The sequence below is a fragment of the Pristiophorus japonicus genome, chromosome 6, assembly GCF_044704955.1.
Source record: "Pristiophorus japonicus isolate sPriJap1 chromosome 6, sPriJap1.hap1, whole genome shotgun sequence".
Taxonomy (NCBI): domain Eukaryota; kingdom Metazoa; phylum Chordata; class Chondrichthyes; family Pristiophoridae; genus Pristiophorus; species Pristiophorus japonicus.
In genome coordinates, this window is record NC_091982.1 from 260,659,208 (window position 1) to 260,731,296 (window position 72,089).

Genomic DNA, 72,089 nt, shown 5'->3' on the forward strand with positions numbered 1-72,089 from the left:
CTCGGGGGCGGGGTGTGGAGCTCGGGGGCGGGGCGAGGGGCGGGGTGTGGAGCTCGGGGGCGGGGTGTGGAGCTCGGGGGCGGGGCGAGGGGCGGGGCGTGGAGCTCGGGGGCGGGGTGTGGAGCTCGGGAACGGTGTGTTGAGCTCGGGGGCGGGGCGAGGGGCGGGGTGTGGAGCTCGAGGGCGGGGCGAGGGGCGGGGTGTTGAGCTCGGGGGCGGGGCGAGGGGCGGGGCGTGGAGCTCGGGGGCGGGGCGAGGGGCGGGGTGTGGAGCTCGAGGGCGGGGTGTGGAGCTCGGGGGCGGGGCGAGGAGCTCGGGGGCGGGTGCAGGCACCGACACGAAGTGCATTGCGGCAGACTGGCGGGGAGGCGGCGAGCCGAGTGACCTTGGCGAGCGCTGGGAGCCGGCGGGGCGGCATGTACGGCTGTGTGAGGCGGAGTGTGGGGGTCGCGCTGCGGAGGGCAGCCCCTCCAGTGCTGAGGTAAGGGAGTGCGGACAATGGGCTGCCGGTGAGTCAGTGCTCGCTTCCCTCTAATCACTCCTCGGACAAGATTGTACAAATAATTCCCTTATAAATGTGATTTTTTTCCCTTGAGCTGCTGGAGGCGCCTGTCATTGAGGCAGCAATTGTTACCTTTGCAAAGCAAAATGATTTAATTCTATGTCTGGGTTGAGTTTACACGTCGCGTACAACTTCAAATCCATGTGGTTTGTGGGGAATGTTGCCGCAGCAACAATTCATCTGACCGGCCTTTGATCCATGTTCCTTGATACCTTTTACCCAACAAAAAAATACCAATCTCAGTCTTGGAAAATATTAATCAATTTCGCATCCGGAGCATTTGTGTGAAGGTGTTTCCTGATATCACTTCCAAATAAATTGGTTCTAAATTTTAAGATTCTGCCCCCCTCTCGTTCTGCATTCCTCCAGCAGAGAGAATCCTTTCTCGTTTCTACCCGGTTAAATCTCCTTTTATCGTTTTACATAGAATCATAGAATGGTTACAGCACAGGGGGAGGCCCTTTGGCCCATCGAGCCCGTGCCGGCTCTCTGCAAGAGCACCTCAACTCCCCCCCCCCCCACACACTTTCCCCCCCACACTTTCCCCCCTCACACTTTCCCCCCCCCACACTTCCCCCCCCCACACTTTCCCCCTCACACTTTCCCCCCCCCACACTTCCCCCCCCCACACTTTCCCCCTCACACTTTCCCCCCACACTTTTCCCCTCACACTTCTCCCCTCACACTTCTCCCCCCACACTTTCCCCTCACACTTCTCCCCCCACACTTCTCTCCCCCCACACTTCTCTCCCCCCACACTTCTCTCCCCCCACACTTCTCTCCCCCCACACTTCTCCCCCCCCCACACTTTCTCCCCCCCCCCCACACTTTCTCCCCCCCCCACACTTCCCCCCCCCCACACTTCCCCCCCCCCACACTTCCCCCCCCCCACACTTCCCCCCCCCCACACTTCCCCCCCCCCACACTTCCCCCCCCCCCCACATTTCCCCCCCCCCCACACTTCCCCCCCCCCCCACACTTTCTCCCCCCCCCCCACTTTCCCCCCCCCCCCCACTTTCCCCCCCCCCCCACTTTCCCCCCCCCCACACTTCCCCCCCCCCCCACACTTTCCCCCCCCCCCCACACTTTCCCCCCCCCCCACACTTTCCCCCCCCCCACACTTTCCCCCCCCACACACTTTCCCCATGGGCCCAACAATTTTTTTTTTCTTTCAGCTACTTGACCAATTTCCCTTTGAAAGCGGTGAGTGAGCCCACCTCCACCCTTTCAGGCAGCACATTCCAGATACTAACCCCTCGCTGCGTTTTAAAAAAAAAAAAAAGTTTTTCCTCCTCACCTTTTGTTCTTTTGCCAGTCACCTTAAAGCTGCGTCCCTGGTTGTCAACCCTTCTGCCAAATGGAACAGTTTCTCTCCAGCTACTTTGTCCAGACCCCCCCCCCCTCAAGATTTTGAACATCTCTATCGAATCTCCTCTCAATCTTCTCTGCTCTAAGGAGTTACCACCCCAACTTCTCCAGTCTGCCCACATAACTGAAGTCCCTCATCCCTGCAATCATTCTCGTAAATCTTTTCTGCACCCTCTCCAAGGCCTTCACATCCTTCCTAAAGTGCGGTGCCCAGAATTGGACACACCACTCCAGTTGAGGCCAAAGAATCAACACATAAGGAAGAACTTTCATTTATAACACTGGTTTTTGGTGACCTCCGGATGTCCTAAAATGCATTACAGCCATAAATCTTTCAACTCTTGCCATTCCCACTGCAGCCAGCACAACCGCAGCAATGGCTCCTCCTTCCATCCCTACATCATCATCTCCAGTTTTCCTGGGCCTGGATTTTGTGCTCTCGCTGACAGTGTACATTAGCATGGATAGAGGATTGGCTAACTAACAGAAAGTCGAGATAAATGGGTCATTTTCCAGTTGGCAAACGGTAACTAGTGGGGTGCCATAGGGATTGTTGCTGGAGCCCCAACTATTTACAATCTATATTAATGATTTGGATGAAGGGACCGAGTGTAAAGTAGCCAGGTTTGCTGATGATACAAAGATGGGTGGGAAAGTAAGTTGTGAGGAGGACACAAAATATCCGCAAAGGGATATAGACAGGCTAAGTGAGTGAGCCAACACTTTTCAGAAGGAGTATAATGTGGATAAGTGTGAGGTTATCCACTTTGGCAGGAAGAATAAAAATGCAAATTGTTATTTCAATGGAGAGAAATTACAAAATGCTGTAGTACAGAGGGCCCTTGGGGTTCTTGTTAATGAAACACAAAAAGTTAGTATGCAGCTCCAGCAAGTAATCAGGAAGGCAAATGGAATGTTGGCCTTTATTGCAAAGGGAATGGAGTATAAAAGCAGGGAAATCTTGCTACAACTGTACAGGGTAGTGATGCGGCCACACCTGGAGCACTACATAAAGTTCTGGTCTCCTTATTTAAGGAAGGATATACTTGCATTGGATGCAGTTCAGAGAAGGTTCACTAGGTGGATTCCTAAGATGAAGGGTTGACTTAAGAAAAAAGTTTGAGTAGGTTGGGCCGATATTCATTGGAGTTTAGAAGAATGAGAGGTGGTCTTATTGAAATGTATAAGATTCTGAGGGGGCTCGACAAGGTAGATGCAGAGAGGATGTTTCCCCTTGTGGGGAAACCTAGAACTAGGGGCCATAATTTCAGAATAAGGGGTCGTCCATTTAGAAGTGAGATGAGAGGAATTTCTTCTCTGGGGGTTGTAAATCTGTGGAATTTCTGCCTCGGAGAGTTTTGGAGGCTGGGTCATTGATTATATTTAAGGTGGAGATAGACAGATTTTTGAATGATAAGGGAGTGAAGGGTTATGGACAACAGGCAGGGAAGTTGAGCTGAGTCCATGATCAGATCAGCCATGATCTTATTAAATTGCGGAGCAGGCTCGAGAGGCCAAGTGGCCTACTCCTGCTCCTATTTCTTATGTTTCGCATGCGTGAAAACACGGAACTTGCGATCTGTCAAGGTTCACCTTGACAGATCTACTGCACCGACGCTGGCACAGATTTGGGCTATCTGCCCAACTACTGCCCAGCAAATGCCCGTGAAACCCTTGCACCTGGTAAAAGCATTCCCACATTGATCAAAGCCTTGTCCATGCATTTTCACCTCACAACCTGATTTCTTCAATGCCCTTCTCACTGGCCTCTCACAGTATGGCCTCCCAAAGTACACCCTCCGCAAAGCCAGTCTTATCCCGTACAAAGTCCCACTTGCCCATCACTCCAATCGTCACTGAATCACACTGGGTCCCTATTCTCCAACACCTCAGTTTCAAAATCCGTCTCTACAAATCCCTCCAAGGTCTTGTCTTGCTCAATCTCCATGACCTTCCCCACCCTTATTTCTTGCCTCAAATCCCCTCAGTTTTCCAGTCTGGCCAACAATACAACATGCCTCCCTCCATTCTAAAACTGGTAGCAGTGTTTTCAGCCCTACTTTCTACAACCCCCACCTTTGCCCCACTTTTAAATTACTTCTCAAAACTGGTCTTATTTAACCATACCTTTTGTCTTAATGTCCTTACATATGGTTGGTATCCACGTCTCTGCTCTGTGAAGATTATTTAACATGGGCTGAGCATGAAACTGAGGATAAAATCAACAGTATTTGAAATTAAGAATTTTTATTGTGCATATATATATAATATATATTATATACAATACTTAGGGTAGTGAGGGAGTAGGAGAAGACTCTCGGATACAGCAGTTGATTTTAATTTAACAGCGTTTAATTGGCTAGCAACAGGAGAGGAAGGAGAGTTAGTCAGTATAAGGTGCTTGGATTTTACTGGAGCGCAGCCAACTGCAGACAGTCCTTCATTCAGCACTTGCATTCCATGGTGTAAACCTACAGCATTGCAGATTCATGAACATGGTGGTCTACAAATGTCATTGGCTTACACTTAGTTAAAGTAAATGCAGGGAGTCAGTCTCTAATGGAACAGTCAATGGTAGTTCAAATGGGGTCAATGGGTTCAAAATTCCTGTCAAATCTGAAAATTTACAAATGGAAATGGTTGAAAGACCTTTCTTGAACTGCTGGGAACTTTGAACACGTCAATAACTCCATAATATAGGATGCAAGGTTAGTGAGATATCCTGGAGTTTTACTTGATTTACCCTCGGGTAGGGGGAGACTATGCAGAATGTTTCCTTGGGAGATGAAATTGGTTGGATAGAGTCAATTATACGTGCTCTGTGAAAGGAATAGGTTTGATAGGCTGAATGCCTTTGTTCCATAACTTTCAATTAAGGCTACCTTTTATCGTACCACTTTAATATTGATGCAAAGTGGTTTGGGGTGCACATCAAAACAAAAGGGGCTTACTGTAACTCAAGACTGTTGGGCACACTAAGGGCCCAAGTTTCCGCTCCCTGCAAAAATGGCGCACCTCCATAACGTGCGTCGACTTTCTAGAATAAAAAGGGCAGCGAAAACTTACCTTCTAATTCTCCGGTCTCCTCAGAACATCTTCGGCCTCGACATAGCGCAGCAGAAGGGGTGGGTGGGTGGGGGGGAGCCAGGTCCTGGCACTGAAAACAATGTCGGGACCCCTGCACATGCGCACTAGAGTGTGTGCGCATGTGCAGTAGCTCCTCGCAGCCCGACGCTCTGCAGGCACGCTGCCGTGTTGTATGAATCGAACTGAGAAATAGTTTTCATTTATGCAAGCTGGTATAAGTTCATCATTGCAGTTAAACCTCTGGTACTGACCAGAGCAGCTAAAGTGTACCAAGTGTTTGGGTGAGTTTATCTGATGACACTGTATTTGTGATATTTTAAATATTTCACAGCTGGTTATTTCACTGTAAAATCTTGTAAATAAAAGGTTGACAATGACGTGTGTGAGAATATTTTTTACTGTAGGATCGTCTGACTCACCTGAATGTTGTGTGTGGGTGGGTGCTGAGGAGACAAGTGTCTGTAATTGAGTGTGGGTAAAGTCAGGTACTGTGCCTCTGAAATTGTCTCGGGTGCAAAAACTCCTGGTAGTTGCAGTGTGTGAGTTCTTTATGTTGTCACAGACTGCCGAGGGCCTAAGCTCTGTAGTTCCCTCCCTAATAAACCTCGATGCCTCCCCCCTTGTTCAGCCTCCGTTTACCCGCCTCTTTCCCCCACCCTTGCGTTCAGCCTCTCTTTCCCCTCCCCTTCCCCTCCCCTCCCCCTCCCCTCCCCTCCCCTCCCCCTCCCCTCCCCTCCCCCTCCCCTTCCCCTCCCCTCCCCCTCCCCTCCCCTCCCGTTCAGCCTCCCCCTCCCCTCCCGTTCAGCCTCCCCCTCCCCTCCCGTTCAGCCTCCCCCCCTATCTCCGTTCAGCCTCCCTCCCCACCACCCCGCCCCTGCCTTCAGCCTCCCCTCTCCCCCCCCCCCCCTTCAGCCTCCCTCCTTCCTCCCCCCCTCCTTCCGCCCCCCCGCCTCCCCCTACCACCCACTCTTTTCCCTCCTCCCCCCCCTCCCCCCCTCCACCTCTCACTGTTAGAAACACACAGATAGAGTCACTGACACAGACATGGAGAGGCTGACAGAAACACCTTCCCTTCACATAAAGGTAGGACTTCTATTTTTTATTTGTTATTGATTGGTTGCTTATTACTTTGAACTTGGTGCTTTAGGTGCAAGGTTCCTTCTATTTTTTATTAATTAATTGCTTATTACTTTTTGTACTTCGTTTAATGCTTGGTGCTTTAAATGTACTGCTTTGTTTAGTGCTTAGTGCTTTAAATGTACTTATGCTGCTTTAATGTTGTGAAGGTGTTTAGTGCTTTGGAAAATCTTCTAACTCTTCTTCTCCTCACTCCCCCCCCCCCCCCCCCCCCCCCTCCTCCCCCTGTTGATGTGTCTAACTCAGCCGGGACCCTACCCTTGCTTATTCATAAAAAGAGAAACAACTGTCCTCACTCAGCAGATATAAGGCAAAATATCATTGCAAGAGGTTTTAGGCCATTTTAAGTGATATGTTTAATGCTTCCCACCCCCGTCTCTGGCTGTGCCTGCACTGAACTTAACTGTAGGTAAGGTTTTTCAGAACTTACAAAAGTTAGTTTGGAGTAAGTTTTCGCTGCCTAAACTTGCAAAACAGGCTTAAGTGGCTGGACACGCCCCCTTTTGGAAAAAAATACTGAACTTAAACAAAACTAAACTAACTCACTAGAACTGGAGCAAAGTAAATGCCGAGAATTGCGATTTCTAAGATCCTCCAAACTAAACTAGTTGCTACTCCACTAGTTGCTCCAATTGGAGCAACTCCACCCGAAACTTGAGCCCAAAATGTGCGCATGTGGCTCTCAGGCAAAGACAGGCTTCAGCTTTGGTGAGATGCAGATGCCCTGCCATGGCAAGTTATGGCCCATTATTTATCTACATCGTCCACACTGATATAACTTTATTTGACTATGTAAGGAAGAGGGTTGATGTGTTATGCAAATACGATGACAGTCCCTTCTTAAATTTACCAACATTACTTGCCTTCCCTGTGTGTTAGATAATTGAGTTTAAAATGCCTGTTCACCTTCGGTCTCATGAACTTGAGTCCATGCTGTGTTAAAAAAAATGTGTCTTTCATTCTCCTAAAATTTTACTAGAAACTATTTTTGCATCCTGTGTATAATAATTTATATGTTTTGTTTCATGCTATCTTGTGTTTCAGTGGAGTGCAGCCAGCAATTTGCAACACAACTGTTCGATCACTTGCAAGTCAGCCAGTAGTGGTGAGTGGCTCAGTGTGATGGAGGCTTTTTATTCCAAAGTGAAGTAGTTAAAGGTCATTGAATTATACGCAATAACATTTTATGAAGTTAAGTGAAACTTAGTTACAGTAAGTTCCATGTTATAATGGAAGACGTTCAGCATCCCAGGTTACTTAGTGTGTAACAGTGCATTTGGAAAGCAGTGACAGGATCGGTCCAAGTCAGCATGGATTTATGAAAGGGAAATCATGCTTGACAAATCTTCTAGAATTTTTTGAGGATGTAACCAGTAGAGTGCACAAGGGAGAACCAGTGGATGTGGTGTATTTGGATTTCAAAAGGCTTTTGACGAGGTCCCACACAAGAGATTGGTGTGCAAAATTAAAGCACATGGTATTGGGGGTAATGTACTGACGTGGATAGAGAACTGGTTGGCAGACAGGAAGCAGAGAGTCGGGATAAACTGGTCCTTTTCAGAATGGCAGGCAGTGACTAGTGGAGTGCCGCAGGGCTCAGTGCTGAGACCCCAGCTATTTACAATATACATCAATGATTTAAATGAAGGAATTGAGTGTAATATCTCCAAGTTTGCAGATGACACTAAGCTGGGTGGCGGTGTGAGCTGCAAGGAGGATGCTAAGAGGCTGCAGGGTGACCTGAACAGGTTAGGTGAGTGGGAAAATGCATGGCAGATGCAGTATAATGTGGATAAATGTGAGGTTATCCACTTTGGTGGCAAAAACACAACGGCAGAATATTATCTGAATGATGGCAGATTAGGAAAAGAGGAGGTGGCTCAACCGTAGCTATCAAGGGAAATCAGGGATAGTATTAAAGCCAAGGAAGTGGCATACAAATTGGCCAGAAATAGCGGCGAACCCAGGGACTGGGAGAAATTTAGAACTCAGCAGAGGAGGACAAAGGGTTTGATTAGGGCAGGGAAAATAGAATACGAGAGGAAGCTGCAGGGAACATTAAGACGGACTGCAAAAGCTTCTATAGATATGTAAAGAGAAAAAGGTTAGTAAAGACAAACATAGGTCCCCTGCAGTCAGAATCAGGGGAAATCATAACGGTGAACAAAGAAATGGCAGACCAATTGAACAAGTTCGGTATTCACTAAGGAGGACACAAACAACCTTCCGGATATAAAAGGGGTCAGAGGGTCTAGTAAGAAGGAGGAACTGAGGGAAATCCATATTAGTCGGGAAATTGTGTTGGGGAAATTGATGGGATTGAAGGCCGATAAATCCCCAGGACCTGATGGACTGCATCCCAGAGTACTTAAAGAGGTGGCCTTGGAAATAGCGGATGCATTGACAGTCATTTTCCAACATTCCATAGACTCTGGATCAGTTCCTATGGAGTGGAGGGTAGCCAATGTAACCCCACTTTTTAAAAAAGGAAGGAGAGAGAAAACAGGGAATTATAGACCGGTCAGCCTGACATCAGTAGTGGGTAAAATGATGGAATCAATTATTAAGGATGTCATAGGCCCAAGTCAGCATGGATTCGTGAAAGGGAAATCATGCTTGAGAAATCTTCTGGAATTTTTTGAGGCTGTTTCCAGTAGAGTGGACAAGGGAGAACCAGTTGATGTGGTGTATTTGGACTTTCAGAAGGCTTTCGACAAGGTCCCACACAAGAGATTAATGTGCAAAGTTAAAGCACATGGGATTGAGGGTAGTGTACTGACGAGGATTGAGAACTGGTTGGCAGACAGGAAGCAAAGAGTCGGAGTAAATGGGTACTTTTCAGAATGGCAGGCAGTGACTAGTGGGGTAACGCAAGATTCTGTTCTGGGGCCCCAGCTGTTTACATTGTACATTAATGATTTAGACGAGGGGATTAAATGTAGTATCTCCAAATTTGCGGATGACACTAAGTTGGGTGGCAGTGTGAGCTGCGAGGAGGATGCTGTGAGGCTGCAGAGCGACTTGGATAGGTTAGGTGAGTGGGCAAATGCATGGCAGATGAAGTATAATGTGGATAAATGTGAGGTTATCCACTTTGGTGGTTAAAAACAGAGAGACATACTATTATCTGAATGGTGACAGATTAGGAAAAGGGGAGGTGCAACGAGACCTGGGTGTCATGGTACATCAGTCATTGAAGGTTGGCATGCAGGTACAGCAGGCGGTTAAGAAGGCAAATGGCATGTTGGCCTTCATAGCGAGGGGATTTAAGTACAGGGGCAGGGAGGGGTTACTACAGTTGTACAGGGCATTGGTGAGGCCACACCTGGAGTATTGTGTACAGTTTTGGTCTCCTAACTTGAGGAAGGACATTCTTGCTATTGAGGGAGTGCAGCGAAGGTTCACCAGACTGATTCCCGGAATGGCGGGACTGACATATCAAGAAACACTGGATCAACTGGGCTTGTATTCACTGGAGTTCAGAAGAATGAGAGGGGATCTCATAGAAACTTTTAAAATTCTGATGGGTTTCGACAGGTTAGATGCAGGAAGAATGTTCCCAATGTTGGGGAAGTCCAGAACCAGGGGCCACAGTCTAAGGATAAGGGGTAAGCCATTTAGGACCGAGATGAGGAGAAACTTCTTCACTCAGAGAGTTGTTAACCTGTAGAATTCTCTGCCGCAGAGAGTTGTTGATGCCAGTTCATTGGATATATTCGAGAGGGAGTTAGATATGGCCCTTATGGCTATAGGAATCAAGGGATATGGAGAGAAAGCAGGAAAGGGGTACTGAAGTGAATGATCAGCCATGATCTTATTGAATGGCGGTGCAAGCTCGAAGGGCCGAATGGCCTACTCCTGCACCTATTTTCTATGTTTCTATGTAATTAAATGTAGTAACATTCCTGTTCAATGCCAACCTTGTGGTGGAGCAAGATGGTGGGGGATAAGGGCAGTCCCATAAATTCTGAGCACGTTATGGGTGGGATTTGAAGGCTATCTGCGGAAAGTATGCTGTGCAGAATTGCATTTGTAGTATGCCATATTATTGACTGCAAACAAAGCCTTAGCTTGATATTTATGTGCAAGAACATCACATGGCTTTGATAATGAAAAATTTTTATGCAAAACGAAGATTGTTTGTTTCATCATCACATCTGGCTGTCTGTTCTGACCCATCAAAAATTGATCACGGACCTGAGCGGATAATTATTTAAATGTTTTCAAAAAGCAACAAAAATAGAAAATTCTGTTAAGACAGAGCAGGTCAGTCAGCATTTGTGGAGAGGTAAACAAGTTAACATTTCGGGTGTAACTCTTCGTTAGAACTGCAAAAGTGGAAAGTAAATAAACTTAAACTTTTGAATGTACTTGGAAGAAAAGAGAGGAGTGGGGGGGGGGAAATTAAACAGGAGAGAGCAAGTATAGGTGAAATTACCTGTAACATGCTTATAGGAAAACGGGAGTGGTTAAGTGACTGACATGGTCTTTACATTAGACGATGCAAAGAAACAAGTTAAAGAATAAGTTAAAGAATGAGAATGTATGAATAGGTGAGACATTGGGAGGAAATCAAGTCTGAAATTAAAACCAGAAAACAGGGCCAATGATCTGTTTTCCTACTTTTTGGCTAAAGCTAGAAATGAGGCAAATGTTAGCATTATTTTAATTTTCGAGATGTGATTCTTTAATTTACCCAACATTGGAACTGGATATTGATTTGAGGACTTTTTTGTGACCGAGTTAAGCTCCCGCTGTCCCTTAGCTCGAAGATTGTAGGGTTAGGGTTATTAGAAAAGTTTGTATTAGAAAAGTTTGATGGTACTTGTATCCTGGTATTCATACAGCCTGATTTGAGCAAAGGTCTGACTGCAGTTCCAGAAGAATGGTTCCAATGGGATGGCTCTGGAATACTGTTAACTCTGAATTATTTCCATGTTCTGCTTGGCTTTGAACATAGATTTGGAAGGTTTGTAATACTGATTTTGTTCTCAATATCCAATCAATAAAATGAAGTTTTATCGGCTGTATAAATATAATTTTAAGAATTTTCCTACATATGTGTCTCAAGCATGCCTAGTACCATGAATTATTTCTCAGGACCACCCATTCACAAGCTGCCTGATCTTTTGAGCCAGCTGAGCGAAGAGTCACTTCTGCAGAAAGATTAGAAACGGAAGAGGAATTGAGCTGTGGTGTTCGTGTACGCCTATCTAATTGCAAACAACGGTTGGCAGAGTCTGAGAAGATTTGCTTTCACTCACTTGGGGTGGGGTGATATTAGAGGAATAAGAAATAAAAATGATATAAAGTATTAAGAGAAAACATAGGTGTCAACCTTGGCTCAGTTGGTAACACTCTCGACTCTGAATCCAAAGTTCAAGTCCCACCCCAGAGACTTGAGCGCATAATCTAGGTTAATACTTAAGTGCAATACCTGAGGGAGTGCTGCACTATTGGGAAATGCCACCTTTTGGATGAGACATTAAACCGAGTTCTCCTCTGCCATTTCGGGTGGAGGTAAAAGATCCCATGGCACTATTTGAAGAAGAGCAGAGGGGCTCTCCCTGGTGTCCTGGCCAATATTTATCCTTCAACCAATATCATTATAACATAGTATGCGGTTATTATTTCATTGCTGTTTGTGGGAGCTTGCTGTGCGCAAATAGCTGCCACATTTCCTACATTACAACTACATGTCAGAAGTACGTCATTGGCTGTAAATCGCTTTTGGGTTGGGGTGGGGGGGGGGTGGTGTCTGGATGTTGTAAAAGGCGCTACTTAAATGCAAGTTCTTAAAGCATTTACAGCATTGATTTTTTTTATTATTTAAACCAGACTGAAGGCAAAAGTATCATCATTACAGGATGTGACACTGGATTTGGATTATCAATGGCCCAACACCTGCATGAAAAAGGATTCAAAATATTTGCAGGATGCCTGTTAAAGGTACCGATATTATTGCCTCTTAGTTGCACAAGGTTTGAGAAGTGGCTTCAAAGCAAAGTGGAATGTTTTGTTCACAAAGATTCTTATCAAAATAAATGATTTGGAATGGGAGAAATATCCTCTCCTTTTAATATTTTAATGCTTTATCAAATAATAAAAGGAGCAAAACCTCATGACATTTTGCTCAATATCATTAAGAGGATACTCCAGAAAATAGTCCGTAATGCTATATAATGGGGATCTCCTTGTACAGAAAATAATTAATCTATTCAACTCTAATGATTTTTACTGTGCATTTATTATGATTGGTCTCCTAATGGGAGTTGTCCTATTTAACTGAGGCAGGATGTGGCACTAATCTGGTCAAGTGCTGTCACTGCTTCACTTGCTGAGAAAGAAACTCTGATCAGGAAAGCTTTTGGAGCTACAATTATTGCAAAAATGCATTGTACATAAGAACATAACATAAGAACATAAGAATTAGGAACAGGAGTAGGCCATCTAGCCCCTCGAGCCTGCTCCGCCATTCAACAAGATCATGGCTGATCTGGCCGTGGACTCAGCTCCACTTACCCGCCCGCTCCCCATAACCCTTAATTCCCTTATTGGTTAAAAATCTATCTATCTGTGACTTGAATACATTCAATGAGCTAGCCTCAACTGCTTCCTTGGGCAGAGAATTCCACAGATTCACAACCCTCTGGGAGAAGAAATTCCTTCTCAACTCGGTTTTAAATTGGCTCCCCCGTATTTTGAGGCTGTGCCCCCTAGTTCTAGTCTCCCCGACCAGTGGAAACAACCTCTCCGCCTCTATCTTGTCTATCCCTTTCATTATTTTAAATGTTTCTACAAGATCACCCCTCATCCTTCTGAACTCCAACGAGTAAAGACCCAGTCTACTCAATCTATCATCATAAGGTAACCCCCTCATCTCCGGAATCAGCCTAGTGAGTCATCTCTGTACCCCCTCCAAAGCCAGTATATCCTGCCTTAAGTAAGGTGACCAAAACTGCACACAGTACTCCAGGTGCGGCCTCACCAATACCCTATACAGTTGCAGCAGGACCTCCCTGCTTTTGTACTCCATCCCTCTTGCAATGAATTGTGCACTTGTAAAGAACCTCAAGATGGATCTAAATACACAGGACTTGCAAAATAAATGTTTACAGCCTTTCCGGTTAACAAGCAGGTTTGTATTAAGTCGCAAATGCAGCGAAATCATTGGGCTCAATTTTCCCCAGTTATCTGTGCCGTTTTTTTTGGCATATGTTGCTTTTTTGGGCCTAAATTAAAATATCTAAGTTTCCCCAAAGCTTATATGCCAGTGTAACTCAGTTAGTTACGATTTTTTTTAGATTAGTTTTTTTTTGCGTCATGGGGAGCGTAACCTGATGTGTAGGCCAGTTTTTCACATTTATGCAAGTTTGGCCAGATTACGTTTTTCCTAGGACGGCGATGTGACCACCCCCAAAAAACCTTCTGGGCACTTAAGATAAACCAGCGCACATTAAAAAATCGGCACAGAACGACGTCATTGTTTTTATGCAAAGTTTTGGAGGAAGTCAAGAACACATTAAATGTGCATCACAAAGCTTAATTTTTTTCAAACTTAAAACTGAGAAAATGGAAGTCTAATGCAATTCTTTAATTATGGATTTTTTTCAAAGTGCCACTCCACCATCGAGCGTCTCCTCACCGGGCTTGAGAGTCGGAGCATCAGCCGGAAGAATCGGTCCCTCACCCGGACACAAGGGCTTGGGTCTCAGTTTCAAAAGAAGCCCAGGGTGGGCGAGGGAGGGCAGAAGCCGAACTGAAGGAATGAGAAGCCTTACACTATGCAGCAGTGGGAGCCCGGGGAGGGGGTGTGTTTGCCGAGCCCCTGTGTCCGGGCGAAGGAGCAATTCTACCAGCCGACCCTCGAGCCCGGTGAGGAGACGTTCAGTTGGTGATGGGATGCTACTTTGAAAAAAATCAAAAATTAAAGAATTGCATTAGACTTCCATTTTCTCTGTTTTAAGTTTGAACAAAATTAAGCTTCATGCATATTCAATGGCCCTGAAATTCCGGCCTCCTCGGGTCCGTATGAATTTTCAACGGACCCGCGAAGGCATCGGAAAAGCCAGTTTTCTGCTCGCAATGCGCATGCGCTGAAAACCGGCTTTTCAATCTGTCAAGCTGGAGCTTGATAGATCCAATGCATATCGGGAACGAGGACATTTGCAAGGGCAAGATTGCGGTATTTACCCATATCTTGCCCAGCAAATGTTCTCAAAATTCTTGAGTCTGGCGCATAGCTTACTTTTACAGGTGTAAGAGTTTAAAAACATACAAAAATATAATTAAATTAAATTTAAAAAAAACACCTATTTTTAAACACAAATATTTTTAAAAACCTGCCCGCTATGTTACATTTATTTTTAACCATAATTTAAAAAACTTTTTAAAAAAAACTCGGGGGAAAAAAATTGTCTGATATTTATTAACTTTAATTTCAATTAATTTTAATTATGTGAGGTGTGTTTTTTATTTTTATTACGTGTTTGGTGTCTCTTTTTTTCTCATTAATAGCAATGAGAACACGTAGATATGGAGTTCTCATTGCTATTAGAGAAGGCTGTGGAATGCTGTACCTGATTGATTGAGCAGTCACACGTGACTGCACCTTCTGCGTGGGAACCAGGAGGACGGGAGCGCGCTTCGTAGCGCGGGAACAGAAGGCCTCCCCACCGGAATCCAGGGCACCTCCTGGACCGCCAGGTACTTTCGTAGAAATGTTTCCGGTCGAAGGCAATTGCCCGCGGGAAGCCTCCGACCGGAATTTCAGGACCAATATATTCTTGACTACCTCCAAAACATTGTGACGCGCAGCATAATAGAGAGGACCATTGGCATCTTGAAACAGCGTATCCGATGCCTGGACCATTCCGGAGACTACTTGCAATACTCCCCTGAGTTTGTCGGTCAGTTCACTGTTGTGTGCTGCTGCTGCATAATTTAACCATCATGAGGCAGCAGCAGCTGGTAGTAGAAGGCCCACCTGAGGTGAGAGTGGCTGATGAGGAGGAGGAGGAGGAAGATGCAGATGACAAGGAGGAGGATGATGAGGAAGCCATGCAACTACCTGAACCCGGAACATAACAGCGGGCTGTCGTGCCCCTTTAACGATTGCTCGAGCCTTGCGCCAGCAGCTCATCTGTGAACGCTTTGCTGCCTGAAGGGATGGTTTTCTAGACCAATATTTCGAGGAACCAACTCTGGGGGAGGCTATCTTAGACTGGGTGTTGTGTAATGAGAGAGGATTAATTAGCAATCTCGTTGTGCGAGGCCCCTTGGGGAAGAGTGACCATAATATGGTGGAATTCTACATCAGGATGGAGAATGAAACAGTTAATTCAGAGACTTAAAGAAGGGTAACTTTGAAGGTATGAGGCGTGACTTGGCTAGGATAGATTGGCGAATGATACTTAAGGGGTTGACTGTGGATGGGCAATGGCAGACATTTAGAGACCGCATGGGATGAACTACAACAATTGTACATTCCTGTCTGGCGTAAAAATAAAAAAGGGAAGGTGGCTCAACCGTGGCTATCAAGGGAAATCAGGGATAGTATTAAAGCCAAGGAAGTGGCATACAAATTGGCCATAAATAGCAGCGAACCCGGGGACTGGGAGAAATTTAGAACTCAGCAGAGGAGGACAAAGGGTTTGATTAGGGCAGGGAAAATAGAGTACGAGAGGAAGGTTGCAGGGAACATTAAGACAGACTGCAAAAGCTTCTATAGATATGTAAAGAGAAAAAGGTTAGTAAAGACAAAGGAAGATCCCCTGCAGTCAGAATCAGGGAACGTCATAACGGGGAACAAAGAAATGGCAGACCAATTGAACAAGTACTTTGGTTCGTATTCACTAAGGAGGATACAAACAACCTTCCAGATATAAAAAGGGGTCAGAGGGTCTAGTAAGAAGGAGGAACTGAGGGAAATCCTTATTAGTCGGGAAATTGTGTTGGGGAAATTGATGGGATTGAAGGCCGATAAATCCCCAGGGCCTGATGGACTGCATCCCAGAGTATTTAAGGAGGTGGCCTTGGAAATAGCGGATGCATTGACAGTCATTTTCCAACATTCCATAGACTCTGGATCAGTTCCTATGGAATGGAGGGTAGCCAATGTAACTCCACTTTTTTAAAAAAAGGAGGGAGAGAGAAAACAGGGAATTATAGACCGGTCAGCCTGACATCAGTAGTGGGTAAAATGATGGAATCAATTATTAAGGATGTCATAGCAGCGCATTTGGAAAGAGGTGACATGATAGGTCCAAGTCAGCATGGATTTGTGAAAGGGAAATCATGCTTGACAAATCTTCTGGAATTTTTTGAGGATGTTTCCAGTAGAGTGGACAAGGGAGAACCAGTTGATGTGGTGTATTTGGACTTTCAGAAGGCTTTCGACAAGGTCCCACACAAGAGATTAATGTGCAAAGTTAAAGCACATGGGATTGGGGGTAGTGTGCTGACGTGGATTGAGAACTGGTTGGCAGACAGGAAGCAAAGAGTAGGAGTAAATGGGTACTTTTCAGAATGGCGGGCAGTGACTAGTGGGGTACCGCAAGGTTCTTTGCTGGGGCCCCAGCTGTTTACATTGTACATTAATGATTTAGACGAGGGGATTAAATGTAGTATCTCCAAATTTGCGGATGACACTAAGTTGGGCAGCAGTGTGAGCTGCGAGGAGGCTGCTATGAGACTGCAGAGTGACTTGGATAGGTTAGGTGAGTAGGCAAATGCATGGCAGATGAAGTATAATGTGGTTAAATGTGAGGTTATCCACTTTGGTGGTAAAAACAGAGAGACTATTATCTGAATGGTGACAGATTAGGAAAAGGGGAGGTGCAACGAGACCTGGGTGTCATGGTACATCAGTCATTGAAGGTTGGCATGCAGGTACAGCAGGTGGTTAAGAAGGCAAATGGCATGTTGGCCTTTATAGCGAGGGAATTTGAGTACAGGGGCAGGGATGTGTTACTACAGTTGTACAGGGCCTTGGTGAGGCCACACCTGGAGTATTGTGTACAGTTTTGGTCTCCTAACTTGAGGAAAGACATTCTTGCTAGTGAGGGAGTGCAGCGAAGGTTCACCAGACTGATTCCCGGGATGGCGGGACTGACATATCAAGAAAGATTGAATCAACTGGGCTTGTATTCACCGGAGTTCAGAAGAATGAGAGGGGATCTCAGAAACGTTTAAAATTCTGACGGGTTTAGACAGGTTAGATGCAGGAAGAATGTTCCCAATGTTGGGGAAGTCCAGAACCAGGGGTCACAGTCTAAGGATAAGGGGTAAGCCATTTAGGACCGAGATGAGGAGAAACTTCTTCACCCAGAGAGTGGTGAACCTGTGGAATTCTCTACCACAGAAAGTTGTTGAGGCCAATTCACTAAATATATTCAAAAGGGAGTTAGATGTAGTCCTTACTACTCGGGGGATCAAGGGGTATGGCGAGAAAGCAGGAATGGGGTACTGAAGTTGCATGTTCAGCCATGAACTCATTGAATGGCGGTGCAGGCTCGAAGGGCCGAATGGCCTGCTCCTGCACCTATTTTCTATGTTTCTATGTTGAAGGTTCAGCGGCAACTATTCCACATGGACCATGTTTACTGTTTGGGCCTGTTCTGTAATGTTGTGTTGTGTTAATGGAACAAATAATGGAAATGATTCTTCTTTAGTTCAAAAGGTTGTGTTAATAATGGAACAAATAATGGAAATGATTCAGTTATAATTTAAAATATATTTTATTCAAAAGTTTGACACTTGTTTGTACTTTACTCTAATAAAAAATATTCTCGTATCAAACTTTTAACGTTTTCAGTTAAGATCACTTTCAAACTTTTAAACTTGTAAATTTACATAACTTACAAAAAAACTTTTAACTTGAGCAGTTATAACAGTAACAACAACAATTAACAACAGCAAAGAAAGGCTGCACCCATCTCTCCTCCACCTTATTCTAAGACCGCCCGCTGCGCTTGGTCTTGTTGACTCCACCCCTGCCCGCAGGCGGTGGCACAGTGTTTCTCGGGTTGGTACCAAGCTTATTCTTTCGAACATCTCGGGTAAAGCGCACTTCTTGATGGGGGGGCGGCGGGTGGCAGGCAGTAATGTGGAAGGCCCAGCTTGTGCCTCTTCAGAGGCTGGTCTGGGGACTGGAGTGGGAGTGGCAGTTGATTCTGTCTGGCACGGGGTCTGGACGTGTTCCCTTATTGCAGCAGCTAATTCCGACATTCCCTCCCTCATGTGCCCTGACAGTGTGTCAACTACCTGCAACATTCCCTCCCTCATGTGCCCAGACAGTGTTCCCATTTCCCGACAGTCCCGATACTTCATCACCCACCCCACTGACGGTGTCCAGGAGTGATCTTGTAAGGCCAATGCTCTCCCAACTCATTGCCATCATCTGAACCACATCTGTTACATCCTCAGGAGAGCGCTGTCAATTTCTCCTTCCCCTCCTTACCCTGGGTGTGACTCGCTGGATCTCACTGGGACCTGCAGCCTCGGATGGTGGGGCCCTGGGTGTGCCTTGTTGCACCCCACTGGAATCCCCAGCCTTGGACTGTGAGAAACCATGGACTGCCCCAACACTCGCACCACTCAGAGAAGGGCCTGGCACCTCAATGAATGGCACTTGCACCTCCTCCAGAGTGAGTACAACAGTGGGGGGCTTCATCCATCATCTCCCCCTCCCCCCATGCTCTTGGTCTGGAAGGTGGGATTGGAAGATGTTCTCCTGTTCAGGCTCGTCTGCGTCTGAATCTCCTGCATCGTCTTCAGCCTCTTCAGGGTTGGCCTCAAGTTCTGCAAAATATAACAGAACAGACAAATGGTTAGCAGCAGACGAGGGGGCAGGGTGGCATGAGTAGGCTCACACAGTGCAGGCAGCATTTGAAGGACCACGATGAATGATAGCACATTGCATCACTGAAACGTAGTTGACGGACACATCCCCATGAACCGAAGCATGGCTAGCCCGCGCAGTACTTAACATTTAGCAAAGCCAGACTGTGGAATTTTCAGGACATGCCCTCTCCCTCGAGTGTGGGCCCAGCTTGTGCAGCAGTGGTTGTTTTTCTCCCATCAAAGCAGCGACCCACTCTTCCAAGGGTGTCAGTGGCTGCAGATTTGCCGGGCCTCCTCCTGTTCAAATTCTTTCCCTTTTGTTGTGTGTCACCTTCCTCTGCAAAGATGAAAATATAACTTTTAAGAGAGGGTGTCTTTCTGCTGGATGGGACATATACAGATGGTCACATTTACAATTGCAATTCCATTGAATAAATGAAAATATTACATACACTAACTACTTGACCAAGGTCCTGCCACTTTTTGCACTGGCCTCCAGACCTCGGGGTGGTCACCATTGCATAGTAATCTTCTGCAAATTGGTTCCAGAGTTTCTTCATTTCCTTTGGTGAAATTTTTATGTAACCTCCGTTAGTGTCTAGCTCGTGTCATCTGGCCTCAATTACAGTAACCAGTGCCTCCACTTCATCCTGTAAGAAATTCTTGGTCCTTGAGCCACGTTGCATCTTGTATTGCAGTGCCGATTTTTCCAATGAGAATTGAAATTCTCACACACAACTGGCTCTTTAAAAATGGCCGAATGCAGTTCAGGAGCTGTACTGGGCCTGCATGCCCATAGTCGTCACTTCAAAAACATCCTTTTTTTTCGCACATGCGCAGAAGGGGGTGGGGGGGGGGATTGTTTTTTTTGGTGCAGACATTAGGCTCCACCCCCCCCCCCCCGCCCCCCCCCCCCGAAGCTAAAGGACAGGCTGCGCAACGCCAAATTCAAATAATAAAACGGGGAAACTTACTAGTTAAGTTTTCTCTCTTGCAGCTCTAATGGTTTTAAATTGAAATGAATTGAAGCATTGTTACTCCAGTCTCCAGAGGCTGGTGATTGTTATTAAGTTGAAAAGTCCAAGTTTTTGTGTCTGCTCAGATTCAAACATCTATTCAGCTTGGCTGTTTATTCAGATTTATGTTTATCTGTATTGAATCCAGCATTCTGGACAGGAGACTGAACTTTCAAAATGCTGAATGGATTACTTTGGGGACCATTATGATCTTATCCCTGAAGAAATTCTGCAAGTTGCATATTCATGTCCTGAAAGTGTGACTCCTGTTGGAATAGAAGTCATTGGGTGCTGGTTGCCCCCTTGTAATTCACTCAAGTGGCAGTTTTATCTGTGAATTTGAAGATTATTTTACCATGAAGATATCACAGCCAAGCCCAATTCTGTCCTTACCCACTGTCCACATATATATACTTTCCAATCAATTTTTTGGACCTGGGCCATATTGGTAAATTGGTCAAAATCTACATGCTGTGAATTTAGTTCTACAATTGATCATTTTGACCTTTTATAACCTCAATATTAAATGCCCTGCTGTAACAGGATTAGTTCAGTGCTGTTTGATACGAAAGGGATTGCGTGTTGTCAAACCAATACTAATGTTCTTTTCTTGGTGTGGAAGGTGGCTCATCTCCACTTGCTGTTACCCTAAGACAGCCTAAGCATCAAGAGCTCAACCTGTGGGAAATCTTGGGTACCAACCTTGAGTTCAACCACTTCACAGAGATGTATTAAGCTGCTGTGAACACAGACTATCCAATGATGGTGCTAGAGATGAATTGAAACCTTGTACAGATTCTGCACTGATAGTAACTTTCTGCTTTCAGGATAAAGGTGGGGAAGGGACAAAGAAGCTGGAGGATATGAAGAGTGATCGGATGGTTGTCGTCCAGTTAGATGTTAGCAAAGATGAGGAGGTAGCGAGAGCGGTAGAGTTTGTGAGAGAACATTTAACGGATACAGAAAAAGGTTAGTTGGTTTTAAGAGGCCACCTATGCAGTTTATTTAAATACAACTAATGATGAAAATTTATGTGCAAGCCAATAATACTTCTAAAAGCTTTAGGATTTTTACAAATTCTATTTTTGTATATTTGAGGAGAAATTTTCTCCAATTAAATATTGGGTAAACCGAAGCGGTTGTTTTCGGTCCCCGCCACAAACTCCGTTCCCTGGCCACTGACTCCATCCCTCTCCCTAACATCTGTCTGAGACTGAACCAGACTGTTCGCAACCTTGGTGCCGTATTTGACCCTGAACTGAGCTTCCGGCCACACATCTGCAGCATAACGAGACCGCCTATTTCCATCTCCGTGCCCTTTCCTCAGTTCATCCGCTACCGAAACCCTCATCCATGCTTTTGTTACCTTTAGACTTGACTATTCCAACGCTCTCCTAACTGGCCTCCCACATTCTACCCTACGTAAACTTGAGGTGATCCAAAACTCGGCTGCCCGTGTCGTAACTCACACCAAGTCCCACTCACCCATCACCCCTGGGCTCGCTGACCTATATTGGCTCCCGGTTAAGCAACATCTCAATTTCAAAAATCTCATCCTTGTTTTCAAATCCCTCCATGGCCTCGCCCCTCCCTAACTCTGTAATCTCCATGAGCCCCATAACCCCCTTGAGATACCTGTGCTCCTCTAATTCTGCCCTCTTGAGCATCCCTGATTATAATTACTCAACCATTGGTGGCCGTGCCTTCTGTTGCCTCGGCCCTAGGTCTGGAACTCCCTGCCTAAACCTCTCCGCCTCTCTACCTCTCTTTCCTCCTTTAAGACGTTCCTTAAAACCTACCTCTTTGACCAAGCTTTAGGTCACCTGCCCTAATTTCTCCTTATGTGGCTCGATGTCAAAATTTTTGTCTTTCATATTCCTGTACACTCGGGATGTTTTATTATAATAAAAGTGCTGTATGAATACAAATTGTTGTTGTATAAAAGTTTACTCTAGCATTGCTTGCTTTAGTCAGGAAGAAAGTACATTCAAGATATAACCTCTCCACCGCTGTCGTCTATGACAGTCGTATAAATAGAAATAAAAATGAGAGTAGGTGGAAGGAAGAATCCTATTGTGCTCCTAAAGTACATTGTATTTCTGTCAATAGAGTGGAATTAAGGGTGTTTGTATGTGTATACAGCAGTTGCTGGAGAAATATCACCAAAGATGTCTCCGCAAGATCCTACAAATCCCCTGGGAGGACAGACGCATCAACATCAGCGTCCTTACTCAGGCTAACATCCCCAGCATTGAAGCACTGACCACACTCGATCAGCTCCGCTGGGCAGGCCACATAGTCCGCATGCCAGACACGAGACTCCCAAAGCAAGCGCTCTACTCGGAGCTCCTTCACGGCAAACGAGCCAAAAGTGGGCAGCGGAAATGTTACAAGGACACCCTCAAAGCCTCCCAGATAAAGTGCAACATCCCCACCGACATCTGGGAGTCCCTGGCCAAAGACCGCCCTAAGTGGAGGAAGTGCATCCGAGAAGGCGCTGAGCACCTCGAGTCTCGTCGCCGAGAGCATGCAGAAATCAAGCGCAGGCAGCGGAAAGAGCGTGCGGCAAACCAGTCCCACCCACCCCTTCCCTCAACGACTATCTGTCCCACCTGTGACAGAGTCTGTGGCTCTCGTATTGGACTGTTCAGCCACCAAAGAACTCAAATCAGGAGTGGAAGCAAGTCTTCCTCGATTCCGAGGGACTGTCTATGATTGATTGATTGATTGACAGCAGTGGAAGAAGAGGGAGTATTTTTGGTTCAAAGTGCTCTCCTTTTTTGCATTAGAAAATGCCAGTTTTATCACAACCTAAGCACCTCTGGCTCAGCTTTGGTGATTCCAGCTGCTGATGGTGCCTCCATGTATTCTGGAGTGACTCTGCCGTCGGATTGCAAAATCACATTGGGTGGGAGCACTGAAGCTACCTGACTTGGGGAAACCATGCTACAGGTAGAGGTGACATTTTTTCTGCTGTTTGCAATGGAGTCAGTCCAGGACACTTCAGGATCCTTGATTAATTGACACCACTGGAGATATCTAGTGGGGAGCAGGAGAGACCCTACTTAAAGATTTCCATGTTTGTGATGGAATTTTTTTTTTTAAGAAAGGAGTTGAAAAAAATATCTAGTAAGTGTTTTGTGATATGAAAAAGTACTTTCCTCACACTTTCCTTCTTTTAAAGAATGTATTGGGTTAGGTTATATTGTCACGAATCTGTCATTTCAATCTGTCTTATGACTGAAATATTTCAAAATACTAATTGCTTCCTTTGATTAGGTCTTTGGGGTCTGATTAACAATGCTGGTATCTCAACTTTTGGGGAAGTAGAGTTTACCACCATGGATACCTATAAGGAAGTTGCAGAGGTTAACCTGTGGGGTACTATCCGTGTGACCAAGGGCTTCCTACCCTACATTCGCAGAGCAAAAGGTAAGTGCAGATTAGCTTGAGTAGTGTGTGTGGTGCAGAGCTGTTCCCTGGGTATTCAATAACCCAATTGCATTGAACGTTACACCATTGTATAAGTTGCTTAATTTAATGAGGGTTGATTTTCAGACATTGCATAAATCAGGCAGGTGATGGGCAGGGAATCCACTCCATCCATCTGATGGCGTTAGCGGGATGCCCTAAACCATTTTCATGGTTGGGCATCATGGTAATAAAATTGGCAAGCTGCCAGCGCTAGTCACGCTCCCTGTAGGCAGCTTGCTCATCGATTTTGACAGCAGGAAATCCAGCAGGGCTGCTCCTACTTAAAGCCAGCCTGTACCTCTTAAAGGACTTTTCATTTGCTGGTTACTAGCACTTGTTTTTCAGAATCTGCTGTCCAGATGACTGCATCTAGGGCCCCCAAATTTTTTGATGGTGCCTTGGAAGTGCTAATCGAGCAGCAGGGACGAGGTTATGTTGCCCTGAGTGGCACCTGGTGCTAGGAAAATTTCACAGCAGCAATGGAGAGAGGTTTCAAAAAACCTGGTAACAATTGAGAAACAAATTAACGACTTCTCCAGAACCGCTATGATAATACATCTCTCTGACAGCACAGTCCTGCACCACCATAATTTAGCCTCAGCATTAATGGTCCTTCCTTCCCATGCCTCTCCTTGAATCACAACAGGACATTTCACGGCAGCTCTTTCTGCTTGCATGCATACTTTGGATTTTCTATTGCCTTCGCAAAGACTTCACCACCTTGTCCATACCTGCTGGTTCTTCCTCTCATCATGCACTCTCTGCGAAGCTGCCTCATACATATTCAAAACCGTTCAACAGAGCACAAATGAGCCCACTAGCACTCATCGTGCTGGAGAAGCTGGCACACAGCACAAGGGAGTGTGCAAAATCAGGAGGCGGTCCTGCCTCAATGCAGGTGCTCACATCAATTGCTGAATGCATTGGACTGCCTGTCAGAGAGCTTCCACAGTATGTCCGAGTGTGGAGGAGCCCACTACCAACTTGTGTGGCACCTTCTGAAAAATCCAAATATACAACATCCACTGGTTCCCCCTTAACTACCCTGCTTATTACACCCTCAAAAATCTCTAATAGATTTGTCAAATATTATTTCCCTTTCATAAAAGTATTTTGCTCTGAGTAATCATATTGTGATTTTCAAGTGCCCCCTTAATAATAGATTCTAGCATTTTCCCTACTATTGATGCCAGGCTAACTGGCCTATCGTTCACTGTTTTCTCTTTCTTGAACAGTGGGGTTACATTTGCAATATTCCAATCCATTTGGATTGTTCTAGAATCTAGGGAATTCTGGAAGGACAAAACCAATGCATCCACTGTCTCAGAAAGCCACTTCTTTTAAAACTCGAGTGTAGGATTTGTCGATTTTTAATCTCATTAATTTCTCCAGTACTTTTTCTTTACTAATATTAATTACTTTAAGTTCCTTACTCTCATTAGACTCTTGGTTCCCCATAATTGTTCCTTATGTCTTCTAGTATCCGCCGTGGCTCAGTTGGTAGCACTCTCGCCTCTGAATCAGAAGGTTGTGGGAGACTTGAACACAATAATCTAGGCTGACACTCCAGTGACGTATTGAGGGAGTGCTGTCGGAGATGCCGTCTTTCAGATGAGACGTTAAACTGAGTGAAGTTTGCGCTCTCAGGTGGATGTAAAAGATCCCATGGCACCATTTTGGAGAAGAGCAAAGGAGTTATCCCCGTTGTCCTGGCCAATATTTATCCCTCAATCATCATCATAAAAACAGATTATCTGATGATTATCACATTACTGTTTGTGGGAGCTTGCTGTGTACAAATTGGCTGCTGCATTTCCTACATTACAGCTGTGACTACATTTAAATTACTTAATTGGCTGTAAAGCGCTTTAGGACGTCCTGAGGTTGTGAAAGGCGCTATACAAATCCAAGTCTGTCTGTACTTTCCTTTCTTTGTTATTAAGGTAGACACAAAATATTTGTTTCTGCCATTTCCTTATTCCCCAATTATAATTTCTCATGTCTTTGCCTCTAAGGGACCCAGGTTTACTTTTGCTAATCTCCTTTTTACATACTTATAAAAGCTCTTACAATTTGTTTGAATATTTCTTGCTAGTTTACTCTCATTTTCTATTTTCTCCCTCCATCAATTTCCTGGTCATCCTTTGTTGATTTTTAAAACCTTCCCAATCCTCAGGCTTACTCTTTTTGGCAATATTGTAAGCTTTCTTTAATCTAATACTATCCTTAACTTCTCTAGTCGGTCATGGCTGTATCACCTTTCCAGTGGAATTTTTATTTGTTTGGAATTATGAATTATTTCTTTAAATATTTGCCATTACTTATTTACCGTCATATCTTTTAATCTAATTCCCCAATCTACCTCCGTCATCTTGTCCCTCATACCTTCATAATTGGCTTTGTTTAAATTTAAGACCCTAGTTTTGGACTTAACCATGTCACTTTCAAACTTAAAATGACATTCTATCATATTATCTTTTACTATAAGATTACTAATTAAACCCTGTTTCAAGAAGTGACAGAACTCTGGTAACCTCCCTAGAAAAGTGCAGCTTCCTTGTGCACTGATTCTTGGACTGTTGGTTTGTTGTCCTGGGCCTATAAACTTTTGGGAGGGTAAGGATTCCTGAATGCCTTCCTCCTCCTCTTTGCTCTCCCTGCAGCTCTGTCTGCTCCCTGGTCCTAAGCTACCTCCTCCTCTACCTCTAGCCAAAGTAGAATTGCCAGAAGCTCCTTAAGTGTTGGGAACGTTCTACAGGCACTGGTCTGCATAGCAAAAAACTACAATCTAATAGAAAGAAAGACTTACACTTATAAAGCGCCTTTCATGACCACCGGACATCTCAAAACACTTTACAATCAATGAAGTACCTTTGGAGTATAGTCACTGTTGTAATGACGGAAATATGGCAGCCAATTTGTGCACAGTAAACTCCCACAAACAGCAATGTGATAATGACTAGACAATCTATTTTTGTTATGTTGAATAAGGGATAAATATTGGCCAGGACACCGGGGATAACTCCTCTGCTCTTCTTCGAAATTGTGCCATGGGATCTTTTACATCCACCCGAGAGAGGAGACAGGGCCTCGGTAAAACGTCTCATCCAAAAGACAGCACCTCCGACAGTGTTTGTTTGATGCGACCCACCGCTTTGTATGAATTCACCGAGCTTTATACTTTAAAACTTTGTAATCACATAAAACACAGATTACAACAATTCACTTGATGCTACCTTGAAGTGATGTACTGAAGAATGAATACCGTATAACGTCTCGCTGTAATAATGATGCAATGTTTTAATCTCCCAATTATTCCTGTGACAAGGTCGTGTGGTTAACATCACAAGTATGCTGGGACGGATGGCCAATCCTGCTCGTTCTCCTTATTGTGTCACTAAATTTGGAGTGGAGGCATTCTCGGATTGCTTGCGCTATGAAATGCACCGCTGGGGTGTAAAAGTTAGTATTGTTGAACCTGGTAACTTCATAGCTGCCACCAATCTTTACAGTCCAGAACGCGTCAAAATAATTACAGAAAAAATGTGGAATGATCTGCCGGACATCATTCGAAAGGATTATGGGAAGGACTACTTTGATGAACAGATTGTAAAAATGCAATCTTATCTTGTGGGTGGTTCCGGAGACATATCATTGGTTATTAACAATGTCAGTCATGCACTGACCTCTGCATCCCCGTACACCCGCTACAATCCAATGGATTACTACTGGTGGTTAAGGATGCAAATTATGACCCACTTTCCAGGTGCAATATCTGACCGCATTTACATTCATTGAAGTGATTGTAATCAGATACCTGTTTAAAAAAAAAAAAAATTGCATTGTACCTTCTTATTGATCAAATTAATACTGTAAGATACTATGGCAGTGTTTAAATATAACATTTACACAATGGGATCACCAAGAAGAATGCACTGTTCTTTAAGTTCCCTTTAATGGTTATCAAGATTTGAATTTTTCTGGTTTTGGCCAATTCTGATGCTGTTTATGGCCATAGAAGGGACAATATAAGTCACGATCTGCCTCTGGAAATGCAGTCTCGTCAAACTACTCAGGGAGGCTGTTTCACACCTCATAACCTTAATTTCAAATGAAGTATTAAGTCTCATTCAAAAAATGTTCAGGGAGACCTGTATAATTTCTTGGTACTACTTATAAACTCGAACAGAGATTTTTTTAATGTTTTAAGAATGCTGATACTGGTACCTGTGCTCTAAAACCATTGAAGTTTGCCAGCTGGGAGCTAAACTCAGCACGTGTGTGAGGAGGCAGTTGTAGCCAAGCAGTATGGATTGGGTATAGCTGGCTGTGAATTGATTCAATAGCTACCCATCTCAGACTTGTATCGTATTACTGTTACATTACATATTTGCTCTGTTGGAAATTCAAGCACTTTTAATAAATTGAAAAACACAGCCTGCACTATGTTTTCATGTGACTGCATATATTAAGATCTGTTCCGCTTCTTGAAAAGGCTTTGTGCTTTGAAGTAAATTGTGTAGATTTTATTTTTGACATGCCTATTTAAAGTTAGCAAATTAATTTAATTACTGTTTTAATTTAAATGACTAGAACCTCATTTTCTGAATCAGTACTGTAGAAGTTGCAAGGACACATTGACATAAGTGATTTGTTTGCATCGAAGGGAACTTTAATGAAATTGTGTAAATTACTGTTTTTAATAAACATTAAAGTGCTGATCTACAGTACTTTTATTTATTGCAATTAAATTCAAAGTTGCCATTGTCTTCATTCTATACAATCATGTCAAAAGTGTTGTTTAAAAATGGTTTTGGTGAATTATATTTAAGATTCTCTGTTGAATTATTAGAAAGCCAATAACATTGCACTGAACAGAGAATTTTGAAGTAGGCATTTATTTTAATTGCACTGAAAAGACACTGAAAATTTTAGGGAAAAAATTTAATAATTTTTTATCACCAGGAACTTTCCATAACTGCACCTAATTTTTTTAACCTATCTGCATAATCATACCAGGAAACTTGTGAACAAGGGGTTTGTGCTCATCCCCTTTGTGCCATAACATTTTTCAAACCCAATTTCTGCTGATTTTCAATGAAAATAATTGAAACTCTGAAAACACTCTATTTTGTGAAACCAAAAAACTCAAATAAATGGCAACATCGTAAACCAGGACAATTAATTGTAATATATAGTTATTGCTGTTACTAGAGTTATTGCTCTGAAACCATTGAAGTTTGCCAGCTGGGAGCTAAACTCAGCACGTGTGTGAGGAGGCAGTTGTAGCCAAGCAGTATGGATTGGGTATAGCTGGCTATGAATTGATTCAATAGCTACCCATCTCAGACTTGTATCGTATTACTGTTACATTATATATTTGCTCTGTTGGAAATTCAAGCACTTGTCATTATTTTGGCAATCTAAAGTCAGTTCCTAATGGGAGCATTCCCACATCACAAACTTGCCTCTAATTCTGCAGGTTTTAAGTGCAGTTCCTTTACAATTGGATTCTTCGAGCACCATCATCACACACTTCACTTAGAAGCTGCCTTACACACTGATGAGCAAGTAAAGTATTTAACATGAATGCAATGGAGCATGCTGGTCTTTCATGTTAAAATTGGCAGCAGAGATTGAGTGACCCTGTTACGGTAAACAATGTAAGCATTTAAGAGGGGAAATAAGTGATTCTCATAATCATGCAGTCAAAACCTGGCTCTGCAGAAGAAAGACAGACTTGCATTTATATAGCACCTTTCACAACTGCCGGATATCTCAAAGCGCTTTACACTTCAAAAAGCACTTCATTGGTTGTAGTCACTGTTGTGATGTGGGAAATGCCAATTTGAGCACAAGCAAGCTCCTACAAACAGCAATGACCAGATAATCTGTTTTTGTTATGTTGATTGAGGAATAAATATTGGTCAGAACACCAGGGATAACTCCCCTGCTCTTCTTCGAAATAGTGCCGTGGGATCTTTTACGCTCACTTGAGAGTGCAGACGGGACCTCGGTTTAATGTCTCATCTGAAAGACTGCATCTCCAACAGTGCAGCGCTCCCTCAGCACTGCACTGGAGTATCAGCCGAGATTTTTTTTTTGTGCTCAAGTTCCTGGAGTGGGACTTAAACCCACAACTTTCTAACTCGGAGGCAAGAGTGCTATCCACTGAGCCACACGTAAAGTGTTGGTAAGGGTTTTGGCACAGCTGGGGCAGGGGCGAAGCTGGGGAACGTTGCAGAGTTGAAAGTATGTGGCCCGAGTCCACAGAATGGGATACAGTGCCTTATGACAAAGTGACCTTAGAGGGGGAGAAAAAAAGCCTGCAATGCTGCCCATTCACAGGAAACAATAAGTGTTTAGAATGTTTCTTTAATTCGCTTTCCTTCAGTTGGATGCCACACAGCAGCCAGGTAGTGAGGGCAAGGGAGCTCTACACAGAGCTGGGTGGCCGACAACAGGCAGTTTAATTGCCCAGCATTTTTATTTTATAAAGCATAGGAGTGAGATTCCAAATCGGTGAGCATTGGACTTCGAGTAGGCTCTCCGCCTAGTCAGAGTGAGAGGCACATTCGCGGAGTTCAGGCTGTTTAGCATTGCAAAAAGAAAATGTGTTGAGCGGGATTAGCACACACATTGAGCATCCTTTTGCAATTCTCAATGAAGTTTTATTGTCCAAACAACAGCTGCAGAAAACATTTATTTTAAAGGAATAGAAATAAACTATAGTGACGTGAGCAAAAATCATTTCTCACATGTATGACTTCATTATTCACTACAGATGAAAATGAAGACTTGGTCATCACAACTTCTCCTTCACACAGGATTAAAACAGGCAATATATTTCAGTCCTGTTTTTAAAAAAAAAACTCAAAAAAATAATTAAAGGTAGGGTGTGTAGTAGCTCCGCTGACTTCAAATCCAAACATCTAAAAAGAAATGTATGCTCTGTGGTGCAACATTTGCTGTGGGTGTCTGAAAATCTAGTCATGCTAACTCAATGGGTAAAGTGCCCGTACATTCCCATCTACCTGGGATGAGAACGATGTTGAAACAAATTACCTATTCTCTGACCCTAGGTGCAAATGTATATCAAAGTATGTTGGATACGAACTGAGAATGCAGGATTTCATTAATATACAACTTAAATTTAAGAACTGCACAAATCTCAAAGTCACTGCTTCTTACTGAAGCAAAACATCAATGTATTAAAGAAATCCATACCATTCCATCCATCTGTGTACATACTATTGCAACAGATAACATCCGCCATCAATGTAGTTATTATCTACAGGGTAAGCTTTTGGAAAAATGTGACTTCTGCTTCCAACTTTCACTTAGTGATACGTGATCCACTGCGGCAATGTCATGTATCTCAGTCACAGAAGGTTCACAGAAGGAACCTGTTTTATCATGGACAAGAAATAACGGTTACAAAATCAGCATGCCACCTTGTTACAATACTTCTGATACAATTGCAAAACTGGATCACTACCTGGTATATATGCTGAGCAGTAATTCAGTTAGTGAAATAGACAAACCCCCCCCCCCCCCTCGCAATGCAACTTTTTGTGCACCCACACTCATTATTAGTCACTTCACTGAAACTCTTTACTTCGTAGCAACAGCACGGCACAGATTAGATGAGGTAGTCTACAAATGGTGTGTTGTAGGAGGACTGTTTGGGCTATTGAAAGTATGTATGGGTTAGACCAGCAAGTTCACGACAGCGTGTAACCTACTTGTAGGATTAAAATACATCATCATCTTACTAAAGCTAAGGGGGGTTGGGGGGGGGAATTGTACCATTTTCCCTCAAAGTTTGCAATAGTTGAAGGCAGCAGCTCACCACCACCTTCTCGAGGGCAATAAGGAATGAACAATCAATGTTGACCTTGCCAGCAATGTCTACATCCTGTGAATTAATTTTTAAAAATCTAACTTGCTGAAAAGAGGGAAATAAACTTGTGCATCTCTTTTGGCATACACCAGGATTCTTTGACTTAGTGTGTACTTTTTCCCCCCTAAAGACCAATACTATTTGAAATATTGATGTCTTTTCCCTGCTTATGGACCATTTCTGGTTGAGAGGATAGACTGATGACCTGTTGCCGGAGCACTTTATAACTGATGGATAAGAGGTGCACAAGGGTTGGTCCTTATTTTTATCTTTTCTCTTCAATTTTTCTTTTCTCTCATGATTACTCCGTGCTGGCGTCTGGTTCCACAGCTCCCTCCCGTACTTCACCAAAATGTCTATTATTTATGTTTGAGTCTTGATTGTCAGCAGGCTGTTCACATGGGGAAGTAAAACAGCTGCATTTACAGAACGGATTGCTGGAAAGCAGAGTAGAAATCCTGGCTAGTTTTTATCCCTTTCCTAACCAAGGATGTTGAAGTCAATTGTTGATCACCTATTGTCACCCTGCCTCAGATCAGCTAATTCAGTATGGGCCATGGCTTGAAATGAGTCTGTTTGACTCAATATTCACTGGAAAAATTCTCTAAGCCACCCTGAGAATCTCCTATTTGGACTTCCCTCTTTTATGAGGAAGCACCTACCATTTACTCCCCTCTTCTTCCTAACCAGATATATAGAAGTTGAGAAGATGTGTTTTTATACAAAGGATTTTGATAGAGAATAGGTAAGACTATTTCCTTTGATTAAGGAGGCAGTGATGAGGAGTCGTTAATTTAAAATTATCCAAGAGTGAGGAACAAGGTTTTTAGAAATTCCTTTATTCAGCTTGAAATGTTTTGCCACAGGAAGTGGTTAAGACAGAGACCATGGCTTCTTTAAAGGAAAATGTAAGAAATATTTGAAGCATGGAGATTTACAAGACTATTGGGGAGCATAGGGCCACAGTAATAGTTTTGATTGCTTTAAGAACATAAGAAATAGGAGCAGGAGTAGGCCTTTTGGCCCCTCGAGTAAGCTCCGCCATTTAATACAATCATGGCTGATCTGATCATGGATTCAGCTCCCCTTCCCTGCCCGCTCCCCATAACCTTTCACCCCCTTATCGCTCAAAAATCTGTATCTCCACCTTAAATATATTCAATGACCCAGCCTCCACAGCTCTCTGGGGCAGAGAATTCCACAGATTTACGATCCTCAGAGAAGAAATTCCTCCTCATCTCAGTTCTAAATGGGTGACCCCTTATTCTGAAACTATGCCCTCTAGTTCTAGATTCCCCCACAAGGGGAAACATCCTCTCTGCATCTACCTTGTCGAGCTCCCTCAGTAGCTTATGTTTCAATAGGCTCACCTCTCATTCTTCTGAACTCCAATGAGTATAGGCTAAACCTGTCTTCAAAAGTCAACTCCTTCATCTCAGAAATCAACCTAGTTAACCTTCTCTGAACAGCCTCCAATGCAAGTATATCCCTCCTTAAATAAGGTGACCAAAACTGTACACAGTACGCTAGGTGTGGCCTCACCAATACCCTGTACAGTTGTAGCAGGACTTCTCTGCTTTTATACTCCATCCTCCTTGCAATAAAGGCCAACATTCCATTTGTCTTCTGGATCACTTGCTGTACCTGCATTCTAACTTTTTGTGTTTCATGCACAAGGACCCCAGGTCCCTCTGTACTGCAGCACTTTACATAGAAACATAGAAACATAGAAAATAGGTGCAGGAGTAGGCCATTCAGCCCTTCTAGCCTGCACCGCCATTCAATGAGTTCATGGCTGAACATGAAACTTCAGTACCCCCTTCCTGCTTTCTCGCCATAACCCTTGATCCCCCGAGTAGTAAGGACTTCATCTAACTCCCTTTTGAATATATTTAGTGAATTGGCCTCAACTACTTTCTGTGGTAGAGAATTCCACAGGTTCACCACTCTCTGGGTGAAGAAGTTTCTCCTCATCTCGGTCCTAAATGGCTTACCCCTTATCCTCAGACTGTGACCCCTGGTTCTGGACTTCCCCAACATTGGGAACATTCTTTCTGCATCTAACCTGTCTAAACCCGTCAGAATTTTAAACGTTTCTATGAGATCCCCTCTCATTCTTCTGAACTCCAGTGAATACAAGCCCAGTTGATCCAATCTTTCTTGATAGGTCAGTCCCGCCATCCCGGGAATCAGTCTGGTGAACCTTCGCTGCACTCCCTCAATAGCAAGAATGTCCTTCCTCAAGTTAGGAGACCAAAACTGTACACAATACTCCAGGTGTGGCCTCACCAAGGCCCTGTACAACTGTAGCAACACCTCCCTGCCCCTGTATTCAAATCCCCTCGCTATGAAGGCCAACATGCCATTTGCTTTCTTAACCGCCTGCTGTACCTGCATGCCAACCTTCAATGACTGATGTACCATGACACCCAGGTCTCGTTGCACCTTCCCTTTTCCTAATCTGTCACCATTCAGATAATAGTCTGTCTCTCTGTTTTTACCACCAAAGTGGATAACCTCACATTTATCCACATTATACTTCATCTGCCATGCATTTGCCCACTCACCTAACCTATCCAAGTCACTCTGCAGCCTAATAGCATCCTCCTCGCAGCTCACACTGCCACCCAACTTAGTATCATCTGCAAATTTGGAGATACTGCATTTAATCCCTTCGTCTAAATCATTAATGTACAATGTAAACAGCTGGGGCCCCAGCACAGAACCTTGCGGCACTCCACTAGTCACTGCCTGCCATTCTGAAAAGTACCCGTTTACTCCTACTCTTTGCTTCCTGTCTGACAACCAGTTCTCAATCCACATCAGCACACTACCCCCAATCCCATGTGCTTTAACTTTGCACATTAATCTCTTGTGTGGGACCTTGTCGAAAGCCTTCTGAAAGTCCAAATATACCACATCAACTGGTTCTCCTTTGTCCACTTTACTGGAAACATCCTCAAAAAATTCCAGAAGATTTGTCAAGCATGATTTCCCTTTCACAAATCCATGCTGACTTGGACCTATCATGTCACCATTTTCCAGATGCACTGCTATGACATCCTTAATAATTGATTCCATCATTTTACCCACTACTGAGGTCAGGCTGACCGGTCTATAATTCCCTGTTTTCTCTCTCCCTCCTTTTTTAAAAAGTGGGGTTACATTGGCTACCCTCCACTCCATAGGAACTGATCCAGAGTCAATGGAATGTTGGAAAATGACTGTCAATGCATCCGCTATTTCCAAGGCCACCTCCTTAAGTACTCTAGGATGCAATCCATCAGGCCCTGGGGATTTATCGGCCTTCAATCCCATCAATTTCCCCAAAACAATTTCCCGACTAATAAAGATTTCCCTCAGTTCCCCCTCCTTACTAGACCCTCTGACCCCTTTTATATACGGAAGGTTGTTTGTATCCTCCTTAGTGAATACCGAACCAAAGTACTTGTTCAATTGGTCCGCCATTTCTTTGTTCCCCGTTATGACTTCCCCTGATTCTGACTGCAGTGGACCTACGTTTGTCTTCACCAACCTTTTTCTCTTTACATACCTATAGAAACTTTTGCAATCCGCCTTAATGTTCCCTGCAAGCTTCTTCTCGTACTCCATTTTCCCTGTCCTAATCAAACCCTTTGTCCTCCTCTGCTGAGTTCTAAATTTCTCCCAGTCCCCAGGTTCGCTGCTATTTCTGGCCAATTTGTATGCCACTTCCTTGGCTTTAATACTATCCCTGATTTCCATAGATAGCCAGGGTTGAGCCACCTTCCCCTTTTTATTTTTACGCCAGACAGGAATGTACAATTGTTGTACTTCATCCATGCGGTCTCTAAATGTCTGCCATTGCCCATCCACAGTCAACCCCCTAAGTATCATTCGCCAATCTATCCTAGCCAATTCACGCCTCATACCTTCAAAGTTACCCTTCTTTAAGTTCTGGACCATGGTCTCTGAAATTACTGTTTCATTCTCCATCCTAATGCAGAATTCCACCATATTATGGTCACTCTTCCCCAAGGGGCCTCGCACAATGAGATTGCTAATTAATCCTCTCTCATTACACAACACCCAGTCTAAGATGGCCTCCCCCCTAGTTGGTTCCTCAACATATTGGTCTAGAAAACCATCCCTTATGCACTCCAGGAAATCCTCCTCCACCGTATTGCTTCCAGTTTGGCTAGCCCAATCTATGTGCATATTAAAGTCACCCATTATAACTGCTACACCTTTATTGCATGCACCCCTAATTTCCTGTTTGATGCCCTCCCCAACATCCCTATTACTGTTTGGAGGTCTGTACACAACTCCTACTAACGTTTTTTGCCCTTTGGTGTTCTGCAGCTCTACCCATATAGATTCCACATCATCCAAGCTAATGTCTTTCCTAACTATTGCATTAATCTCCTCTTTAACCAGCAATGCTACCCCACCTCCTTTTCCTTTTATTCTATCCTTCCTGAATGTTGAATACCCCTGAATGTTGAGTTCCCAGCCCTGATCATCCTGGAGCCACGTCTCCGTAATCCCAATCACATCATATTTGTTAACATCTATTTGCACAATTAATTCATCCACCTTATTGCGGATACTCCTTGCATTCAGACACAAAGCCTTCAGGCTTGTTTTATTAACACCCTTTGTCCTTTTAGAATTTTGCTGTACAGTGGCCCTTTTTGTTTTTTGCCTTGGGTTTCTCTGCCCTCCACCTTTCCTCATCTCCTTTCTGTCTTTTGCTTTTGTCTCCTTTTTGTTTCCCTCTGTCTCCCTGCATTGGTTCCCATCCCCCTGCCATATTAGTTTAAATCCTCCCCAACAGCACTAGCAAACACTCCCCCTAGGACATTGGTTCCAGTCCTGCCCAGGTGCAGACCGTCCGGTTTGTACTGGTCCCACCTCCCCCAGAACCGGTCCCAATGCCCCAGGAATTTGAATCCCTCCCTGCTGCACCACTGCTCAAGCCACGTATTCATCTGCGCTATCCTGCGATTCCTACTCTGACTATCACGTGGCACTGGTAGCAATCCCGAGATTACTACTTTTGAGGTCCTACTTTTTAATTTAGCTCCTAGCTCCTTAAATTCGTTTCGTAGGACCTCATCCCTTTTTTTGCCTATGTCGTTGGTACCAATGTGCACCACGACAACTGGCTGTTCTCCCTCCCATTTCAGAATGTCCTGCACCCGCTCCGAGACATCCTTGACCCTTGCACCAGGGAGGCAACATACCATCCTGGAGTCTCGGTTGCGGCCGCAGAAACGCCTATCTATTCCCCTCACAATTGAATCCCCTATCACTATTGCTCTCCCACTCTTTTTCTCCATGTAAATTATCATTTGCTTTTCTATTTTTCCTGCCAAAATGGATAACCTCACACTTTCCCACATTATACTCCATCTGCCAAATGTTTGTCCACTCACTTAGCCGGTCTATATCCCTTTTCAGATTTTTTGTGTCCTCCTCACAATGTGCTTTCCCAACCATCTTTGTATCATCAGTAAACTTGACTACATTACATTCGGTCCCTTCATCCAAGTCATTAATGTAGGTTGTAAATAGTTGAAGCCCCTGTACCGACCCCACTAATTACTGTTTGCCAACCGGAAAATGACCCATTTATCCCAATTCACTGTTTTCTGTTAGTTAGCCAAACCGCTATTCATGCTAATATATTACCCCCAATCCCGTGAGCTTTCTGTCTGCCTCCTTTTTTAAATAGGGGTGTTACATTTGCAGTTTTTCAATCCACTGGGTTCTCTCCAGAATCCAAGGAATTTTGGTAGATTACAACCAATGCATCTGCTATCTCTCCAGCCACTTCTTTTAAGACCCTAGGATGCAAGCCATCAGGTCCAGGGGACTGGTCAACCTTTAGTCCCATTATTTTATCGAGTACTTTTTCTTTAGTGATAGTGATTCCTCCCTATAGCCCCTTGATTATCCATTATTGGGCTGTTTTATTGTCTTCCGTCGTGAAGACCTATACAAAATATTTGTTCAACGTCTGCCATTTCCCTGTTCCCCATTATTAATTCCCCAGTCTCGTCCTGTAAGGGACCAACATTTACTTTAGCTACTCTCTTCCTTTTTATATACCTGTAGAAGCTCTTACTGTCTGCTTTTATATTGCTTGCTAGTTTAGCAAAAAATCAGCACAGACCTGATGGACCAAATACCCTCCTTTTGTGGTTTTACATGGGAGAAACTGAAATTGCCATTTGGGAATCAGTTGTGTAATCCAATGATCTCCTGGCCAGCATCGAACCTTACACCTTCCGGAAACTTAAGTTCATCCAAAATTTTAACTCGCACCAAGTCCCATTCACCCATCACCCCTGTGTTTGTTGATCGACATTGGCTTTCTGTCTGGCAATTACTCTATTTTAAAATTCTCATCCTTGTTTTCAAACCTCTCCATGTCCTCGGCCCTCCGTACCTCTAACCTCCTCCAGCCCTACAACCCTCCAAGGTCTCTGCGCTGCTCCAATCCTGGCCACTTGTGCATTCCTGATTTTCATCCCCACTGCCGGCTGTGCCTTCAGCTGCTTATGCCCTAAGCTCTGGAATTCCCTCCCTAAACCTAGCTACCTCTCTTCTTTTAAGAACTCCTTAAAACCTACCGCTTTGATCAAACTTTTGGTCACCTGTCCTAATCTCCTTATGTGGCTTGGTGTCAAATTCTGTTTGATAACACTCCTGTGAGGCCCCCTGCGGGATGTTTTACTATGTTAAAGGTGCTATATAAATGCAAGTTGTTGTTGTCCTGCTGCCTAAAAGAATACCTTGGTACTCGAGCATGTAATCTCACTAGCCATGGGGATTTATCCTTTTAAACTGTATGGCAAATATATTGTTGCAGAAATGCTACCACAGATGTTTCCCTGTTTGTTAATTGTTACTGATGTTGAAATTCTGGCTGAGCTCCGAGAAAGTCATCCTGCCACGCGGCATGATCATGGCCTGAGGCCAAGTTTCTGGCAGAATACATGCTGACAATTTGCATCCAGCCAAACTATCTGTGCTAGCCAAGGTTGTGACTGGTGGAAAATTCCCATTGAATCATAACTAGGTTGAGGCAAGGCACGAAATAACTCACTGTAAAAAGCTTTCAAATATGCTGGTAAACCACAGTCCCATAGCTATAGGTGTGTTTTGATTTAAATTGGTTATGCTTGAGCTGAATTGAGTTTACTTGAATGATGCGTGTTATGTTAATAGAGAAATATTTGATTTAATGTGGCAAGAAAATTGAACTTTGTATATTGCTGCACTGCAACCTGTTTACTTTATGACTTAGATGTTTGTATATGTAAAGGTAACCATTTAACTGCCCATGGAATTGGAAAAGGCCATTTTGCCCATCATGCCTGTTCGTTCCAACAGATCATGGACAATCCAGCATGGAGTCTACCCAACTTCTCCTGAAAAAAAAGTCTGCACAAATGCTCCAAAGCTAAACAAGCTTTTCTACAAAACTGGAATTAAGACTGGGTTTGAGACACACTGATTGAGACAAGCTCACGAGCTTGTGATCATAGTAGCTTCAGAGAGAGTCCAATGATGGCACTTCCCCAAAGTCCTGCAGTTGGCAGTACGTCACCCATCATCACTTGTTGATATGAGAATCCATTCCTACCCAATCGCTATTGCGTGGGTCCTCCCAGGGAATTTGCAGGATCTTGCAGAGACACCATTGGTGGTATTTCTCCAGCGATTTGAGGTGTCTACTGTATATGATTCATGTCTCTGAGCCATACAGGAGAGCCGGTATCACTGTATACCATGAGCTTGGTGCAGATTTGAGAGCCTGATCTTCAAAAACACTCTTCCTCAGGCGGCCGAAGGCTGTGCTGGCACACTGGAAGTGGTGTTGGACCTCGTCGTCGATGTCTGCCCTTGCTGATAATAGGCTCCCGAGGTATGGAAAGTGCTCCACGTTTTCCAGGGCCGCGGCATGGATCTTGATGACGGGGGCAGTGCTGTGTGGCGGGGTCAGGTTTGTCTTACGGATGTTTAGTGTAAGGCCCATGCTTTCTTATGCCTCAGTGAAGATGTTGACTGACGCACCAACGTCAGTGTTCTCGATCAGGCCAACAACCCCAGCATCGAAGCACTGACCACACTCGACCAGCTCCGTTGGGCGGGCCACGTTGTTCGCATGCCTGACACAAGATTCCCAAAGCAAGCGCTCTACTTGGAACTCCTACACGGCAAGCGAGTCCCAGGTGGGCAGAGGGAATGTTTCAAGGACACCCTCAAAGCCTCCTTGATAAAATGCAACATCCCCACCGACATCTGGGAGTCCCTGGCCAAAGACCACCCTAAGTGGAGGAAGAACATCCAGGAGGGCGTTGAGCACCTCGAGTCTCGTCGCCAAGAGCGTGCAGAAAACAAGCGCAGGCAGCGGAAGGAGCGTGCGGCAAACCAGACTCCCCACCCACCCTTTCCTTCAACGACTGTCTGTCCCACCTGTGACAGAGACTGTAATTCCCATATTGGACTGTTCAGTTCCCTGAGAACTCACGTTTCGAGTGGAAGCAAGTCTTCCTCGATTTCGAGGGACATCCTATGATGATGATTGCATGGGACAACACAACCTCAACATATCACAAATTCCTGCCTACTATCAGCACCAGAGCACCTCCAATGTTCGCAACATAGCTGCGTACTTGTCAAATTTTCTCTCGCCCATGTCTCTCCTTATCTTTGTCTTTGTTTCTATGCTTTCTGTCCATCTATCTGCTTCCCTTTTTGTCTACTTGGTTCTCTTGGTCTCCTTTTCTCTCAACTTCTCTGTTACTTTGACTTTCTCTCTGTTTGTCTGTGTCACATAGCATCAAAAGTTCTAAGAAAGTTAATTTTGTGTTGGGGAATCAGCAATAAGTTATTATAGAAAGAATATAGGGAACTTTCAATTATAAGAGGAGCGGAATGCGCAGAATTGTAAAGGATTTCCCTCCCACAAACCACAGACAGATCAGCTGAAAACAGCTCACAGTCAGGGACAATTTCTTAACCAGTTTAATGCTTGAGGCTAAAGTATAAACAGGAAATATTTTGAGACTAAGATACCAGAAAACCCTATTTTATCTAAAAATTGCAGCTAAAGATTTCACAGGATTTGTTTTTTAATTAAAAATAGAATCTATTTTCAGTCTTAAAAGCTATCTGTGCTAAATCAGTCTGAATCTGAAAATCTTATTGTTTTATTCCTATTTCATCTATTTTATATTTTACTCTTATTCGCACCAGCAACAATAACTTATCTTTCCTCCCTTGCATCATCCCCTCCCTAAGCATCCAACCTTGACTTCCTTACTCATATGTTGCTCCTTGGCAACATCATTCGCAGGCATGTAGTCAGCTTTTATATGAATATTGAGAATGTCCAGCTCTCCCTTCCCACTGCCTCACTCACTCACTCTATGACAACCATTGCTCCGTCAGACTACCGGTCCTTTTTTTAAATTCGTGCGCGGGATGTGGGTGTCGTTGGCAAAGCCGGCATTTGTTGCCCATCCCTAATTGGCCCTTGAGAAGGTGGCGCTGAGCAGAGTGGCTTGCTAGGCCATTTCACAGAGGGCAGTTAAGAGTCAACCATATTGCTGTGGGTCTGGAGTCACATATAGGCCAGACCGGGTAAGGACGGCAGATTTCCTTTCCTAAACGACATTAGTAAACCAGATGGGTATTCACGACAATCTGATAGTTTCATGGATTTATTTAATTTGCTGAATTTAAATTCCCCAGTTGCCGTGGTGGGATTATGAACTTGCAACTCTGGATAATTAGTCCAGTAACATAACCACTATGCCACCGTTCCCGTATCAGTCTTCGATAAATCACAGTTTGCTTCAACTTAACAGCAGGAAGACTGAGGCCACCATTTTTGGTTGTAAACACCCCTCACTGGCAAATCACTCGGGCTGAATGTAACTGCACAAACTCAGCATCTTGCTTGACTGTGAGCTGAGTTTCAAAACCCACCTCCTCTCCTTCACTAAGACTACTTAGTTACACCTTCATTCCTCCTTATCTATGCAACATTGTCCAGCTTTACATAGCCTCTGCCACCTTCAGTCTTCTGACTCTGGTCTCCTGACCATCCCTTCCTTTGCCTCAAAGATGGCAGAGCCTTCAGTTGCCCTGTTCTGATGTACCCTCCAACACCTCTCCCCTTCTCTCTCCTGCTTTAAAAAACCTTCTCAAAACCCATCTTTTCACCCTAGCATTTAGTCATCTCGTCTTATCGCTCTGCCATGGCTTAACATCCATTCACCACATTATTTTACCTTCGAAAGATGTTTTCTTTTCTTACTTTTTGGATGTCAGCTTTTCTTTGTACACAACATGAAGATTTTAAAGTTTTTTAAATATATTGCTCTCATAAGGGAAATGTAATCGCACTGGACTCATCTGGAATACACCAGTCTCAACAGACATCGAGATGAAGGGTTTCCCTTGTTGGGAGAGGAACATCACCCACTTATTAAACACTTTTATTAAATGGTTTGGGAGAGGGATCGGCAAAGGGAAAGAAATAACATTCAACCGGTTTTGACCAACTTGTTTTGAGACTAGATCCAATGAAAGAAGGGATAGGTTTGAGGTGAGTTTTGTTAAGGGAGTGTTCTGGATGGTCATTGAATCGAAACGTTAACTCTGGTTCTCTCCACAGATGCTGCCCGACCTGCCGAGTATTTCCAGCACTTTCTGTTTTTATTTCAAATTTCCAACAGCCGCAGTATTTTGCTTTTGTTTATATAATGTTGGCTGTGTATGTTGAAGAAATTTAAAGGGGAAGGGTGAGCTTACCCAGCCTTGGCTGAATAGTTTGTAGGAATATCGTACTTCACTACTTAAGTATGTTAACCAAAAAATTGGCTTTTGCTCATTCAAGGAGATGACTGTAGGGTGGCCAAGCATGTTTCAAGAGATTGATGGAGGGGAGAAAATGGAAACAAAGGGGTTTGGATAGAGTAAATAAGGAGAAACCATTTCCACTGACAGGAGGGTCGATAACCAGAGGACACCAATTTAAAATAATTGTCAAAAAAGCCAGGAGAGAAGTGAGGAGATATATTTTTACTCAGTGAATTGTTAAGATCTGAAATGCATTGACTGAAAGGGTGATGGAAGCAGATTCATTAGTAATTTTCAAAATGGAATTGTATCTCTACTTGGAAAAAAAATAGGGCTGAGGGAAAGAACAGGGTAGTGGGACTAATTGGTAGCTCTTTCAGAAAGTCAGCACAGGCACGATGGGCTGAATAGCCTCCTTCTGTGCTCTGTGATTCTATGATTCTAAATTTGATGAGCAATTTGCAGCAATCGAAATTCATCTCCCCCTTAACACCCCTCTCATTGAAGGAATGTTGTCAGCCTGTACTTAATGAGGCATTAATGTTCCTCACTTTTGCCCTGTCATTGGACAGGCTAACGCATCAAGGAGACTTATCATCTGGGAAATAAGACATAGATCTTGGTACTGTGCAGTTCATGTTTGCCTGTTTGCTAATAATAACTTTTCATAGATGATGGTTCTGGAGATGCTGGTGGCTCAAGCTCAGTCTTCCCTTCTTATACAGTGATAGAGGGTTGTATTGAAGAAAGAATGTGAATAGATCAGAAGGAAACCAGTGTTTCACAAAAGGTTCCTATGCTGATGCTAATTTTACAAAGGTCAATAACAAACCATTTGACTGACTCAACCACAGAGAAGGCTGTGGATATTTGCAGTACTTGTCAACTCAGGCTGTAAGCCAGTTCTTAAGAGTCCAAAGATCTAAACAAGTAAATATAGTCTCACATTATAGTATTGCTAAACAACAGAGTCATCTGTGATTTTATTGATTTGTGTTCCAACAAAGGGTCTACATCAACAATGTAAACTGATCCTTTCTCTTTACAGATGCTGACAGAACTAATGTACAGTACCAGCATTTTGTATTTTAATTTGCAATGTCTTCTTTGCTGCTTATCGCTGATCAGAACCACTTCAATTACCAGAATGACATGATTGCAATTTAGAGGATAGATGCTGGCTTTCCATTTGTTTAACCAATGCACCAAATTGGAGCCACCTGGCATAAACAACGTAGTCATGAGTGTTATATCAGATAGGATTGTTCAAATATTGCACCTAACCTGATAATGAAGCAAATTTTAGCGCTGGGAAGCTAACACACAGACACCATTCTCCTATGACCTGACCTACAAAAGTACTAATTGTAAAAGAGCTTTAAGTGTGTTGCACTGGTGGTAAAGCAACAATTACAGTGGTTACTGTCTATCCACATTTCACAGATGTAATTTAACCTAGCTATAATGCATTAGTGCATAATGATTAAAATAGCAATTAAGCAAGTCGTTAGGGCACGGAATCGCATTTGAAGTAGGCTTTAATAGGTGTCATTTTAACACTAATTTTTTGTAGCTATATCCTATATAATTTATGAAAAATATGAACCTACTATGAACCATGCAATTCTAAAAATTTAATTACCATTAACTCTGATGCAATTCACAATGTCTTTTAAATTGTTTAAACACTGTGTGATCTTTTAACTGTGATTACTTATTATAAATCTGTTTTGAAGGGCCACTAAGAAAAATAGCATAAATGAAAATTTGGTTCTGCACAATACCTTTAAATAAATTGATTCAAGACAAGCTCCATCGATGAACACGCTGAAGGAGTAGCACATGTGCTAGAACCCCCAGAAATTCTAAGCACAGGACAAAACCGCACAATATTTAATTGTTTTTAAAAATAAAAATGACAACTAGTTTTCTAGCTTTTGGGGTAAAATATGAGACTGAACAGTTTATTTGACAAATGTTACAGAAAAGATAAGTAAATTATCCTTCATATTTTGCTCGGAAAATAAATTGATGGTTAACGTATTTACAGAAGCAAACAAGAATTCACTCAGCCTCCAGTTACCAATGCAAATGAGGCATTAAATGTTTTCCACCCTCCTCTGCATTTTGTGAGATAGGTCTGCAGAGAAACCCAACATCGCCAAAATGTTAACAAATTGTTTATTAATTGTTTAATGGGCAGAATTCAGGGAATAGGAGTGAGAGATCATCTCTCTTCTATTCCAGCAAGTCACATGCATTAAAACAATAAGGCAAAATTAAGAAATTGCTAACGAAATCAAGGACACTGAGATGGAGTCCTCTCTGCTATTCTATCCAGTTCCTGCTATACTCTGATATTGATCTTCTGTTGCTCCTGCTCTTCCAGAGATACATTTCTCGCCCACAAACATGACAATATATTCTTCCTTTTTTATTAGGACTGCTACATAAAATATTTAACTCTTTTCATCTCCTGCCCTCTTACTCCGAGGATACGATACATAAGTGGATATGGTAGCCTAGTGGTTATGGTACTGGACGAGTTCAAATCCCTGCATGGCAAGTTGTGAAACTGAATTTTATAAGTCTGGTAAATTGTGAGCTAGTACCAGAAAATGATCATAAAAGTTGCAGGATTGTCTTGAAAACCCAACTGTCCTTGTTGGCCTTTATTGCAAGGGGGATGGAGAATAAAAGCAGAGAAGTCCTGCTATAACTGTACAGGGTATTGGTGAGACCACAACTGGGGTATTGTGTACAGTTTTGGTCTCCATATTTAAGGAGGAATATTCCTGCATTGGAGGCAGTTCAGAGAAGGTTCATTAGGTTGATTCCTGAGATGATGGGGCTGATTTATGAAGAAAGGTTGGGCCAATACTCAATAGAGTTTCAATGTATCTTATTGAAACATATAAGATACTGAAGGGGCTCGACAAGGTAGATGCAGAGAGGGCATTTCCATTCGTGGGGGAATCTAGAACTAAGGGGAATAGTTTAAGAATAAAAGGCCACCATTTAGAACTGAGATGAGGAGGAATTTCTTCTGAGGGTCGTAAATCTGTGGAATTCTCTGTTCCAGAGAGCTGTGGAGGCTGGGTCATTGATTATATTTAAAGGTGGAGATAGAAAGATTTTTAAATGATAAGGGAGTGAAGGGTTATGGAGAGCGGGCAGGGAAGTGGAGTTGAGCCCAAGATCAAGTCTTTATTAAATGGCGGAGCAGGCTAGAGGGGCCAAATGGCCTACTCCTGCTCCTATTTCTTATGTTCTTGTGTTGAGGGAATGGAATCTGCCACCCCTACTCAGTCTGGCCTGTATGTGACTCCAGAGCCACACTATGTGGTTGACTCTTAATGCCCTCAGAAAGAAAGAAAGACTTGCATTTATCTAGCGCCTTTCACAATCTCAGGATGTCCCTAAGCGCTTTATAGCCAATGAAGTACTTTTGAAGTGTAATCACTTTTGTAATATAGGAATCAGGATAACTAGGCTTGGGCAATTAAAATCATCCTGCCAGTGTTGCTCATGTCACAAGAACAAATGAAAATAAAGTTCCAGAGATACTAGCTGTCCTTTATTACTTTAACCAGGTGACAATTCTTCTCATGTGAGCCTGGACAGTGTGTTGCTGGCAGTCTTTGACTTTGGGTATCCGTACCTAATGTGTCCACCCCCACATTTTCCAGCACAGTTACCTGCATAGCGGTCAAGATTGAAAATCCCGACTGGCTTTCCCCCACCACAATCTCCTCTTGCAAAGCTCAGGGACACGTCGACCAGTTCTAACTTCCCCAATGCTGTCCTAGCTGAGATCAGCTCACTTGGCACAGACTGGACCTGGATTTGTTTGTGCAGCTCAGTATCAACAGGTAGGTTTTACTGAGCTATCCAAGGACAGATATCGAACTCTAGCTTCTTTGTTTTTCAAATTTCTGGAGGGCAGAAAGAAGTGAATAATTAACATTGTGTATAATCCTAGCTAAATGTGTAAAGGGATATTCAGTTATCATACATTACATATGGCTGATATCTGTATATAATGAATTACATGAAATGAACTAATTGAAAATTAATTCACCAGATCCTTAGGAACGAAGGGTCCTCCACTCACAATGTTTAATATTGGAGACATTCTCCTTCCACCTACAATCATTCATTTGTTTGGTGTCCCAACTCCAAATTTGAACTCTTTAAAGATAGTTAACTTTTTGGTCTCCTGGGCCTATAGTACTTACTTGGTAGATCTGAGAATCTCCTCTTACCATCTAATTTCATTTATATAAATGTATACTTTCCCCTAAAATGTTTCTTCTAAGTTATTCTGGATCTTCAAGCCAGCTTTCTAGTTCCATTGTAGTGTCAGCTGTGGCTCAGTGGGTAGCACTCTCTGAAGGTTGTGGGTTCAAGCCCCACTCCAGGAACTGGAGCACATAAATCTAGGTTGACATTCCAGTGCAGTGCTGAGGGAGTGCTGCACTGGCAGAGGTCTTTCAAACCGAGGTCCCATCTGCCTTCTCAGATGGAGGCACTATTTGAAGAAGAAGAGCAGGGGGGTTATCCCCAGTGTCCTGGCCAATATTTATCCAACAACAACAACTTGTATTTATTTAGCACCTTTAATGTAGTGAAATGTCCCAAGGCACGTCATAGGAGTATTATGAGATAAAAATATCCCTCAATCAGCCAAACAAAAACAGATGTTCTCGACATTATCACATTGCTGTTTGTGGGAGTTTGCTGTGCGCAAGTTGGCTGCTGCATTTCCCACATTACAACAGTGACCGCACTCCAAAAGTACTTCATTGGCTGTAAAGCGCTTTGAGACATCCAGTGGTCATGAAAGGCGCTATATAAATGCAAGTCTTTCTTTATTTTTCATTATCAATCAATCCACAATGAGTCTGTTAACAAAGATCAAGCAGGAAAGTGCCCATCTTCGAGTTTTGCATCATTTGACAGAAGTTTGTTTGGACGATTTAACTTAGCAAATTATCAGGCAAGAAGTTAAGAGTAAATGTACGAGGCTTGAATATATTTATGAAAATATATATAAAAAGAGGATCCTGCCAAGTTGGAAGGATCCTCTTTATAATAGTTTATTTTTACCTTTACTGTTCATGTATTTCTGGGGGTTTTCGATAGGTGTCGTCGCTGTCCCTTGCAGAAATCTGGGGCAGTCCTTATTGAGGTATCTTTTAACACGATTGTCATCTGATGACCCCCACACCTGGTCCTACTCCAATCCTTTTCTTTCTGTGGTGGAGGTTTAGCCGGATTAGCTGCATGCTAACAGCAGAGGGCGCCCTTGTGTCACTGTTTTGCAGGAATATGTTTTCCTTATCATCCACCTGATTTTGGAGGGGAACTGATAATTATTGTTGAATCCTCAATCTTAAAATAAACATCAGCTAAGGAGCAGCAAAAACTTGGCTGACACTCAAAGTGGAACTTACATATTCGGAAATGTGGTATGATTTTCAGTTTACTATTAGCATCGTACTTTATAACTGCTGCTTGGAGGCAGTCTGAGACAGACAATTTGTAGAGAATTTCTCCAATGTGATATTATTAAAGGGAAGTGATAGTTTTATAAATTGTCTATCATTACACTGCCACCCTCACTCCAGGTGCCAGAAGAACCGTGTCCAAAGCAGTGACACACTAATCAAGGTAGGGTATCTTTTGTGTAGCCTGCCCCTTTCCCCACCACTTCTGTCCACTGTCAACAGAGCACGTGGCAGTATAATCGTATCTGAAGCATGTGATACGATTATACTGCCACGTACACCTACAACCACAGGCATGTCCTGTAAATACTGTAAGCAAACTGCATAAGAGTTGAACCAATGGGTAAAGCTGTGTGTGTATGGGTGTGGAGTGGGAGGGGGAGAGGGAGGGGTGTTAAAGCTGTCCTGATTCTAAGAGGGGTCCTTGAGATAATGATCCCTTTTTAATTCCATTACTTTACAGCTGATATTTTTAAGAAAAGATTCTACAGATGAGGGAAGCCTCCCCACCGAACCCCACCCCCCACTTTGAAAGCACCCTGATTGGTGCTACACCTCCTTTAAAAGAGGTCCTAAAACTCCACCATTGGCTCAATGAGTAAATGCAGTGTGGTATGCAACAATCCCTAGGTTCAATCCCTGATCTGAGCCCTTAGCTGATCTTGCCCATTGTGGCAATACACTTAGTCTTTGTGTTAATGTACTACGGAGGATGCCAAAAGTGATTCAATGCTTGGAAGTGACTTTTTGTGGCCAATGAGTGAGGACAGGACTGGAATTAACACTGAAGCTCCCCATGGTCAGTCTAGTGACTCTCCATGCCCGCTTGGTTAAGGTACCAGAGGACCTATAGAAATATGTCTCAACAAGGGGATATCATCCGTAAACGGACTGCTTATGAAACTTTATCTTCAAAAGATGAGGGTGAAAGTAATTCTTAAAAAATAATCCTGGCGGCAAAACTCCCTCTTTAATTGTGGAACATACCAAGCTGACCTAGGAATAAATGCAGAAAGGTAGTGCTATTGAACAAACCAGTCATTCAGTCGTTAGCACAACTTCTCCCTGATGTTTTCAAGAGGAATAACAGCTCTTTTGTACAGACTGGTACAGTGTTACCACACAAGACTGCCAAGCATTCAAATAACTCTCAGCCCACGATATGACTAGAAAACCTCTATTTTCATCTGTTGTATCAGGGCATGCCATCTCTAAATCTATTTGTATATTTGTAATACAAATGTACTATAGGAGACTCATTGTTTAAATACACTAGACAGCAGCTTGGCTTTTGCTAATGCTATTTTATTAACCAGCGTCAGCAAAACACTAGTTGAAGCAGAAACAGTTGAGCTGCTGGAGAATGTTTTGCCCTGGTTTAGTGTTCACAGTTATAAACAGTTCTTTCTCCAGTGGCAGGATGTGGCCAGTGCCATTCACGAAATGACCTCATTGACACCCACGTTAATTACATGAAAAACAATGAGCACAACTCAAGTTTTTTGAAGCTTTGGTAATCTGTATTCTGCTCCTCCTGAAATTTATAGTTCTCCCTTCCTTTCGGGTCTGGCTTGCAACAAGCAAAATGAATGCGAGGACTAACAAAGCTGATCCAGACTCATCACTGACAATTCAAAAGCCAGTTAAAAATTGGGGAAATTAGGAGTGAGAATGGAAACGAGGCAACAACACAAAGAGTAATAGATTATAACATATAAGGTACCACACTTACATTTAGGCAGAAACTTTAACATAACAAATTCTTCCAAGGCGTTTTGTAGGGAAATGAGCAAGTTGTTGAAATGAAAATTAGGGGAGTGACTGAAAGTACAGAGCTTGTGGGGCTTTTGAATGACTGCACATAGAATGACATTGAATCTTCAGCACAGAAACAGGCCATTGGGTCCAAATAGTCTATGCTGGTATTTATACTCCACACAAGCATCCTCCCACTCTGATTCCCTTTTCCCACCTTGTGTCTGTATCCCTCTATTCCCTATTGCAGCTAATGTAACGCCTCTGTTTAAAAAAGGGGGCAGACAAAAGGCAGATAACTATAGGCCGGTTAGTTTAACATCTGTAGTGGGGAAAATGCTTGAAACTATCATTAAGGAAGAAATAGCAGGACATCTAGATAGGAATAGTGCAATCAAGCAGACGCAGCATGGATTCATGAAAGGGAAATCATGTTTAACTAATTTACTGAAATTCTTTGAGGATATAACGAGCATGGTGGATAGAGGTATACCGATGGATGTGGTGTATTTAGATTTCCAAAAGGCATTCGATAAGGTGCCACACAAAAGGTTACTGCAGAAGATAAAGGTACGCGGGGTCAGAGGAAATGTATTAGCATGGATAGAGAATTGGCTGGCTAACAGAAAGCAGAGAGTCGGGATAAATGGGTCCTTTTCGGGTTGGAAATCAGTGGTTAGTGGTGTGCCACAGGGATCGGTGCTGGGACCACAACTGTTTACAATATACATAGATGACCTGGAAGAGGGGACAGAGTGTAGTGTAACAAAATTTGCAGATGACACAAAGATTAGTGGGAAAGCGGGTTGTGTAGAGGACACAGAGAGGCTGCAAAGAGATTTAGATAGGTTAAGCGAATGGGCTAAGGTTTGGCAGATGGAATACAATGTCGGAAAGTGTGAGGTCATCCACCCTGGGGAAAAAAAACAAAAAAAGGGAATACTATTTGAATGGGGAGAAATTACAACATGCTAAGGTGCAGAGGGACCTGGGGGTCCTTGTGCATGAATCCCAAAAAGTTAGTTTGCAGGTGCAGCAGGTAATCAGGAAGGCGAATGGAATGTTGGCCTTCACTGCAAGCGGGATGGAGTACAAAAGCAGGGAGGTCCTTCTGCAACTGTATAGGGTATTGGTGAGGCCACACCTGGAGTACTGCATGCAGTTTTGGTCGCCTTACTTAAGGAAGGATATACTGGCTTTGGAGGGGGTACAGACACGATTCACTAGGTTGATTCCGGAGATGAGGGGGTTACCTTATGATGATAGATTGAGTAGACTGGGTTTTTACTCGTTGGAGTTCAGAAGGATGAGGGGTGACCTTATAGAAACATTTAAAATAATGAAAAGGATAGACAAGATAGAGGCAGAGAGGTTGTTTCCACTGGTCGGGGAGACTAGAACTAGGGGACACAGCCTCAAAATACAGGGGAGCCAATTTAAAACCGAGTTGAGAAGGAATTTCTTCTCCCAGAGGGTTGCAAATCTGTGGAATTCTCTGCCCAAGGAAGCAGCTGAGGCTAGCTCATTGAATGTATTCAAGTCACAGATAGATAGATTTTTAACCAATAAGGGAATTAAGGGTTATGGGGAGCGGGCGGGTAAGTGGAGCTGAGTCCACGGCCAGATCAGCCATGATCTTGTTGAATGGCAGAGCAGGCTCGAGGGGCTAGATGGCCTACTCCTGTTCCTAATTCTTATGTTCTTATGTTCTATGTTCTATTCATGTATGCATCAAGTCACCCTTTAAATGCATTAGTGCTATTTGCTTTAACCACGCCATGTAAGTTCCACATTCTCACCACTCCTTGTGTAAATAAATTCCTCCTAAATTATTTATTTTATCTGCTGGTAGCTATGTTATATGCAGTATATGCCCTGGACTCACCCACAAGTGGAAACATTTTCTCCACATCCACCCAATCTAATCCCTTCATAATTTTAAAGACCTATAACAGGTCTCTTTTAATCCCTTTTCCAGAGAAAAGAGCCCCAGCCTGCTTAATCTTTCCTGATCATTGCATCTTTTCAATTCTGGTAGCATCCTTGTAAATATTTTCTGCACTTTCTCCAGTGCTTCAATATCCTCTTTGTAATACGGAGGCCAGAACTGTATGCTGTGCTGCCAGTGTGATCTAACCGAGGATCGATATAAATTTAACATTACCTCCCTGCTTTTGTATTCCATTTCTCTAGAAATTAACCCCAGTATATGTATGCTTTATGGCTTTATCAATTTATGTTGCTGTTTTTGGTGATTTTATGTATCTGTACTCCTCAATCTCTTTGCTCCTCAACCCATTTAGTTTCTACCTTCGAAGCAATAAGTTGCCACCTTATTCCTCCTACCAAAATGAATCACCTCACATTTCGCTATATTTAATTTCATTTGCATTTATGCTTCCAATCTGAAAGCCAGTTTATGTCTTCCTGTATTATGGTGCAATGCTACACATTATTAGCTATACCCTCCAATTTGGTATCATCTGTAAATTTCAATACTGTACGTCAAATGTTAGAGTCCTAATCATTTATGTATATGGTGAACAACAATGGTCCCAGCAAGACAACATTTCCCAGAAGGTGGGGACATAGGGCTCAAATTTCCCCAAGCGTTGCCCCGCTTTTTTTGGAGCAAGTAGCTTTTTTTGGAGTAACTTAAAAATCACAAATTTCCCCATTTAACTTGCTCCAGTGTAAGTCAGTTAGTTAGGTTTTGTTTTAGTTTATTTTTTTTCTCCAAAAGGGGGCGTGACCAGCCACACACCTGTTTTGGCCATAGAAGCAAATTTGGACAGCTGAAAGTTACTCCAAAATAACTTAGGCCAGTGTATGTGGCCACTTTTGTAGGCACAGAAAAATTTTACCTACATTTAATAAATCAGCGCAAGTAGCCAGAGATAGGGTGGGGGAGGGGGGGGGGGCGGAGGGGGAGGTGAGTTAGAGGATTCCAAAGCTCTAAAGACCTTCACAACATCAGCACAACATTACAACATCTTCAGTACAACAACTGCACAACATCACCACAAATAAATGAAAGATAAATCAGCTACTGAAAATAGAGCAGTCCTACCTTGCCGAGTGCAGAATGCCCCGGCTAGCCCTCCCACCAGGACTAGGGGCGGTAGGCATGCATGACTGTAGGGGTGAGGGATTTTACTTTTTACTGTTGATCCTAAATGTTGCGTGGTCCTAATGGAGGATGATACAGTTTTGATGCAAAATATCTTTCATTGTAAATTTTACAGTGCACTTCAACGATACAAACAACAACAACAACAATAGCCACAGCAGGAAAGAAAGTCTGCACCCATCCCTCACCCACATTCGGGGAAAGTGCACTGTAAAATTCACAATAAAAGATATTTTGCATCAAAACTGTATCAGTTTGGAGCGGGGGGGGGGCGCGGAGAGCGGTTGGGGGTCTGGCTTGGGTCTGACCGGTGACTGGTGCGTGGAGTGAAGTGGGAGTGAAATTTGAGTCTCCGGCCTTTGTGCTCTTATTGCAGAAGCCAGCTCCCTCATGGCATCTGCCATCATCTGCACACCCTCAGTTCCCGTCTTAGTGCAGAGATTTCACCCGATAGTGTGGTGACCTCATCACCCACCCCAGTGACGGCCACCACGAGTGATCTTGTGAGGGCATTGGTCTCCTCACCCAATGAAAATACCTGACTTACTTCTGCTGAGGGCTGCCTCTCAGGAGAGACTGGTCGGCTTCTCCTTACCCTTGCCGTGGGTCTACCTAGAGGCACCCCTCCAGTGCGAGGCGCAGGCTGGGACGGTGGGGCACTGGGTGTCCCAAGATGCATTTCCCGGACCCGCGACCTCAGAAGGTGTGAACCCATGGAAGGTTGCCGAGGAGCTAATGGAGGGTTCTGGCTGTGTGATGCCCTGTGATATGTCCAATCGATATCGCGGTCAGCATTCTTCTGAGCAGACATTTCCATGGACCCCTCCACTTCCCACCCACCTGGTCTGGAGCGCACGCATCTGGATCCTCAGGATCTTGAGGAGTGTCATCTTCTTCTGCAAAAGACAACACAACAGTCAAATGGTTAGCAGCACAGGAGGGGGCAGGACGGGTGGCATGAGTTGTCTCACATGTAGCAGGCCCGTCAGCAGGTTGATTTGAAGGGCCATGATGCATTTTAATGACTCACCCTCACCCTCACGTGTGGGTCCAGCTTGTGCAGAGCTGATTCTTTTTCTGCCGGTGCGAGTCAGCAAGGCAGCAACCCTCTGTTCCAGGGGTGTCAGTTGGTGCAGATTTGGCGGACCTCCTCCTGTTCTAGTTCTCTCCCTCTTGTTGTGGGCCAATTTCTTCTGCAAAGATGAAAATATAAATTGTCAGACATGGTGCGCTTCTGATGGGTCGGATACATACAGATGCTCACATTTTCCACTGCAATTCAATTTAAAGATGAAGATATTACTGACAGTCACTACTTGACCAATGTCCTGCCATTTCTTCTTGCACTGGCTTCCAGATCTTGCGGTATTGACCCCAGCGGAGAATTCTTCGGCAACGAGGTTCCACCTTTTCCTCATTTCCTTGGAGGAGACCTTTAACGGACTACTCTTGCTGATATCCAGCTCCAGCCATTTCTCCTCAATAACCGTTACTAATTTCTCCACTTCCTCATGGAGGAAATTCTTGGTGGTTCTTACACGCTCTTGCGCCATTCGTCTATTGGATTCAAACGTAGGTAAGTGTTCAAAGATCACACTTACACCTCTCTTACACCCATCCAGCACTCCTTTCCACTCCCTCAGCCACACAAAAATCAATATTCAGACCTCACCTTTATATAGGCTCCATAGCCATTTATTCTGAGGACGCTCTCCCTTTAATTGGCCGATTGCCAAGCTTCCTTTTACACTGCGCATGCGCGCAGACTGGAGCGCCCATTGCACATGTGCGCACACTCAAACGGTCATGTGTGCCCCTGCCGGCACTGCACGACACGCTGGGCCCAAGCCCCGTTGCCCCCCTTTGCTGGCCACGCTGAGCAAGTGCGGCCAAAGCTCCGCCCCCCCCCACCCCCACCACACTCTGCTGCACGACGCCGATGGATGCGGACGACGAGGGAGTGTCCAAATTCACAGGTCGATTTTTGGCGCTTTTTCTCCTCCAGGAAGCCAGCGCACCACATCGAGATATGCCACTGTAAGCGGCTGGGGAAATCTGGGGGCCATAGGTAGCAAACTAGTGAAAGTTTAAGAATAGAATTCTGGAGTGCAGAGATATGGTAATTAAGGCTCTCACCAATGGTGGGGGTGAGGGTAGGGTTGCCAACTCTGATTGGACATATTCCTGGCGATTTCATCACATGACCTCCAACCAACCATTCGGCCCCACACTCCCGCCATTGGTCACCTGACACCTCCATCCTCGCAGCGCACCATCTTCCCACACCAATTGGAAACTGAACATACTCCTTACTACCCACTTGGATTGTTCTTGATTGTCAGTCATTTATCCATTGCCAATATGTTTATAACTAATAACGAATGTGTTCAAAGAAAATGAAAAAAAACACACAATATTTTTCATTGCCCCTTTGATTTTTCTCCCGGGTTACTCGCAGAAGTGTCTTGGAGATTAATCTTTCATTCCTGGAGTCTTCGGGGCAAACCCGGAGGTGGGGCTGGGGGAAAGGGACACAGATGCGCAGTAGGCCAGTGTGTGGTACTAGACTGGTAGGCCTGAAACAGGAAGAGATGGGTGGGGAGCTGTGTGCCAATGATGTGTTCGGAAATCTTAATGGAGCAAGAGAAAGTTGGAATAAAAACAGAAAATACAGGCCAGGAAGCAGCTGTGGAGAGAGAAACAGAATTAACGTTTCAGGTCGAGGACCTGGAGGAAGTTGGAGATGGGGCAGTAATCAGAGAGGTTCGAGGGTGTTCCTTTTAAGAAGGTGAGGGAGGTTTTGACAGGCAGGGGAACAATGACTCAGATTAATGATGAACGTCAGCGAGCATTGTGCTTTAGAATGGCAATTGAGTGGCTCGGAGGTTGGCTGTGATGAGATCAATGTGTCTAAGTTCCCGGGCAACTATGGCGGTGCGGCGTTGCGGCCTGTCGCTGTAGGAGTTGTCCATGAGGGTCCTGATGTTCCAGGTCCTGAACTTCATGTTAACGGAGTGGAAGATGCCTGTGCGTGAGTTCTTTTAACGTGGGGTGGTCATTGCAGACCGGCTACCACACGGGCTTAGCCGAGCAAGGTCTTGGTCCAGTGGCAAGGAGGTCCAAGGCGTCTGGAGACCCGGCACTGCTGTATGGGCCTAGTTGCCTACGGCGAGATGTTTGGCCGCAGGCTCGGCGCCGAGTCGCGCCCTTGGTGGTAGGTGGTCCGAGGCCTGGTTAGGGGCAGGCATTGGGAGGGTCAGTGGAGTTCCGAGTGGAAGGTCAGGGTGATCACAGCCATGGTACTCACCACGTGCTGGAGGAGGAGAAGAGGCCAGGTCACCAGTGGGGAAGGAGAGCGCCAGTCGTCGCTGAAGGAGGAGGGGAGGCCAACCGCCGTCGTAGAAGAGGAGACCCGGTCGTCGTCGAGCAAGTCACCTGTGGGGAAGGAGGTCCAGCCGTCGTCGAGGAGGCCCAGACGCTGTCGTGGAGGAGAGGCCCATCTGCCGCCGCTGGAGAGGGCCCGGCCGCCGTTGGAGGCCCGATCACCGCTGGAGGGGTCACCTACCTCACCCAATCGCCTGGCCGGAGGCTCACCTGGCTCGCCGGGCATCGAGGATCGGGTGAGGTAGGTGAGTCGACACTGAGGGGGAGGCCTCCGAAGGGGAGTGGGGGGGGGTGGGGGCGGCAAAAGAGGTTCAGGTCGCCGCCACAGGAGACCCGGTCGTCGCTGGCCATCGGGTCGTCGTCACCGATGGGTGGGGTGGTGGGAAGCCTGAGGTAGGCCTGAACTTGTGGGATTCGCAGGGTTGGGTTTAAAGTAAGGATTTAAGTGGATTTAGGGTCTAATAGGGCTAGGGGAAGTTTAGATAGGGGAGGGGGGAGGTTGCCGGATGGCAGAGGATGGGAGTGGTTTGGCTGGCCATCTTACAATAAAAGGAAGTGGTGCCGAGTCTCAGAGGAAATGAATGTGGGGAAAGCCCATGGGAGAAATTAGAATGTTGTCTGGTGTGAAGCTGGGGTTACAGGGAACAGGGGAGACCAAGGCAGCTAAGCAGGTCAACAGAGAAAATCAGCAGAGATGCTAAAACTATAAATTATTACCCTTATTGGACAGAATCAATGCTAGTCAGAGGAGGTGGGCATGATTGTGATTTTTATGATGCAGTAGTTTGAAAAACACTTTTAAATGGAGACATTGATCATCATTGCACATCATTTTGTGGGTTTCTGTTCTCAATTCGGCACACTCCAGCTGTTTAGCTTTAATAACAAAGGTGCTTCAATTACTCTCACCTTGAAATTAAGCTACTTTTGTAACTAAGACCTGCCAATTCAATTTCCAGAGTTGACAACAACTCAGATGGCCTTAATTAGAAAAGCTATAATTAGCATCTTCACTGCTGCTAAAGACAAATTAGAGAAAGAAATAGGCCTTAGAGTTAAAAAGAAAATAAATATTTAATGGTTTCTGATAATGCAGTAATCTGGCAACAGCTCAGTAATCCAGTGATTAGAACTCAGCAGAGGAGGACAAAGGGTTTGATTAGGGCAGGGAAAATGGAGTACGAGAAGAAGCTTGCAGGGAACATTAAGACGGATTGCAAAGGTTTCTATAGATATGTAAAGAGAAAAGGTTAGTAAAGACAAACGTAGGTCTCCTGCAGTCAGAATCAGGGGAAGTCATAATGGGGAACAAAGAAATGGCGGATCAATTGAACAAGTACTTTGGTTCGGTATTCACTGAGGAGGACACAAACAACCTTCCGGATATAAAAGAGGTCAGAGGGTCTAGTAAGGAGGAGGAACTGAGGGAAATCCTTATTAGTCGGGAAATTGTGTTGGGGAAATTGATGGGATTGAAGGCCGATAAATCCCCAGGGCCTGATGGACTGCATCCCAGAGTACTTAAGGAGGTGGCCTTGGAAATAGCGGATGCATTGACAGTCATTTTCCAACATTCCATTGACTCTGGATCAGTTCCTATCGAGTGGAGGGTAGCCAATGTAACCCCACTTTTTAAAAAAGGATGGAGAGAGAAAACAGGGAATTATAGACCGGTCAGCCTGACATCGGTAGTGGGTAAAATGATGGAATCAATTATTAAGGATGTCATAGCAGTGCATTTGGAAAGAGGTGACATAATAGGTCCAAGTCAGCATGGATTTGTGAAAGGGAAATCATGCTTGACAAATCTTCTGGAATTTTTTGAGAATGTTTCCAGTAGAGTGGACAAGGGAGAACCAGTTGATGTGATATATTTGGACTTTCAGAAGGCTTTCGACAAGGTCCCACACAAGAGATTAATGTGCAACGTTAAAGCACATGGGATTGGGGGTAGTGTGCTGACATGGATTGAGAACTGGTTGGCAGACAGGAAGCAAAGAGTAGGAGTAAATGGGTACTTTTCAGAATGGCAGGCAGTGACTAGTGGGGTACCGCAAGGTTCTGTGCTGGGGCCCCAGCTGTTTACACTGTACATTAATGATTTAGACGAGGGGATTAAATGTAGTATTTCCAAATTTGCGGATAAGACTAAGCTGGGTGGCAGTGTGAGCTGCGAGGAGGATGCTATGAGGCTGCAGAGTGACTTGGATAGGTTAGGTGAGTGGGCAAATGCATGGCAGATGAAGTATAATGTGGATAAATGTGAGGTTATCCACTTTGGTGGTAAAAACAGAGAGACAGACTATTATCTGAATGGTGACAGATTAGGAAAAGGGGAGGTGCAACGAGACCGGGGTGTCATGGTACATCAGTCATTGAAGGTTGGCATGCAGGTACAGCAGGCGGTTAAGAAAGCAAATGGCATGTTGGCCTTCATAGCGAGGGGATTTGAGTACAGGGGCAGGGAGGTGTTGCTACAGTTGTACAGGGCCTTGGTGAGGCCACACCTGGAGTATTGTGTACAGTTTTGGTCTCCTAACCTGAGGAAGGACATTCTTGCTATTGAGGGTGTGCAGCGAAGGTTCACCAGACTGATTCCCGGGATGGCGGGACTGACCTATCAAGAAAGACTGGATCAACTGGGCTTGTATTCACTGGAGTTCAAAAGAATGAGAGGGGACCTCATAGAAACGTTTAAAATTCTGATGGGTTTAGACAGGTTAGATGCAGGAAGAATGTTCCCAATGTTGGGGAAGTCCAGAACCAGGGGGCATAGTCTAAGGATAAGGGGTAAGCCATTTAGGACCGAGATGAGGAGAAACTTCTTCACCCAGAGAGTGGTGAACCTGTGGAATTCTCTACCACAGAAAGTGATTGAGGCCAATTCACTAAATATATTCAAAAAGGAGTTAGATGTAGTCCTTACTACTCGGGGGATCAAGGGGTATGGTGAGAAAGCAGGAATGGGGTACTGAAGTTGCATGTTCAGCCATGAACTCATTGAATGGCGGTGCAGGCTAGAAGGGCCGAATGGCCTACTCCTGCACCTATTTTCTATGTTTCTATGTTTCTATGATAATGGGCCATTAACTTTTAAAACTGCACAAACGATAACAGCTTGAAAACTGAACAATAACCGAACAATAACGACTAAAGATAATACTTCAGGTACCAGAGAGCCAAGCCCTAGCAATAACAAACTAGTTATCTTGGAACAGTAGCTTAATAACTTGGCCACAGCGCCTATTAACCCAGTAAGAACAGCCTAATTACCCAGAGATCACAGCTCAATAACCTCTGGATGACAGCTCAATGAAGCTGGTAATTTCCTAAGTTGTTGAGATTGGGGCAATTCAGATGCAGCTAAGTCACTTGTTGGCTAGCACAGTAGCAATGCATGTGATTAAAAGAACACGGATAGTGAAATTCAGTTATAGTGATTGATTTGGCCTAAGCAGAATTATGGTGTTAGATGACAGTTACGCTGTAATTATGATAGTCATTAAAAAAGATAAACAAGTGGTTTTTAAATAGATAATAGTTTCCATAGTTCTGCACCTTTATGATTTGTGCTTCAATGAAAAAGTCTTTGGCGCTCCACTGCTCCCCCAGTTGATTGCAGCGAACTCAGCAGGAACTCCAAGGAAAACAACCCCAGCCTATCCAATCTTTCCTCATAACTAAAGCTTTCCAGTCCCGGCAACATCCTCGTAAATCTCCTATGCAGCCTTTCTAGTGTAATCACATCCTTCCTGTAATGTGGTGACCAGAACTGCACGCAGTACTCAAGCTGTGGCCTAACTAGTGTTGTATACATTTCTAGCATAACGTCCTTGCTCTTGTACTCTATGCCTCGGCTAATAAAGGAAAGCATTCCATATGCCTTTTTAACCAGCTTATCGACCTATTCTGCTACCTTTAGGGATCTGTGGACATATACTCCATGGTCCCGCTGTTCTTCCATACCTCTCAGTATCCTCCCATTTATTGAGTAGTCTCTTGCCTTGTTCCCCCTCCAGAAATGCATTACCTCACACTTTTCCGGATTGAATTCCATTTGCCACTATTCTGTCGAACTGACCAGTTCATCGATATCTTCCTGCAGCCTTGGGCTTTCCTCCTCACTGTCAATCACACGGTCAATTTTTATATAATGTGCAAATTTCTTTATCATGCCCCCTACATTTGTGTACAAAAAGTAAGGGACCGAGAACTGAGCCCTGTGGAACCCCATTGGAAACAGCCTTCCACTCACAAAAGCTCCCTTCAACCATTAACCCTTTGCTTCCTGCCACTGAGACAATTTTGGATTCAATTTGTCACTCTCCCTTGGATCTCATGGGCTTTTACTTTTTTGACTAGCCGACCATGTGGGACCTTGTCAAAAGCCTTGCTAACATTTATATAAACTACATCAAACACACTACCCTCATCGACCTTGCTTGTTACCTCCTCAAAGAACTCAATCAAGTTAGTCAGACACGACCTTCCCTTAACAAATCCATGCTGATTGACCTTGATTAATCTGTGTCTTTCTAAATGAAGGCAATGTGATTGCTCCTATTTTGATCTTTAATTCATCCTATATAGCTTCATTTGATTATCCTTCTAACATATCATCCCTCCTCACAGCTATAATTGTTTCATTATTCAATACTGCAACACCCCCCGCCCCTCCTTTTTTAACCCCCTCTCTATCTCGCCTGAAAACCCTGTAACCAGGAAGGTTGAGCTGCCATTCCTGCCCTTTTTTCAGCCATGTCACAGTAATGGCTATAATATCATAAACCCACATGTCTATCTGTTCCCTTAGCTCATCTGCCTTATTTCCTAGACTCCTTGCATTAAAGTCTATACCATTTAACGTTGCCAAACTGCCTTGTTGTTCATTTTCTAGCCTATCTTTCCTCTGCCTTCCAAACTCGCTTACTAATTTTCTGCCTTCCATTTCCAGCTTGGCTTCTCTCCCTTCTGACAATGCTCTCAGGTTCCCATCCCCCTGACAAGCGATTTTAAACCCTTCCCAATAGCACGAACAACCATCACCCACCCCCCCCGCGAGGATATTGGTCCCGGCTCTGTCGAGGTGCAGCCTGTCCAGCCTGTCCAGCTTGTACAGGTCCCATCTCCCGCAGAAACGGTCCCAATGCCTCAGGAATCTAAAACCCTCCCATCTTCACCATCTCTCCAGCCACGCATTCATCCCTTCTAACCTCCTATTCCTGTACTCACTGGCACGTAGCACTGGGAGTAATCTGGAGATTACGACCTTTTGGGTCCTGTTTTTTAATCTCCCTCCTAGCTCCCCAAAATCTGCCTGCAGGACCTCATCTCTCATCCTATGTCATTGGTGCTGATATGGACTATGACCTCTGGCTATTCACCCTCCCCCTGCAGAATGTCCTACAGCCGTTGAGTGACATCCTTGACCCTGGCATCAGGGAGGCAACATACCATCCTGGAGTCACATTTGCGGCTACAAAAATGCCTGTCTGCTCCCCTAAATATCAAACCCCTACCACAATTGCTCTCCCACTCTCCTTCCTCCCCCCACCCCCCCCCCCCCGTGTAGCTGAGCCACCCGTGGTGCCGTGGACTTGGCTCTGGCTGCACTCCCCAGAGGAACCATCGCCCCCACCAGTACTCAGAACACAATACTGGATGAAGAATGAGATGGACTCAGGGGACTCCTGCACTACCTGCCTGGTCCTCTCCTCCTGTCTAACGGTCACCCATTCTCTCTCTGGCTGCACACTTTTAAGCTGCGGAGTGTCCGCCTCTAGAAACATGATATGTACAAATTTCTCCGCCTCGTGGATGCACAGTACTGACTCCAGCTGCCGCTCAAGCTCCGAAACACGGATCTCGAGCTATCGTAGCTGGTGACACTTGCTGCACAAGTGGTCATCCAGGCCACGAGAAGCGCCCAGGATTTCCCACAATGCACAGGATGTGCATTCCACAGGACTAAGCTGCCCTGCCATGCCTCTATTTAATAGACTAAGAACTAACTTAGCAGAATTAAACTTAAAACTGAAAAAAAACACTCACCAGCTAATCACCAATTAACTCCTTCCCTTTTTCTAATCGGACGTCACTCTGTTGAATTACTGCTGCTCTCGCTCTGCTCCCGCTCAGATCATGCCCCGGTCCGCTGCCTCCTCCAGTCTCGGGCCTGCATTCCTTGCACCTTTTATTACCGCTGCCATTGTGGTTATAAGTTCAAGTCCCATTCCACAGACATGAGCACAAAAATCTAGGCTGATACTCCAGTGCAGTGGTGAAGGAGTGCTGCACTGTGAAAGAAAAGAAAGAAAGACTTACATTTATATAGCGCTGTTCACGACCACCAGATATCTCAAACCACTTTACAGCCAATGAAGTACCTTTGAAGTGTAATCACTGTTGTAATGTGGAAAACACAGCAGCCAGTTTCCCACAAACAGCAATGTGATAATGACCAGATAAACTGTTTTTGTTATGTTGATAGAGGGATAAATATTGGCCAGGACACGAGGGATAACTCCCCTGCTCTTCCATGGGGTCTTTTACACCACCTGAGAGGGCAGACTCTTTGTTTAACGTCTCATCCGAAAGACCTCCAACAGTGTAGCACTCCCTCAGCATGGCACTGGCGTGTCAGCCTAGATTTTTATGCTCAAGTTCCTGGAGTGGACTTGAACCTACAACCTTCTGACTCAGAGGTGAGTGTGCTTCCTACTGAGCCACACTTAAATGCAAGTCTTTCTGTCCCAGCATTCTGTGGCCCTTCAGTGTATAAATGCTTTTTATAGGTGCAAAAGCTGCCAAGAGGAAAATTATATGTAATTTGCACCTATAAGCACAAGACAAAAAAAACAGATGCTTTATTTTCTAGGTTTGATTCCAAGCTGTCAAGAAGACAGATTGGATTACAATTTTTAATTAACTCTCATATTGTACATTCTGATAACCTCCATGTGCTTAGAATTCTTCTGCTGGGGACAAAGGGGAAGTAATAATAAGCCACTTCAGATTACTCAGAGGTACTGAATTAATTATTTCTATTAAACTGTCCAAGACAAAATTAAATTAGATATCTGTAATCTGTACTAAACTGATGTTGATTCCCCTCTGGTTATTTTCCAGCTAATAGTCTTGTGTTTATTGTCCTGTGGACGGTCTGATAGCTCTGCCCTTCGGTTTTGCCTTGGACCTTCACTTCTTCACATGTTGAGCTTTTGCTGTTATTGTTTTGTTTGAAATTGCAAAAGATTTATAAACTTTTTTTCTCTCCCTTCCTTTTCCGGGCTCTGTTCCCTGGTGCCAATGCTGATCAAACTTGTCAGTCTAGTCCTTGGGCATGAAGGAAGTTGTTGTGGGTACTCCATGTTCTTTGATTGTTGTTAGGATGTTAGATTAGCTGGCCAAGTGTTTTATGTCCCCTTTATCTTACAGTGCTGCCTTCAGCAGTCCCAATTTAACTAGCAGCCTTACGAAGAATATACAGTGACGCTGCTGCCTCTGGAGTATTTGGACCCACCTAAGGAGGTGGTTTTTGTACAGATTTTCCTCAACTTTTGGGAAAGAACCAGTGGATAGATCATTAACAAGATCATTAACCATAACTTTTAAACGTAGACAATTTTACAAATGCACAGATGTTTGCTGCCCCAGTGCTGTGTGTTTATTATTATATAAAAAGGGTTAATTGTGCAGCAACAATAGTCCTACAATGTATTACAGAATTGCCTCTTGTTTTTTGCAGCATAAAAAAGCCATTAAAGATACACCAGATTTCATTGGCCTGATAACAAACACTGACACATTCATACATGCCAATTATCTGGATTTCATTTCACTGGTCCTGGTCAATATATCAGTGATTGCTGCCAAAAATCAGTGCAAACCAGACCACTCTCCCTCTTGTCCTGTTCCTCCTCGAATCCAGCTGCCAGTGCACCGGATGGGGTCTCTCTCCCCTCTCGTTGCTGCCTCCAGCATAATGTCAGGGATTGCAGCCTCCAGTAGGAACTCTTACAAGAACTGAGATAATGGAATAGAAGCTAGATTCAGCAGCAGGAATGAGAAGGCATGTGGTAAATGGATAGCAATGAATGGGGGAAATGGACAGCAATGAAAGGGAAAAATAGATTATAATGAAGGGGAGAAAGAGGAGGAAATTATGAGGCAGTGGAAGGCAATGAATGGCGATGGATATCAATGAGAGGGGGATGGGTGGAAATGAAGGGGAGAGGGAAACATAGAAACATAGAAAATAGGTGCAGGAGTAGACCATTCGGCCCTTCGAGCCTGCACCGCCATTCAATAAGATCATGGCTGATCATTCACCTCAGTACCTCTTTCCTGCTTTATCTCCATACCTCTTGATCCCTTTAGCAGTAAGGGCCATATCCAACTCCCTCTTGAATATATCTAACGAACTGGCATCAACAACTCTCTGCAGAAGATAATTCCACAGGTTAACAACTCTCTGAGTGAAGAAGTTTCTCCTCATCTTGGTCCTAAATGGCTTACCCCTTATTCTTGGACTGTGACCCCTGGTTCTGGACTTCCCCAACATCAAGAGCATTCTTCCTGCATCTAACCTATCTAGTCCCGTCAGAATTTTATATGTTTCTATGAGATCCCCTCTCATCCTTCTAAACTCCAGTGAATACAGGCCCAGTTAATCCAGTCTCTCCTCATATGTCAGTCCTGCCATCCCGGGAATCAATCTGGTGAACCTTCACTGCACTCCCTCAATAGCATGAATGTCCTTCCTCAGATTAGGAAACCAAAACTGAACACAATATTCCAGGTGAGGCCTTACCTAGGCTCTGTAGAAACATAGAAACATAGAAAATAGGTGCAGGAGTAGGCCATTCGGCCCTTCTAGCCTGCACCACCATTCAATGAGTTCATGGCTGAACATGCAACTTCAGTACCCCATTCCTGCTTTCTCACCATACCCCTTGATTCCCCCTAGTAGTAAGGACTACATCTAACTCCTTTTTGAATATGTTTAGTGAATTGGCCTCAACAACTTTCTGTGGTAGAGAATTCCACAGGTTCACCACTTCCTGGATGAAGAAATTCCTCCTCATCTCGGTCCTAAATGGCTTCCCCCTTATCCTTAGACTGTGTCCCCTGGTTCTGGACTTCCCCAACATTGGGAACATTCTTCCTGCATCTAACCTGTCTAACGCCGTCAGAATTTTAAACGTTTCTATGAGGTCCCCTCTCATTCTTCTGAACTCCAGTGAATACAAGCCCAGTTGATCCAGTCTTTCTTGATAGGTCAGTCCCGCCATCCCGGGAATTAGTCTGGTGAACCTTCACTGCACTCCCTCAATAGCATGAATGTCCTTCCTCAGATTAGGAAACCAAAACTGAACACAATATTCCAGGTGAGGCCTTACCTAGGCTCTGTAGAAACATAGAAACATAGAAAATAGGTGCAGGAGTAGGCCATTCGGCCCTTCTAGCCTGCACCACCATTCAATGAGTTCATGGCTGAACATGCAACTTCAGTACCCCATTCCTGCTTTCTCACCATACCCCTTGATTCCCCTAGTAGTAAGGACTTCATCTAGCTCCTTTTTGAATATATTTAGTGAATTGGCCTCAACAACTTTCTGTGGTAGAGAATTCCACAGGTTCACCACTCCCTGGATGAAGAAATTCCTCCTCATCTCGGTCCTAAATGGCTTCCCCCTTATCCTTAGACTGTGTCCCCTGGTTCTGGACTTCCCCAACATTGGGAACATTCTTCCTGCATCTAACCTGTCTAACCCCGTCAGAATTTTAAACGTTTCTATGAGGTCCCCTCTCATTCTTCTGAACTCCAGTGAATACAAGCCCAGTTGATCCAGTCTTTCTTGATAGGTCAGTCCCGCCATCCCGGGAATTAGTCTGGTGAACCTTCGCTGCACTCCCTCAATAGCAAGAATGTCCTTCCTCAGGTTAGGAGACCAAAACTGTACACAATACTCCAGGTGTGGCCTCACCAAGGCCCTGTACAATTGTAGCAACACCTCCCTGCCCTTGTACTCAAATCCCCTTGCTATGAAGGCCAACATGCCATTTGCTTTCTTAACCGCCTGCTGTACCTGCATGCCAACCTTCAATGACTGATGTACCATGACACCCAGGTCTCTTTGCACCTGCCCTTTTCCTAATCTGTCACCCTTCAGATAATAGTCTGTCTCTCTGTTTTTGCCACCAAAGTGGATAACCTCACATTTATCCACATTATACTTCATCTGCTATGCATTTGCCCACTCACCTAACCTATCCAAGTCGCTCTGCAGCCTCATAGAATCCTCCTTGCAGCTCACACTGCCACCCAACTTAGTGTCATCCGCAAATTTGGAGATACTACATTTAATCCCCTCGTCTAAATCATTAATGTACAGTGTAAACAGCTGGGGCCCCAGCACAGAACCTTGCGGTACCCCACTAGTCACTGCCTGCCATTCTGAAAAGTCCCCATTTACTCCTACTCTCTGCTTCCTGTCTGCACACCAATCTCTTGTGTGGGACCTTGTTAAAAGCCTTTTGAAAGTCCAAATACACCACATCCACTGGTTCTCCTTTGTCCACTCTACCAGTTACATCCTCAAAAAATTCCAGAAGATTTGTCAAGCATGATTTCCCTTTCATAAATCCATGCTGACTTGGACTGATTCTGTCACTGCTTTCCAAATGCGCTGTTATTTCATCTTTCATAATTGATTCCAACATTACTGATGTCAGGCTAACCGGTTTATAATTTCCCCGTTTTCTCTCTCCCTCTTTTTTTAAAAAAGTGGTGTTACATTAGCTACCCTCCAGTCCATAGGAACTGGTCCAGAGTCAATAGACTGTTGGAAAATGATCACCAATGCATCCACTATTTCTCGGGCCACTTTCTTAAGTAACTCTGGGATGCAGACTATCAGGCCCTGGGGATTTATTGGCCTTCAATCCCATCAATTTCCCCAACACAATTTCCTGACGAATAAGGATTTCCTTCAGTTCCTCCTTCTCGCTTGACCCTCGGTCCCCTAGTATTTCCGGAAGGTTATTTGTGTCTTTCTTCGTGAAGACAGAACCAAAGTATTTGTTCAATTGGTCTGCCATTTCTTTGTTCCACATTATAAATTCACCTGAATCTGACTGCAAGGGACCTATGTTTGTCTTCACTAAACTTTTTCTCTTCACATATCTATAGAAGCTTTTGCAGACAGTTTTTATGTTCCCAGCAAGCTTCCTCTCATACTCTATTTTCCCACTCCTAATTAAACCCTTTGTCCTCCTCTGCTGAATTCTAAATTTCTCCCAGTCCTCAGGTTTGCTGCTTTTTCTGGCCAATTTATATGCTTCTTCCTTGGATTTAACACTATTCCTAATTTCCCATGTTAGCCACAGTTGAGCCACCATCCCCGTTTTGTTTTTACTTCAGACAGGGATATACAATTGTTGAAGTTCATCCATGTGCTCTTTAAATGTTTGCCATTGCCTATCCACTGTCAACCCTTTAAGTATCATTCGCCAGTCTATTCTAACCAATTCACGTCTCATACCATCGAAGTTACCGTTCCTTAAATTCAGGACCTTAGTCTCTGAATTAACTGTGTCACTCTCCATCTTAATAAAGAATTCTACCATATTATGGTCATTCTTCCCCAAGGGTCCTCGCACCACAAGATTGCTAATTAGTCCTTTCTCATTACACATCACCCAGTCGAGGATGGCCAGCCCTCTAGTTGGTTCCTCGACATATTGGTCTAGAAAACCATCCCTAATACACTCCAGGAAATCCTCCTCCACCGTACTTCTCCTAGTTTAGTTAGCCCAATCTACATGTAGATTAAAGTTGACCATGATAACTGCTGTACCTTTATTGCATTCATCCCTAATTTCTTGTTTGATGCTGTCCCCAACCTCACTACTACTGTTTGGTGGTCTGTACATAACTCCCATTAGCGTTTTCTGCCCTTTGGTATTCCGCAGCTCTACCCATACAGATTCCACATCATCCAAGCTAATGTCCTTCCTTACTGTTGCATTAATTTATTTTCTAACCAGCAATGCTACCCCACCTCCTTTTCCTTTCTGTCTATTCTTCCTGAATGTTGAATACCCCTGGATGTTGAGTTCCCAGCCTTGGTCACCCTGGAGCCATGTCTCCGTAATCCTAATTATATCATATTCGTTAATAGCTGCCTGCGCAGTTAATTCGTCCACCTTATTATGAATACTCCTCGCATTGATGCACAGAGCCTACAGGCTTGTCTTTTTAATACTTTTGCTGTAATGTGGCCCTTTTTGATTTTTGCCTTGGGTTTCTCTGCCCTCCACTTTTACTTTTCTTCTTTCTATCTTTTGCTTCTGCCCCCATTCTACTTCCCTCTGTCTCCCTGCATAGGTTCCCATCCCCCTGCCATATTAGTTTAACCCCTCCCCAATAGCACTAGCAAACACTCCGCCTTGGACATTGGTTCCGATCCTGCCCAGGTGCAGACCGTCCAGTTTGTACTGGTCCTACCTCCCCCAGAAACGGTTCCAATGTCCCGAGAATTTGAATCCCTCCTTCAAGCCACGTATTCATCTTAGCTATCCTGAAATTCCTATTCTGACTAGCACGTGACATTGGTAGCAATCCTGAGATTACTATCTTTGAGATCCTACTTTTTAATTTAACTCCTAGCTCCCTAAATTCAGCTTGTAAGACCTCATCCCATTTTTTACCTATATCGTTGGTACCTATATGCACCACGACAACTGGCTGTTCACCCTCCCGCTCCAAAATATTCTGCAGCCGCTCAGAGACATCCTTGATCCTTGCACCAGGGATGCAACATACCATCCTGGAGTCTCGATTGCGGCCACAGAAATGCCTATTTATTCCCCTTACAATAGAATTCCCTATCACTATAGCTCTCCCACTCTTTTTCCTGCTCTCCTGTGCAGCAGAGCCACCCATGGTGCCATAAACTTGGCTGCTGCTGCCTCCCCTGGTGAGTCATTCCCCCCCCTAACAGTACCCAAAACGGTGTATCTGTTTTGGAGGGGGATGACCACAGGGGACCCCTGCACTACCTTCCTTCCACTGTTCTGCCTGATGGTCACCCATTCCTTATCTGCCTGAGTAACCTTTGCCTGCGGTTGAGGAGAGAAACGGCAAAGAAAGAGTGGGATTGGTGGCAATGAAGAGGAAATGGATGATAAGAGAGTGCTAACATTATCAGAGAGTGTATGGAGGGAGAATGCATGTTTGAACTCGAGAGGGGATAAAGAGTACCAGTTTAACTGTGTTGCAAGAGAACAAGAAGAGTGCCAAGTTGAATTGAGGGGTGGAGGAGAGAGTGTGTGAGAAAGGCTGGGTCTTTGCACACGGTAATATCTTTGTGAATTGGGTCTGGAAGAGGTAGAATGCCTTTTTGAAGTGGGTCTAGGGGGTTGGATGTGGTAAAATTACTGTTGAGGTAACTTTTGGATAATTGTTGGTCTGTTGAAAATCCAAATATCATTTTGTTTTCCCTTTAGATTAAAACCTATTAATTGTGAAGGTACAAAAATGCTTAGAATTAATCAACATGCATAATTTTTATGTAAAAATATAAAGTTTACTGGGTGGTATGTCTGGGGCCCCACCAATTTTGTGCCTTCAATATTTGGATTTCCCTTTCAGGCTTTCATGTATAAACTACTATACAACGGTGCTTTCTGCAAAATAAATTGAATTATCTAACAATTCAAATTAAGTAACCATGAACTAAGAATAAACTGTACTTATACTTTTTTCCCTTTAATACAAGTGAAAGAATGCAGCTTAAGTAACAAACCCCAGGGTAGTATTTCCATAAGGGTTCTCCCATGTGTAGCCAGATTGCAATCCCAGCTTCGGACACACCCATACTGATTGGGAGTGGGGAGCTTGCTCTCTGGATTTGACACTTGCATATTTTGTACAAATACATATTCTGATACCAGAATTGAGAGGTTATAACTATCAGGAAAGACTGAACACCTGCCGCTCTTTTCACTGGAAATGAGAAGGCTGAGGGGTGACCTGATAGAAGTCTTTAAAGTTATGAAAGAGTTCGATAGGGTAGACGTAGAGAAGATGTTTCCACTTGTGGGGGAGTACAAAACGAGGGGACTTAAATATAAGATAGTCACTAATGAATCCAATAAAGGAAATCAGGAGAAACTTCTTTACTCAGAGTGGTGAGAATGTGGTGAATACCATAGATGCATTTAAGGGGAAGCTAGATAAGTACATGAGGGAGAAAGGAATAGCATATACTGATAGGGTTAGATAGGGAGGGGTGAGAGGAGGCTCGTTTAGAGCAAAAACACCAGCGTAGATCTGTTGGTCCGAATGGCCTGGTTCTGTCCTGTAAATTCTATATAATCTCTCAACATAACTTCAGTGTGAGATAAACAGAACACCTGAGGAAACTCCATAAACAGGCATTTTTAGCCATTTGGGTCACCTTTCCAGGGTTTCTACTAATCTTCCTCTGAGGTTACGGTGGGAGATCAGAACCCTGCAAAAATTCTAACCCATTCTACAAAACCTTACTTCCTGTTGTCATTCTTTTTGTTACCTTTTTGTGTCAGCTTTTATCTATTCTGAATTTCTACCACCATCATCATCATTATAGGCAGTCCCTCGGAATCGAGGAAGACTTGTTTCCACTCTTAAAATGAGTCCTTAGGTGACTGAACAGTCCAATACGAGAACCACAGACTCTGTCACAGGTGGGACATATAGTCGTTGAGGGAAGGGGTGGGTGGGACTGGTTTGCCGCACGCTCTTTCCGCTGTCTGCGCTTGATTTCTGCATGCTCTCGCCGTTGAGACTCGAGGTGCTCAGTGCCTTCCCGAATGCACTTCCTCCACTTAGGGCGGTCTTTGGTTAGGGGATGTTGCACTTTATCAGGGAGGCTTTGAGGGTGTCCTTGTAACGTTTCCTCTGCCCACCTTTGGTTCGTTTGCCGTGATGGAGTTCCGAGTAGAGCACTTGCTTTGGGAGTCTCGAGTCTGGCATGCGAACAATATGGCCTGCCCAGTGGAGCTGATCAAGTGTGGTCAGTGCTTCGATGCTGGGGATGCTGGCCTGGTCGAGGACGCTAATGTTGGTGCGTCTGTCCTTCCAGGGGATTTGTAGGACCTTGCAGAGACATCGTTGGTGATATTTCTGCAGCGACTTGGTGTCTACTGTACATGGTCCACATCTCTGAGCCATACGAGGGCGGGTATTACTACAGCCCTGTAGACCAAGAGCTTGGTGGCAGATTTGAGGGCCTGGTCTTCGAACACTCTTTTCCTCAAGAGGCCAAAGGCTGCACTGGCGCACTGGAGGTGTTGTTGAATCTCGTCGTCTATGTCTGCTCTTGTTGATAAGAGGCTCCCGAGGTATAGGAAATGGTCCACGTTGTCCAGGGCCGCGCCGTGGAGCTTGATGACTGGGGGGCAATGCTGTGCAGCAGGAACAGGTTGGTGGAGGACCTTTGTCTTGCGGATGTTTAGCGTAAGGCCATGATTTCATACGCCTCAGTGAATATGTTGACTATGACTTGGTGTTCAGCCCCTGTATGTGCGCAGACGCAGGTGTCGTCTGCGTACTGTAGCTTGACGACAGAGGTTGGGGTTGTCTTGGACCTGGCCTGGAGACAGCGAAGGTTGAACAGGTTCCCACTGATCCTGTATTTTAGTTCCACTCCAGCGGGGAGCTTGTCGACTGTGAGATGGAGCATGGCAGCGAGGAAGATTGAGAAGAGGGTTGGGCGATGACGCAGCCCTGTTTGACCCCGATCCGGACGGGGATTGGGTCTGTGATGGATCCGTTGGTAAGGATCACAGCCTGAATTTCTTTGACCATAGTTAGAATGGAAACCACCTATGTAAATTTGTCATCCTGTAATTGCACAATCATGCCACTAGGTGTTGCTGTACTATCTTTTTTCCTGAAAATCACTCAAAATGCTGAGTGGAAATGTTTCTTCTTTGATTTTTTTCCCCCACAATAACTGAAATCTCAAATTGGCATAATGAGGCTTAAATATTTTAATTACATATTACAGCA

The 72,089-nt window shown here is 44.2% G+C and overlaps 1 protein-coding gene across 3 annotated transcripts; it reads left to right on the forward strand.

The window, feature by feature from the left end:
- Positions 1–373: 373 nt before the first annotated feature.
- On the forward strand, positions 374–28,200 carry LOC139265477 (D-beta-hydroxybutyrate dehydrogenase, mitochondrial-like). 3 transcript variants are annotated; one of them, XM_070882497.1, is made up of 6 exons: positions 374–481; positions 7,199–7,259; positions 11,993–12,103; positions 20,841–20,982; positions 23,293–23,445; positions 26,816–28,200. In XM_070882497.1, exons 1-6 carry the CDS (start codon positions 417–419, stop codon positions 27,283–27,285), a joined length of 1,002 nt encoding a protein of 333 aa, XP_070738598.1. In that variant the 5' UTR covers positions 374–416; the 3' UTR covers positions 27,286–28,200. The 3 variants fall into 3 exon arrangements, with proteins under 3 accessions (XP_070738598.1, XP_070738601.1, XP_070738600.1); XM_070882499.1 differs by having other exon boundaries at positions 428–509; XM_070882500.1 differs by lacking the exon at positions 11,993–12,103.
- Positions 28,201–72,089: the final 43,889 nt, after the last annotated feature.

Coding starts and splice junctions, on each gene's coding strand:
- LOC139265477 (XM_070882497.1), top strand. CDS start 417: ATGTACGGCTGTGTGAGGCGGAGTGTGGGGGTCGCGCTGCGGAGGGCA. Junction 7,260..11,992: donor TTGCAAGTCAGCCAGTAGTG/GTGAGTGGCTCA, acceptor TATTTAAACCAG/ACTGAAGGCAAAAGTATCAT. Junction 20,983..23,292: donor TTTAACGGATACAGAAAAAG/GTTAGTTGGTTT, acceptor TCCTTTGATTAG/GTCTTTGGGGTCTGATTAAC.